Source organism: Tenrec ecaudatus, chromosome 7 (genome assembly GCF_050624435.1).
Source record: "Tenrec ecaudatus isolate mTenEca1 chromosome 7, mTenEca1.hap1, whole genome shotgun sequence".
NCBI classification, from domain to species: domain Eukaryota; kingdom Metazoa; phylum Chordata; class Mammalia; order Afrosoricida; family Tenrecidae; genus Tenrec; species Tenrec ecaudatus.
Window position 1 is genome coordinate 128,601,100 of NC_134536.1, and position 72,089 is coordinate 128,673,188.

At 40.6% G+C, this 72,089-nt stretch overlaps 1 protein-coding gene, 1 non-coding gene and 1 pseudogene across 2 annotated transcripts; 1 reads left to right on the forward strand and 2 right to left on the reverse strand.

Annotated features, from left to right (window-relative positions):
* The first annotated feature begins 6,301 nt into the window (after window positions 1–6,301).
* On the forward strand, window positions 6,302–44,872 carry ZNF318 (zinc finger protein 318). Its single transcript, XM_075555058.1, has 10 exons — window positions 6,302–6,806; window positions 10,689–10,840; window positions 18,690–19,329; window positions 19,884–21,299; window positions 23,087–23,186; window positions 27,001–27,302; window positions 38,586–38,789; window positions 39,245–39,344; window positions 40,178–40,296; window positions 40,573–44,872. The coding sequence occupies exons 1-10, from the start codon at window positions 6,354–6,356 to the stop codon at window positions 43,795–43,797; spliced, it is 6,711 nt and encodes a 2,236-aa protein (XP_075411173.1). The 5' UTR covers window positions 6,302–6,353; the 3' UTR covers window positions 43,798–44,872.
* On the reverse strand, window positions 32,385–33,790 carry LOC142453108 (ADP-ribosylation factor-like protein 16; annotated as a pseudogene).
* A 2,898-nt stretch (window positions 44,873–47,770) lies between the features above and the next one.
* Window positions 47,771–47,877, reverse strand: LOC142453922 (U6 spliceosomal RNA). The gene has a single exon (XR_012785477.1). It is a non-coding gene; the product is annotated as a U6 spliceosomal RNA (small nuclear RNA).
* Between the last annotated feature and the right edge of the window lie 24,212 nt (window positions 47,878–72,089).

Below are 72,089 nucleotides of genomic sequence, written 5' to 3' on the forward strand. Positions count from 1 at the left end.
CAAATGTTTTGAGTATGATGATGGCAACATATGTACAAATGTGCTTGACACAATGGATGGATATGTAGATTGTGATAAGAGTGGTATAAGCCCCCAATAAAATAATTTTTAAAAAAAGAAAGTAAAAAGGCAAACTACCATATGGGAGGAAATACAATACATGTAATTGACAAAGGATTCATAACCAGAACAAGTAAAGAGTCCTTAAAAATTAATAAGAAACCGACTAATAATTCAATAGCTAAATAGACAAGAAACTTAACCAAGCAACTGCTAAAAGGACCAGTAAATATAGTAAAGGAAGTTCAATCTCATTTGTCATCCAAACACAAAATTCACTGCCATTCAGTTAATTCCATTGCAACAACAAGAATGATGTTGCATTGTGGGGATTATAACCAGTGTCATCAGACAAAATGTGTATGACTTATAAAACAGAAAACTAGTCTATTCTGTAAACCTTCACTCAATTCACAATAAAGTTAAAAACAACAACAACCATACACACAAGCACACAAAATCAAGAACAACAACATAAATGAAAAGAAAATCCACAACAGAAAGAACTCAGCACTGGAAATTAAACTGAACAAAGACACTGTCAACTCCTGAAAGGTGGGGAGACAGAAGAGAAACATAACAAAAGACAGCATTAAACTCATAGCTCCTGATACTCACACACTGAATGTAAATGGCTTAAACGTTCTTGTAAAGAAACAGAAAGTGGCAAGATGAATTTTGAAACAACCAACAAAAAGCAAAGCAAAACAAAACAAAAAACAGGATCAAAATGTTGTCTACACCCTAGACACAAAGGTATAAATAAACTTGAACTAAAAAGATGAGAAGAAACATGTATCAAGCAAACAGCCAAAGAAGAGCAGGAATGGCAATATTAATTTGTGATAAAATAGAATTTTATGTAAAACCTACCATAAAACAGGAAATATAGTATATAATAATTAAAGGGTTAATATACCAAGAGCACATAACTATAGTAAACATATGCACCTAATGATAGGACTCCAAAATACATAATACAAACTCTAACAACATTTAAAAAAGAAATCAATAGTTGTAAGATAATAGGACGAGAGACTTCAACACAATTTTGGTGAAGGACAGAATAACTAGGAAGAAAGGCAACAAAGACACAGAAAATCTAAAGAACATAATCAACATAATTCAACAGCATATCAAAAGCAGCACAAAACAAAACATCACAACCAAGTGGAATACAATCAGATATGCAAGAATGGCTCATTAGACAATTAATCAATGTAATCTGCCATGTATGTAAAACAAAGAATCACAAGATCATCTCAATTGATGCAGAAGTTCAACACTCATTCTCGAAAAAACTCAGTAAAATAGGAATAGATGGGAATTCATCAGTATACTAGTGGGCATTTATAAAAAGTCAACAGCCAACATTATTCTCAACAGGGATAGAAAGCATTTCCCTTGAGAACTTGAAGATGACAAGGATGTGCTACTGAAAGTGATAGCTAGAGAAATAAGGCACAAAAAGTAAGTACCGCACATACTTGACTATTAGCTGACCCGAGTACAAGGCAAGGTACCTAATTATTACCTGGGAAACCAGAAAAACTAATTGACTCGAGTATAAGCCTAGGGTGGAAAATACAGAAGCTATTGGTGAGTTTCAATAATCAAAACAACTGAAAATAAAATTACTAAAAATTGAGAAATCAGTGAGGTAATGTATTCAAATATTTATTTTAAATAAAAAACATAAATAAAAGGACAACTGAACTGAAATTGGCCTTTTTTAATCAGAAAATCATATGATTTACTATGCCAGGAATAACACAATCAAGAGGAAGGTGCGACATTCATTACCAAAAAAATTGCAAAATGAATCATGCAATACAATGTTGTCTGAGATAGGATTATACTTATATACCTTCAAGGAAATCCAGTCAATACAACTATTATTCAAATTTATGCACCAACCACAAAAGCTCAAAATCACTACCACTGAGTTAATGCTAACTCATAGTAACCCCCCGTGGGTTTCTAAGACTGGAACGGTTTATGAGAAAGTCCAGTTTTTCTCCTGCAGAGCTGTGGGTGGTTTTGAACTGCTGACCATGGGAACTGCAGCTCAATGAATACAAAAGCTAGTGATGAAGAAATTGAAGAATTCTAACAACTACTTCAGTCTGAAATTGATCAAACATGCAATGAAGATGCATTGATAATTATTGACAATTGGAATGCAAATGTTGGCAACAAAGAGGAAAGTCATAGTAGTTGGGAAATATGGTCCTAGTGATAGAAAAAAATGGGCTGGAGATCACATGATAGAATTTTGCAAAACCAACGGCTTGTTCATAGCAGATACCTTTTTTCAATGACACAAAAGGACTTCCCCAGTGATGGAATACATAGAAATCTAATTGACTACATCTGTGGGAAGAGACAATGGAGAAGCTCCATATCAGTGCCTAAAACCAAAGGATCAACTGATCATATGGAAGTTCAATGGAAAACTGAAAAAATTAAAGCAAGTTCATGAGAGCCAAAATGCAACCTGAATCTATCCCACCTGAACTTTGAAATCATCTCAAGAACAGATTTGACTAATTGAGCACTAATGACAGAAAACCTGATGAGCTGTGGGATAACATCAAGCACATCATTCATGAAGGAAGTAAAGGTCATTAAAGGGCAGAAAAGAAAGAAAAGATCAAAGTGGATGTGAGAAGAGACTCTGAAACCTCCTTTTAATTACAGAGTAGTTAAAGCAAATGGAAGAAAGGATGAAACCAAAAATTTCAAAGGGAAGCTCCAGAAGATGATATTAAATATTATCATGAAAGATGCAAAGACCTAGAGTTAGAAAATAAAAAAGGTCAAACACACTCAGCATATCTTAAACTGTAAGAACTCAAGAAAAAATGCAAGCCTTCAGTTGCAATATTGAAAGATTCAATAGGTAATTCAATATTGGATACAGGAAGCATCTAAAGTAGAAGATGGAAAAATACTGAATATACCAAAAAGAACTAGTCATTATTAAATCATTTTAAGAGGTAGCATATGAGCAAGACCCAATGATACTGAAGGAAGAATTCCAAGCTACACGGAAAGCATTATACAAAAACAAGGATCCAGGGATTGACAGAATACCAACTGAATGTTTCTTTTTTCTCCCACATAATATTCAAATTTATTTTAACATAAACATTGTCTGTTATGTACTATTATTACTTCTTAAAATTCATTTCACTTCAACACAATAAAAGGAAAACATTTAGACATATGAAAGGTTTGTGAAAAAAAAACCTATCCTAATTCAAAGCATTTTTCTTCTGCATACCTAAAGCTTACAAACGGATGACTTACAATCTATTTTGGTGAATGATGGAGTAGAGCTTTGGATTCACAATTTCAAACCCACCACATATTTAAGTATTTTAAAGAATTTTAAAGTAGGCATAAATGTACATGTTGCACACCCTCAATTACCTCCAATTTTGTCACAGAGATATGAATCAAGCTTCACGGTTGCAAGGATGGTGAGACCTGGTCTCATGTACTTTGGACATGTTGTCAGGAGATACAGTGCCTGGAGAAGGACATCATGTTTGGAAAAGAGGAGGCAAGTGAAAAAGAGGAATGTCCACAAGGAGATGGATGGACACCGTGGCTGCAACAATGAGCTCAAGTATGGAAACAACTGTGAGGCTGGCACAGAAGTGGGCAGTGTTTCATCCTGTTGTGCACAGGGTCACTGTGGGTTGGAACCTACCAGCAACGACCTGGTTTGAATCTAGATTCTGAAGACGATGGGGAACAAGGGATCTAATTGCTGATATCAAATGAATCTTATCTGAAAGCAGAGGCTACCAGAAAGATGTTTACCAGTGCTTTATTGACTATGCAGACAGTTGACTATGTGCATTATGACAAACGATGGATAGCCTTGAGGAGAATGAGAGTTCTAGAACATTTCATTGTGCTCATGTAGTACCTGTGCATGCATCAAGAAGCAGCTGAGCAGGCAGAACCAGGGAATACTTCATGGTTTAAAATCAGCAAAGTTATATGTTAGGATTGCATCCTCTCACCATACTTACTGAGTCTGTGTGCTGAGCAAATAATCTGACAAGCTGGACTATTATGAAAAAAGAATGTGGCACCAGGTTTGGAGGAAGGTTTATGAGCAATCTGTGATCTTACTTGCTGAGTGAGGCAAAATTGAAACACTTGTTAATGAAGATCAGGGATTGCACTCTTGAATATGGATTACAAGGTAATATAAAGAAAACCCAAATCTTCCCAACTGGACCAGTAGGTAGCATCATGATTGACAGAGAAAAGACCGAAATTGTCAAGGATTTCATCTTGTATGAATCCACAATCAATGCTCATGGAAGCAGCAGCCAAAAGATCCAAGGACCCATTGCATTGGGTAAATCTACCGCACAGGACCTCCTTTAAGTGTGGAACCGCAGGGAAGTTATCGAGGACTGCCCAAAGAACAAACAAATCTGGCTCAGTAGAAATAAAACCAGAATGTTCCTTAGAAACTTCTAGTCCTATCTCCTCCCACACAGATCAGTGTGTCTTGTTTGTTGTCCTTGGTACACTCAACATTCTTCTCCAGCACAATTCTAGCCCATTCTTCTTTATTGAGTGTCCAACTTCCACATGCATATGAGGGAATTGAAAATACCATGGCTTAGGTCAGGTGCACCTGAGTCATCGAGTAACATCTTTGCTTTTCAATACTCCAAAGAAGTCTGCAGAGTTACCCAATACACCTAGTCTTTTGAGCTCTTGGCTGCTGCTTCCTTGAAAATTGACTATCCTTGACAACTTCAACCTTTTCTCTTTTAATCATGATGTTGACTATTGGTCTATTGTGAATACTTAGGCCTTTTTTACATAGAATTGTAGCCTATACTAAAGGCTGCAATCCTTGATCTTCATGAACAAGTGGTTCAAGTCCTTCACACTTTCAGCAAGCAAGGTTGTGTCATCTGCATATTACAGGTTGTTCATTATCCTTCCTCCAATCCTGGTTTTATATTCTTCTTCGTATAAGCCAATTTCTGATTATTTGTTCAGCAGATAGATTGAATAAGTATGGTGAGAAGAAAGAACTCTGACACACACCTTTCCGTATTTTAAAGAATGCAGTATCCCCTTGGTCCATTCGCGCACCTGCCTCTTGATCCATGTACAAGATCCGCATGAGCATAATCAAGTGTTCTGGAATTCCCATTCTTTAGATGATCCAGTTTGGTATGATCCACACAGTCAAATGCCTTGGCATCGGCAGTGAAACACAAGTAAACATCTTTCTGGTTTTCTCTGCTTTCAGGCATCTGACTTCAGCAATGATATGGTTTCACATCCTCTTCTGAATCGAGTCTGAAGCTCTGGTACCTTGGACATGTTATCAGGAGAGACCAGTGCCAGGAACAGGACATCATGCTTGGTCAAGTAGAGAGGCAGTGAGAGAGGAAGGCCCTCAACAGGAAGGATTTCCACAGCAGTTGAGGCAATAGGCTCAAGCAGGAGAACTGTGAGGGCGGCACAGCACTGGGCAGTTTCCTTCCGTTGTACAGAGGGTCGCTATGAGTCAAAACCGACTCTATGCCAACGGCCGAGTCGCGATGAGTCCCAATATTGTCAGCCACAATTCCGCTTGGTACCGTCTCCACAGAAGTCGCTCCGAGTCGCGGCGGATTCAACAGCTCGTAAACTGTCTTCACAGGAACCAAGGATGGTGGGCTGGGAGAAGATACTTTCACTAGGACGATCTCGTCTCGCGGCCGCTCCTCCTTTCTTTTTCACAAGGGGCCTCCCCGCGCTGGGCGCTCAGGGTCACGTGAGGGCCGGGGGAGGGGAAGTGGGCGGCTCCGCGGGCGCCATCTTGTCGGAGCGCGCCGGGCGCGGGCCGCGCGCTGCCTTTCCCCGCCCCCTGGCCCGGCCGCGCGCTGCCTTTCCCCGCCCCCGGGCCCGGCCGCGCGCTGCCTTTCCCCGCCCCCTGGCCCGGCCGCGCGCTGCCTTTCCCCGCCCCCTGGCCCGGCCGGCCTTCGCACGTCTCCCCTCCCCCTCGGCTCTGTGAGTGGAGGAGCTCGAAGCCACGCCGGCGGGAAGCGGGGTGGGCGGGGCCTCGCGTGCTCGCGCCCTCCAACCGCCGGCCGCGGCTGCGGGGGCGCGCTCGGGCGGGCGCTGAGGCGGCGCGGGCTGAGGGGAGGGACTGCTAGCTGCGGGGGCGGCGCGCGGCGGCTGTCCTACGGTGGCGCGCTCGAGGCCGGCGTCCGGGGCGCCGCCAGGTCGGAGCTGCCGCCGTGGCCGCTGCTGCCGGAGCCATGTACCGCAGCGGGGCGCGCTCTTCCACCTCCTCGCACCGGTCTAAAGACGGCGGCGGCCCGCGCGGCGGCCGCGGCTCGGGTTCTTCCTCAGGCCCGGCTCGCCGCGCCTCGTCGCCGTCCTCCGGGTCCTCTTCGTCGCGGACCCCGGCCCGCCGGCCGCGCTCGCCCTCAGGGCACCACGGCCGCCGGGCCTCGCCGTCCCCGCCGAGGGGTCGCCGCGGCTCGCCGTCCCCAGGCCGCGGCCGCCGGGCCTCGCCGTCCCCGTCACGGGGTCGCCGCGGTTCCCCATCGCCGCCGCGGGCCCGTCGCGCCTCCCCGTCGCCGCCGCAGCGGGGCCGACGACTCTTCCCGCCGAGCCCGGGCGGCTTCCGAGGCAGCAGCCGGGGGGAGTCCCGCGCCGATTTCGCCCGGGACGGCCGCGGAGACCATCCAGGCGACAGCGGCAGCCGGGTAATTGCACCCCTCCTCCTGGGCCGCCCCCCAGGCCCCCGCGCCCAGGCCGCTCGCTTCCAGGAACGCCGGGAGCCGGCCGCCCCGAGGCCTCCGGAGCTTGGGGAACACTAAAACGGGCGCCCCGTCGGGGTGGGGTGCCCCTCTTCGCGAGGCCAGGCTGGCGGTGCGGACGAGTTTCCCACGGACCCGGGACACTTGTTTTTTGGAGAGTTTGCTGGGAGTTCCCGGGCTTGTCATCATGCCCTGAAGGCCGAGCTGCCTGCCCCCAGGGTCTTAGGCCAGGAGTAATGTCTGCCCAGGTGTCGAGGGAGGGATGCTGGTCCCGGATAGAGACCTAAGGGGGAACCCGCTAGCCCCCTAACCTGGAGCTGCTGCAGGAGGAATAACTGTGCAGAACCACAGCTGAGCTACAGGCAGGAGCTACTGGCTAGCCAACCCTCCCTCTGCATTCCCTTTCCAGACTCACAACCCTCCGGGGGGTGGGGGCACAGTTACTAGGATCCAGTCCCGCACAGCGCAGGGAAGCCAGTTAGTTAAAGAGGCAGCGGAGCTTCCCGGTTCCCAAAGTCCAGCAGCATTTGAACTGGTGTGTTAGGAAACGAAGTTGAGCTGAGACATAAGCTACGTACGGTGGCTCTCCTGGTCACCACCACTCCAGTAAAGCCTCTGAATCGGTTCAAGCACACTTCTCTAACCCGATTGACAATGTGCCTCTCTTAACATGCGTACCCCCCACCCTCCACCCCCAGCTCTGGGCAGTGGTAGTGTGAGGCGTTCAGTCACTACAGAGGAAGCAGGGGAGAGCAGAATGCTGGTCCCACGTTCTTCCTCTCCGTCTCAGCCCACTCTGCCCCGGTAAATGGCATCACAAATCACTCAAGTCAGAAACAGGGCATTTTTGTTTCCTGTCTCCCCACATGTGAAAGCCTTGTCAACTCCATCTCCTTGCCTGCAGTATTGCTTTAGGCTCCTTGGTACTTCAACTCTTGCTACCCTTCCGCTTATTCTATGCACAACAATCACAACGAGTTTTAAACCTTCATTTTATGCATTGTCAGGTCTCTGTTGAACATCTTCCATGTACTAGAGTCTACTAGACACTGTTCTGGGCTCTAGGGATAAAACAGTGAGCCAACCAGATCAAAATAACTCCGCCCTTGTAGAGCCAGCATGCTGTCAGGGGGAGCTGGTTAAAAAAGAAGTAAAGTGCTATGGTGTGGTAATTGTGATTAAGTGTGAAGAAGAAAATCAAGTGTAGTAAGAAGTGATGACTTTTGAGAGTGACTAGGGGAGACCTGGAGCCCCAGTGGTATAGTGGTTACAAGTTGGACTGCTAACTAACTGCAAGGTCAACAGTTTGAAACCACCAGTAGCTCCTTGCAAGAAAGTTGAGGCTTTAAAAAAATTGTTTTATCAGGGGCTCATACAACTGATCATACTCCATACATACATCAATTGTGTAAAGCTTATTTGTACATTATTTGCCCTCATCCTCAAAATATTTGCTCTCCACCTAAGCCCCTGGCATCAGCTCCTCATTTTTCTCCTCCCTCCCCCCTTCCTCACGACCCCTTGATAGTTTATAAATTATTATTTTGTCATATATTGCCCTGTCCGATGTCTCCCTTCACCCATTTTTCTGTTGTCCGGCCCCCAGGGAGGAGGTCACATGTAGATCCTTGTAATCGATTCCCCCTTTCCAGCCCACCTCCCCTCTACTGTCCCAGTATCGCCACTCACACCACTGGCCCTGAAGGGATCATCCGCCCTGGATTCCCTGTCTTTCTGGTTCCTATCTGTACCAGTGTACATCCTCTGGTCTAGCCTGGCTTGCAAGGTAGAATTGGGATCATGATAGTGGGCAGGGGTGGGGAGAAGGGGGTGGGGGAGGGAGAAAGCATTTAGGAACAAGAGGAAATTGTATGTCTCATCGTTGCTACATCGCACACTGACTGGCTAGTCTCCTCCCCAAGACCCTTCTGTAAGGGAATGTCCAGTGGCCTACAAATGGCTTTGGGTCTCCACTCTGCACTCCCCCCTCATTCACTATGGTAAGATTTTTTTGTTCTGATGATGCCTGATACCTGATCCCTTCGACACCTCATGAACGCACAGGTTGGTGTGCTTCCATGTGGGCTTTGTTGCTTCTGAGCTAGTTAGCCGCTTGTTTACTTTCAAGTCTTTTTTTTTTTTTTTTACTTTCAAGTTTTAAGACCCCAGACACTGGGCACCATCAGCTTTTGATAGCCAGGCACCTATCAGCTTTCTTCCACATTTGCTTATGCACCCATTTGTCTTCAGCGATCGGATCAGGGAGGTGAGCACACATGTGAGTTTTTGTTCTTTGATGCCTGGTAACTGATCCCTTCAGCACCTCGAGATCACACAGACTGGTGTGCTTCTTCCATGTGGGCTAGATTGCTGCTTGTTTGAAAGTTGAGGCTTATGACTCATAGTTAGTCTCAAAAACCCACAGGGGGCAGGATTACCCTGTCCTATAGGGTCACTGAGTCCAAATCAATTCCTGGCAGTGAGGGAAGACCTCTTGAGAGGTCTTTTGAATAAAGGCCTGAGGGAGGTCATGGTGTTGAGCCATGTAAGCATTTAGAGCAGCAGTTCTTAAATTTACTTGGCCTTCTGCCCCCTTTTCAGGGGAAAAACAAAAGTACTCAGTGGCCCCCTGGCAATTAAAAAGTTTTGGACTATGGCCCATTCCAAAATAAAGTGTAGATATCTGCTTTTGCAGCCCTCCCCCCCCACCCACCCCCACCACCCCTCATGGTTCCAGTAACCTCCGGGGAACAGTAGTGCCCATTTTGGGAAACCCTGAGAGGATAAGTGTAGTTTGATAATAGCATTCCCTGCTTAAAACCCTCTGGTGCATAAGGACAAACTACACATTTCTTCAGTATATTCCCTACGTATCTTCATTTCTATCACTGTGCTGCATCTATACTGTACTGTTACTCAAAGCACATCATGCTCATATCTGAGGTTGCCCTTCCTAAGACATCCTTCCACATGATCTTGCAAAGCTGATGTCGTCCAGACCTGGGTAAAATACTATCACAGAAAGCCTTCTCTTACCATTCTACCCAAAGCAGCTCCTTCTTTCCCCCAGGTTTTTGATTTTGTGATTTTATGACTTCATAGCATTTAGTGCTATCCAAAATACTTAAAAATTTTAAAACCACCCCTTCCCTTTTTTGTGACTCGTGGACTTCACTAGAATATGTAGGTTCTGAGAGCAGTAACTTGATTGATTCCTCTATTCCCATGTCCAGTTTCTGTCAACAAATGAGGTCACTGATGGGAGGGTTTGAGGTGTAGCCTTTTGTCTTGAAGAACTTGATAAAACAAAATTATTTTTTAGAGTACTATTTTACCATAGAAATAGCCATGGTGGTATAGTGGGATGCACATTAGGCTATTAACTACAAGGTTAGCAGTTCAAATCCACCAGCAGCTTTGAAAAAAAAAAGCCCAGCATACCCAAAGGGCAGTTTTACTCTGTTCTCTAGGGTCGCTATGGGTTGAAATGGACCAGATGACAGTTTGGATCTTACCTTAGTGGTGCAGTGGTTGAAGTGCTCGGCAGCAAACCAGAAGGTTGAGGACTTGAACCCACTAGCCACTTTGGGAGTAAGATGTGGTAGCCTGTTTCTGTAAAGATTTACCACCTTGGGAGCCGTGTGGACCAGCTGTATTCTGTGCCGTAGAGTTGAAGTAAGTTGGAATGGACTCAACGTTGGCCTGTAGGTTTGGTGGGATCTTGAGGTAATCATGTTGAGCCACATTTTTTGTGAGCGAGAAGAGGAATTTGGGGCATAGGTATATCTTGACTCTGCTTGACTACTGTTTTATGTTTTACTTTTTTAGAGACACTCTCCTGGTCTGCATCCTGATTCTTCCTTGGAACAGAGTTTAAGGATTACTGTTGGAAATGACCACTTCCGTGTGGGCACACCAGAAAGGCGGCGGCTTAGTGATGGGCTGGGGTCACCAGTGGATAATCTGGATGATCTGGACAGGTAGGCTTTGCCCAAGGCAGGGCAAGGTACAATAGTTTCTGAAAGTGGAATGTAGCTGTTTTTTGCTATTTGTGTATCCTTCGTGATCTCCAGTACAAAGTGTAATCATAGAAAAAGCTTTCTAAAAAAGGGAATAGTAAATTGATGTGAATTCTATTGTTTGATGAATCATGCAGAATCCTGACCCACCTGGAAAGAGGAAGATTGAGGAGATAAGAGTCAAGAGTCCCTTAAATTTTAATAAATAAAAATGGTGTTTAAGAGTTTTGAAATACTAGAAGGTAAGGATCCCTTCAGAAAAGGAAAAATTCTTCACAGAAAATAATTTTCTCTCCCCTCCCCTTAAATAAAACAAAAGCCTTTTATTGAAAATTGAGTAAGTTTCCCATTCAACATTTTTTACTCATTTTGTTTCCCTTCATTGATTGCAGTCTCCACATATCCCACTTCCTCCCTTCCTGTATTTCTTGTTTCCATTCCTCCTTCTCCTCCTCTCCTAACCCTTCTAAACTCTGTCCTTGGGTAAATACTACCCTTTTGATCTCAAATGGTAGATGATTCTAAAGTGTGCCTACCTCACTACTGTTATTGTTTCCTTTGTAGACTTGTCTATGTTTGGCTGAAAATGGACACTTGGAGTGAGTTCATTTCCAGACCTGATGGGTGGCTAATGAGTGGCCATAGTTTCAGGAGTTTCACCAGTCTCTTATCAGATTGATAAGCCTGATGTTTTTTAATCATTTTGCGTTTTATTCCACAGTTTTTCCCCACTCTATCCAGGACCTTCCAATATGAAGCTCAGTTCAGAAAAGTTCATAGTAGTAGCAGGGCACCATGTAGTTCTGGTCCCAGGGTTGTGGAGACTGACATTTGTGTGGTCCATGGGTCCATTGGTCTAATTGTTTCTCTGTGTCTTTGGTTTTTATCATTGTTCTTTATTCTGGACAGGTAGAGGCCTCTTACACCTTATGTGACTTCTCATAAGCTTTCAGACTGTTACTCAGTAAAGTAGACTGGGGAACATTGTCTATGTTGACTTTAGTGTCTCCTGAGACAATGGTCCTAAGGTCAAGGAAATAATTTCATAATGATGTTATTTTTCAGTTTATTTAGATTAAAATATAGATTCAGAAAAGTAAATAAATGTATGCTTAATGTATATTTCTTTATTATATATATAAGGCATTAATAGGAAGTTAAAAATCTTTAAAAATGTATAATTTCAGTTATTACTTTACAAGTATTGATTGTTAAGGAGGGACAAATATGCCCTATACAAAGTTGAATGTGGGACCTCAGTTATTAAGAAATTAATTACTGATGAGAAGGAAATAATCACGTTTAATGCATCTTACCTCTCAATAGTTAAAATCTGAGGATAGGAGTGGAGGAAAGCACTATTTTTGAAAGCTGAGACCATGTATCTTTTTATCTCTGTCCAAATAAAAATTCCCTTTTTAACAGGTATTTTCAGAAATGATGAGTAGCAGCCATAAATCTATGTAATGTCCCTCAAACAGATTGCCTACACAGTGGTGTATAAAGCATAGGCAGATTGGCAGGGGGTGACAGCTAGGCAGGAAGTCTGAGGATTAGTGTTGTGCTTGCTGAATATTTACTTGAAAGCTCTGGTGGCTGTGGACATAGTAAAGTAAGGTGAGCCAGTCCTGTTCGATGTAATAATGAAGCTTTTGAAAATAAGGCTCAAGATACATGACATTATCACTTATTTGAGACAACTGTACTGCCTTTCCGGCCACTTCTTTTGAAAGGTGCTTGAGTAGGCATTCAGGTTGGGTGGTGTGCAGTGTGATTTTTTTCCTTCCGTGCTGAGGTTTTGAGGTAACTTTAGCATTTCCTCTTGTTAAATCTGGAGTGTCACTTACCCTTTGTGTAAAAGCTTTGCCAGGTATATGTTCCAGATAACCAACTGTCTGTTTTAAGTTATGATTTTTTAGGGAGTTTGGAACAATTTCTTTCTTAACTTCATACATTAGAGAAAGTAAGGGTAAGACTAATTAATAGGAAATACAAGATCATGCTTTCTGCTTCATGGACACTTGTGGTTCTTTCCTCTTGTTTATTGGTTGGGGATAACCACTGCCCACTACAATCAGGCCACAAAACCTTGGAGTACTTTAATAGCTCCTGATACAAGTGTAGTCTTCTGCCCATGAAACAAGTCATTTTCATCCTTCATATATAAATATTCCTTTTCCACTTCTCACCCTCAAGGTCCTGTTATTTTCATCCTGAATCTGTTTGATTTTTGTCAGGTTTGAATTAGAACCAAGTTGCCAGAATTGTCTCTGTCTTCAACTTGGCAATACTCTTACTGTGAAAAGGGAGTGTGAACTTGTGTGGAAAAAAAATCTGAAGCACTTTTAAAAGCAAGTTGATGTGATTCTTCTTTAGTGAGCAGCCATCTGAGGTGCAACCATTGTTTCTTCTCATCTGGAGGCAAGAAGAATGATGAAAATCTAAAGACAATTGGAATTATTTAGTCCAGTGGACAAATGGACCATGCATACATCAGCATCTACAACCTTTAGACCAGGAAAACTAGATGATGCTTAACTACTCTGCAAATTATCACACGAGAAGGGCTTAGGTAGAGTGGGAGAAAAATGTGAAACACACCCAAAATCATAAAAGAGACATGTCTTATTGGCTGGATAGAGACAGTGGAACCCCCAAGACTATGGTCCTTTGTCACCCTTTTGGTCTGGAAATAAACGTACTCCTGTATTAGGATCAGCAGCAGCATTCACGAAGGCCAAAGTCAGACTAAAAAAAGCCTCACTGCCATCGAGTCAATGCAGACTCAGTGACTCCTGTGGATGTGACTCAGTGCTGACTCATAGTGATCCCCTGTGGGTTTCCGAAACAATTATTGTTTACAGGAGTAGAAAGCCTAGTCTTTATCCTGAAGAGTTGCTGGTAGGCTTGAACTGCTGACCATATGGATCACAGCCTTGTGCATAACCACTGCACCAGCAGGGCCCCGTCAGTGGCTTAGAAAAGGGAGAACGGTCAGAAACAAGAAACACAGGAAATAGAATAAATGATGGTACATTGAGGGAATTGCAGTGGATGAGTTGGAACAAAATGTTGCATGTGAAACTAATGACCTGCTCTGTAAACTTTCACCTCAAAATAAAAAAGTAATAAAAATAAAGGGAGCATGTTCCATAATAACTAAAAAATAAAGCAGCAAAACAACTTAGTATGCCTACTAAAATGGTTGCTATTGATAGTCAACAAAAGTGATAACTATATAAAGACTGAATATCAATGTGGGAAAATATAATTAATACTAACTGAAAAAAATCCACAACTGCATACTTGCTAGTCCTGTAGAAAATAAATAAAAACTTGTGGATGTGAGGTTGATTTCTTCTGATTACCAAAGAACTTATATGTTCATTTATAATCATGGAATCCTAACCTCTTAACTCTTTGTTCCTGACAAAAATTGAACTTAATTTGTTTGTTTATTTATTTTTTAAAAATTATTAATTGGGAGTTAATACATATTCCATAAGTTCACATGTCAAGCAGAATTGTACAATTGCTACCACAATCCATTTCCAAGCATTCATTTTCTTCCTGGACTCCTTGACAATCGTCTCCCTTTTACCGCTCCACCACCATTGTACATCCCTCACCCGGAAACCCTTATTCTACTTGCTGCCCCTATAGGTTCATCAATACTGTGTTCTTTTTCTTTTTAATTAATTTTTGCCTATGCAAGAAAACCACTTTCTTAGAGCTCTCAGCAAAGGAAGGAATGAAAAATTTAGGCTCTAAAGTTTGGGCTTTTTACATCATTTAGGTACATTTTTTAGCAGCTTAAAAAGATAATTTATTGACTTATATTTCATATATCATAAAATTTAATCATGCAGTCATATTAAAAATAGTTGTGCAATCATCACCACAATCCATTTCACAACATAATCTCATACTCATTAGCATTTCCCTTAAAACCTCCCCTGCCATTCCCCTAGGTAATTATTAATCCAGTTATTCTGTCTCTAGATTTTCATATCATGGATTTCATATACAGAAAATCATAAGAAAGACAAACAGGAAGCAAACGACAACCAAAAAAAGTGTGGGGGGGCAATCAAAAACGACTAGGCAAAAGAGAAAAACCTCAATAGAAGAGAAACCAGAAAACAGTAATAACAAACTTTTAAAAAGGGATCAAAAGGTATCTCAAATGATGAGACATTACATTTAACCTAACGACATCGGAGGGTTTACAGTGCTCCGAGTAGCACAGCTATTCTCAGCCCTGTGATCAGAGAGGGCTCAATGGAGGTTTAAGCTACCTGGGGACCCTGTAAATGGGTTTGGGGCTTCCCTATCATCCATAACCTTCCTAACTGGGTTTTTTATTTTTATTATTTTTATTGGGGGCTCATCCAACTCTTATCACAATCCATACATCAATTGTGTAAAACATATTTGTACATTCGTTGCCCTCATCCTCAAAACATTTGCTCTCCACTTAAGCCCTTGGCATCAGCTCCTCATTTTTCCCCCTCCCTCCCCCTAGCTGTTTCTTTGAGAGAGAATTTACAAACCATATAATTCAGCTGTTAAGGTGTACAATTCATTGATGTATTATATTCACGGAATTGTGACTCTGCCACTGTAGTCAATTTTAGAACATTTCCTTCCCCCCCCCCCTGCACTATTTGTTTATTCTGGATATTTCATATAAATGGAATCATCGCACTATAAGCTTTTGTGACTGGCCTTTCACTTAGCATAGTGTTTTCATGGTTAATATCATAATGTATACCACCATTCCTTCATTCCTTTTGCATTGTTATTAATATTTCATTGTCTGGATGTTTTGTTTGTCAGCTCCTCAGTGGTGTTTCAACATTTTGGCTACTTTGAAAATATTACTGTTCATACTCCTGTGTAAGTTTTATGTGAACAAATGTAATACATTTAAAATTTTCTTTTTTAATAGAAACTTTTAAACAGTGAGCCCCATGTACCCATCAGCCACATAGAAAAATCAACCAGTCAATAAAAAAACTCTGTACTGCAGCAAAGAGCTACACTTAAGCATAGCCTTTCAGAGAGGCGTCTTCTCTGGATGTTACTCTTGGAGAATGGGGACTCTTCCCAGGGCTTGCTCTTACTGCGCCTCGGGGAGCATTGAGGAAGGAAGACACGAGCTTCTCATAGCAATTTGATTTCTGCCTTTACATGTATGATAATTCATACTTTTTAACACTTTACCTTTCTCTTTTTTCTTTGTCTCGTTTTGTTGGAGCTTATAAGTTTGGAGTGGAGACTTTCTGAGTGCTTCTCTAATTCCTAGTTTCTTGATATTTAGTTTGACTAGATTCTAAGTCAGTATGTCACTTAGTTGGGACATATAATATACTTGTAGTTGGAGCTGAACATGGGAGTGTAGATAAACTTGTCCTTACTCTTAGAACCAGTGTTTTCCCCATACTAATGATCAAAGAAAGACTTTATGGATGTTTGGTCATGTTTTATTCTAGGGTGACACAGCTCATGGACATATCTTCTTGGAAAGAGGTGTGGAGAGCTATGCATAGCTAACAACCCTACAGAATCAACTTTCTATTATAGCTACATGTTTTCTTTAATTATACAATATATGTAACATGATAATTGCTATTTTAGTCCCTTTATGTATACAATTCAGTGACAGTTAATTATAATCACTGTCACCCTTTCTGTTTGGAAAATGTTTTTATCACCCTAAATAAAAACTCAGTACCCATTAAACAGTAACTACCTAATTTGAGCTCTCTCAGCCCCTGGTAAACATTAATTTGCTTTTATTTCTATGCATTCTGTAGTTATATTTGATTTCAGACTCTATTTAATATTACATTGAAACCTCAAAATGCCCCTGATTCTTGGGGAGGAAGTGGGTAATGGGCATCTAGATTTCCAAAGATTACACACTTTGTAGAAGGAGGTGATAAAGCTCCTAAAGTTTAGCTTTTCCTAAAGTTGTTTCTAACTATTTAAAATAAGGTTGGAGCCCTCATGGCATTGTGAACTACTCATTGTGCTGTCAACAGTAAGGTCAGTGGTTCAGATCCACCAACTGTTCCATAAGAGAAAAATGAGGCTGTCTGCTCCTTTAGAGATTTACAGTTTAGGAAACTATTCTAGCAGTAAAGAACTATTACTAACAGTAAGGAAACTATTCTAGCAGTAAGGAACTATTCTATTCTGGCTTTATATAGAGTCACTATGGGTTGGAATTCACTCCATAGTAGTGGGCAAAATAGGTCTGGTGAGTAAGAAAAGGCAACTTTTTGGTGTCTGTTGACTTTGTACACCAGAGATAGAAAAGCAACATTGCAGAAACAAACAAGTAATTTCTAGATTAAAAATAAAAGTTAGGTACTAGAAGATGATACTGGTACCATGTATACTCATGTATAAGCTGACCTGAATATCAGCCGAGGCACCTAATTTTACAAAAAAAAAATTGCATTTATAAATGTGCTGAAAAACTTGGCTTATACACGAGTATATATGGTAATTATCATCTGGATGATAATTGTCACTGCCATGTGAGTGACATGTAAGTACTTTCATTTTTCATTCAAATTATTCAAAAACTGTATGCTTAAAGTGCTAGAGAATCTTTATTTCTATTTACAATTTAAATCAGAACTTGTCTTTTTGAACCATAGGAACTCTGTGTGCAGCGGACATAAGAAAGGTTAGGATTGTTGTGGGTAGCTTAAAGAACATAGGCCCCAATCCTGCATTTCTGTCTGTATTGCACAAAGATCTAAGATCTTTTTACTTCTATGAAATAAAAAAATGTAGTGAGTTAAAGCATCACTTTTCTTAGGCTTAAGATTAGCATTATTTTATTATCTAGAAGGCAGGAAAGAGGGTAACAAAACAGATGAAGTTGTGTGACTTTTAATATGTGGGCCAGCAAGATAAAACATTTAGAGACTCTCTTAAAACTTTTCAAAGAACCCTGCCAATCAGACAAATCAGTAGTTTAAAGAAATTTTTTTTCCTACAGCAGAATACTTTTTTACGTGAAATGCTGTTTAGAACTTTAATATGAAGCAGAATGAGTTGGGGCTAGTGTTCCTTAAAGGGAGCCCTGTTGGTGTGGTGGTTACCTGTTGGTAACTAGCATGGGAGAAAGATGAAGTTTTTGCAGAGTTACAATCTTAGAAACCCATAGGAGCAGTTCTGTGATTTACAGGGCCACTGGGTATCAGTGTGGACTCTATGGCAGTGAGTTTGGTTTGGGTCTGAGTGGTATATAAATGAGGTAGAAGGCTCAGACACTTACTCCGACTGATTTCCCCGTACCTCCTTCCTTAGCCAAGTTCTCCATTGTTATAAGAATCTCTTTGGAACTCAACTTGAAAACAATTGACCTAGACCAGTGCTTCTCAAACTTTAAAATGCATACAAATCATGTGGCAATCTTGTCAAAATATTAATTCAGTAGGTTTGGGTTAAATCTACATGTTTAAAAATTCCCAATTGTATTTATGCTGATGGCCTGAACCACACTTGGAATAGCAAGGAGTAGTTAGTATGGAGTTGTGTAATATGGGGTTCCTTATATTTAGCTAATAGTGTTTCTCATCTCCTAAGCCATAGCATAATAGTTTGCATCCCTCAAGTTCAAAGAAAGCCCTGTCTAAATATATTGATGTTTCCTCTTGATTAGAAACTGAAACTGCTTGTGCTACTGGGGAAAGGAAGAGGAAATGTCCCATGGATATAACAGATTTATTTTTGTGTTTCATTACTCTCACCTCTTTCCAATCCAGTGATGGCTTGTCTCTTTTCCCAGGGATGACCTAACTGATGATTCTGTCTTCACACGAAGCTCACAATGTTCTCGAAGTCTTGAGCGATACATTTCCCGAGAGGAGAAGCCCCTGAGTTCCTTTTTGGGACAACTTGATGAGGACTACCGAACAAGAGAAACATTCCTGCATCGATCTGATTATAGTCTCCATATCAGTTGCCATGATGAGCTTTTGCACAGCACAGAACGGAGTAGAGACAAGCTCAAAAGCCCCTACTCTATACGGTCTGAAGAGAGGAGCCAAGAGGCCAAACGTCCCCGTTATGATGACACACAGAAGATACCAAGCATGGGAGGTTCTCACCCGAGTTTTACATCAGAGATGCACAACTATCGACAGCGTAGACGAAGCCCAAGCCCTAGGTTTCTAGATCCTGAGTTTCAAGAACTGAACCTTGCTAGGAGAAAGCGAGAGGAAGAGGAGGAACAAAGTAGGAGCTTGAGCCAGGAGCTAGTGGGAGTTGGTGGTGGTGGCACTAGTTGCCCTATCCCTGGATTGTCAGGTGTTCTGTCAGCGTCAGAGCCGGGCTATTCTATGCATCGACCTGAGGAAGTATCTGCATTGCCCAAGAAGTCCATTCTGAAGAAGCGGATTGAGGTGGACATGGAGCCTTCCATTCAGGTCTCTGTCTTCTTTGATCTTAGTACTGTAAAGCCCGGTTGCTTTCTTGGGGCTTTATCTCAAAGGGTATCTTAGTAATGATGTCCAGTGAACCAGCTTTGCTTTGTCTGTGAGCTGTCACACTTTCCATATATCCCCATAGGAAGCGGTCGACCACATACTGCATTAGTCAAGGGCTTCTGTTGCCATCAGTGGACTTTCTTTTAATTTTTAAAACATTCTTAACAGTTTTATTGGAAGTAGGATTTCTAAACACATTTTGAATAGTGCCCAATATAATTTTTTCTCCCCAAACTTGAATAGCGCTTTAGGAATCTTTGAGTGTGGGCACTAATGCAGTTCAGTTGGCCTCATTTCCTTATTTTCCTGTACTGTAGCAGTGGCAGCTGGAGAGGTGTAGACCCACACCTTGAGCCTGCCTAAGGATACTCTTCCTCCCTGTCACTCATACTGTTCTATTAATTTAGGGGAAAAAAACCCAGAAGTATTTATGTCTATTACTAGTTTTCTGAGATTTTGCATAGGGACTAAGTCAATTGTGTTTGTTTTTACAGCCTGAGAGATTTCCCAGTAGTACCAGCTCCTGCCAGGATCATACTCTCTACACTGGACATTCATCTATTCCTCTTAGTGGTGCTTTAGCTACCTTTGCCTCGGAAATTGAGAACCCCAAGGAGACTGCCTTAAAGGGATCTCAGGACAAACTCTACCAATGGGGTCCCCACCATGGGATCCCCAAAGACAACAGTCCTCTCAGAGAAAAGTTAGGAAGTTTTTTATACCACAAGGAGAAATTGGATATGAAGACTGAGGAAGCTGAGCGGCACACAGACTTGTTGCTGCCCCATGAGAGAGCCAGCCAGGATGGCAGTGGTTTTTCCCGCATTCTGAGCATATTGACAGATTCTTCAAGTACACAAGAGAAAAGGCGGCGTAGCTTTCCTGATATTGAGGATGAAGAGAAATTTCTCTATGGGGATGAAGAAGAGGACTTAAAGTTACAATCCCCACCAAAGCTCCGTAGCAGTTCTGAGAGTGAAGTTAGGCAGAAGGCAAACTCCCTGCCCTCTTCAGGTGTAGCCGTAAAGCGAGAATCCCTAGAAGAGGCCAATCCAGAATATGCCAAAATTCATGACTTGCTTAGAACCATAGGACTGGATATTGGGGTAACAGAGATTAGTAAACTGGCTGTGCGCACCCAGGAACGACTTCATGGCAAGAAGCAGTCATCACGTTTATCAGCTGACCCCCATTCTGCTGGGGACCGACACTTCTCCTCTGACTGTCATCCCTCAGTTGACCACCGTTTCTTGGACCCCCACAGACTAGAGAGCATGGAGGCACGCCATAGCAAGACTCACTCCCCACAGGTGTCCCATCCACATCCAGCCTCCCCTGTGGATCCTTACGGATACACAAAAAATAGCCCTCCTTTTCTAAAGTCTGACCATATAATGGGTCAGGTTTCAAGACCAGAGGTGATTGGTAGTGGGTTTCAGTCATCTATTGCAGTCAGATGCATGTTGCCCTCAGCCCCATCTGCTCCAATTAGACATTCACACCCTGCTGCTTTATCTCAGTTTCACATACCAAGAGCCCCTCAGTTTGCTGCAGTTCAGATACCTCAAAACTACCAAGGACCTGCCATTCCCCTTGCCTCTTTTGATACCTATCAACATTACATGGCATATGCAACATCAAGGTGGCCCAAGTACCCCACTTCTCAAACATCAAAACATTCCCTACTTGAATCACACAGGATGATGCCAATTACTAAACAAGCTACTCGAAGCCGCCCTAATCTCCGTGTGATTCCCACTGTCACTCCTGATGATCCCAAGCTGGAGGAATCCGCGCTCAGCACTGTTCCCTCTGTTCAAGTGCCTGCCCAGGTGCCCTTCCCAACATTCGTAGGATTTAATTCTGAGAAGAACTCTGATGAGAAGAATCGTGCTTCCCAAAAGCAGAAGGTGAATATTAGCTTTGAACATCTGGTAACCTTCCCCTTTTGTTTTAACACAAGTTGTTACTTGATAATGCTTATAGTTTATCAGAGTCTAATAATATGTTGTGACTTTTTTTTTTTAATGCAGTTGTTATACCATCAGGTTTTATTGGATTATTCCATACTGTGGTAAGGGAGCTAAGGCTGGGGTAAAGGTAAAATAATTCTAGGTATATTATAGAAGTGATAAAATTATGTAGGGATGAGGAATATAAAAATGAATTTGGAGTGGAAAAATTAATACATAATTTAAGTTCTGAAGGTCCCTACTGCTTACTTAGGATATATATAGATAGAAATGTAATGTAAGTTTGTTTTATTCATAAAATAATCATTGTACTATTTTTTACTAGCATACATAAAATAGTTTTTATTATGGTTGTTTTAATAGTTAAAATTTGCATGTTTCCTACATAGTCTGTAATAGGATTAGAAAATTACAAAAAAGGGTAAGCTTCTCTTAATGACTCATTTGAATTACCTATGAAATTAAAATACTTGCTACTTGCTTAATATCTCCTAAAATACAAAATATATTCAATATGCAATACAAATCTTAATCAAATTAATATGCATTATTTACAAGCGCTGTACTAAGAAGGAATGAGTTAGCTAAACATGAAAATTTAAAAATGTCAAATAATTTCACCCTGAGTGACTGTTTGGAGTAGAAATATTCATTTAATACAAGGTTAATCACATCAAATTAGTTACACATTGCTAGTGTAAATTTAGTCCAGTTTAAATTACTGTGTTCTGAAAACACTCTTTAAAGCACTAGTAAGACTTTGGAACAGTTTTAATAATTCAGAAAGGCACCCCATGCTACTTAACTATATAGAATTTAATGATAACCTTGTTTTTAATAATGGAACTTATCATTAACAATGTAAATTATTTCCCTTTTCTAGACTGTATGCCATTCGGTGTCATTGTACTTCTAACCACAAGTAAATCTACTAGCGACTCTGGGAGAAAGATGAGGCTCTCTGCTCCTGTACAGATTTATACTTGGGAACTCTCAGGAGCAGGGCTGCTATGAGTCGGAATTGATTTTATGGCAGTAAGAGAAAAGGAAAAATTGGAGAGCCAATCTCAGTTTTTTTTCTGGTTATTTCCCCCCACCCCCTTGAGAATCAAAAAGCAATTTTGCATTGTCCTCAGATACCCGAAATGTGAGTTCTTAGTTACATTGAATCTTTAGGGAAGGAGGATATGTTTAATAAAATCAAAGTTTACGACTTCAGAGTTACTCTTTGAAAATAGCTTTTGGTCTTTACTATCCTCCTTAGGAGCCTAGCCTGTTGGGGACAAACCATATTTATAGTTTCCCTCAGGTATTAATGGAAAGATCGGGATATTTAAGGCCCATAACCCAGATTTTAAATTTACTCCTATTATATAATCTTTACTATCTGTTTTCTTACTATAAAATAAATATTAAATAATATAAGATAGGTCCCTCTGAACTGAAAACCACTATATAATAATTGTTTGCTGGCTTTAGGTTGACAATAATGATGTAGTACTTCCCGTGTAAGCGTAATACTTTCTAGGAAATGGAATTCTATGAAGAAGGATAAGTCTATTCTGAAACTTGAGTTGGAATAAAATACCACCTTGACTAGAAATGCCAGCCTCTGGCTCTGGTCTTTGAATGCTTGCATTCAGATATTGTCTAGCATGAAAGCTTTTGGAAGCTTAGGGAAGAGTGCTCGACAGGGGGAAGTAAAAGACTCTCGTACTCCGCAGGTTACTGAAGAGAGGGAAAAGCTGAAGAGTGACGGGGAAGCACGCCAGAAGAAGATGTACTATCTCAGGACTGAACTGGAGCGGCTTCATAAACAACAAGGTGCCGGACAGTTCTTTGCATGACTGCCTTTTTTGTAGTAACCTGAGCAGGAGACCTGAATAAAGAACTTTTGGAGCTCTTAGGCAGATTTCGGTGACCGGAGGCAGGCCTCTCTTTGTAAGGACAAAATTTTATACTGACAGAAAAGTTGCAGCAATAACTCTCAGATATACTTCTCCCAGATTATAAATATTTTATTCTAGCCTTCTTTTCTCCCTCTCAACTCATGTTCATAATTTTATCTTGAAGTGTTTAAGAGTAACTTAATAGTGCTGCTTTACTCTTAAACACAACAAGAAATTCTGTTAAGTAACCACGATGGACTTATCAAAATTAGGACATTAACATGAATACAATACTGTTAGTTAGCCTCCAGGTTCAATTTATACTTCACCAGTTGTCCCATTGAGGACCTTTATAGCAAAAGAAAATCTAAGATTATACAATAAATTAATTTGTCATGTCCTTTTCATTTCTTGTAATCTCAAATATTGAGTCTTTGTATTTATTGATATTTTCACGGTACTGACCTTTAAAGTTTTTCCTATTTTTTCAAAATAACTTATTTTTTGCTCTGTACAGTATACCCATCAAAGACGACACTACTCCAACAGTTCATAATTCAGTGCCACTGATGACATGCGTTAGTTGTAGCCATTCTCGCCCTCCTTCTCCGAGTTATTCCTCCTCAAATAACATAATGAACTCATTACTCCTCAGGTTCCTAGCTAATCTTTCAAATTGCTGTTGTATCCATTTGATCCCTTATACCAAAACCAGACTTGCTATCAGCAAGTTGATGCCGACTCCTGGCAACCCTGTGAGTTTCTGTTACTGTTAATGGGTGTAGAAAATCCTGTCTTCCCCACAGAGCTGCTAGTGGTTTCAAGCTGTGGACCTTTTGGATCGCAGCTCAATGCATAACCACTATGGGCTCTTAACAGATCCCTTCTAGATGGATCTTAAAAGATCTTAATGCTCAAGATAATACTAGTTATTGTTTGATTTTATAAAGACTTCAGGGAATATTTTGAAAGTTTAAAGATGGTTGCAGGACAAGTTTCTGAGATTTATAAGGTCTAAATGACTAGAAAATCCGGATTCCATGAGACTTTAAAATTTTCTTCTGCATTTTCCCCTTTTTAATTTGGATTCTTCTACAAACCCTTTGGTAAACCTCTGTAATGGTAGCTGAGTACCATCCAGTTCTTCTGGTCTCGTGGCAAATTCAGTTAGCCACACATTTTACTTCTATTCCTGACTCTTCCTTTTTCTGTTGCTCCAGGCAGAGAGATCAGTTTATCTTGAATAGCTTCTTGAAAGCTCTTCTTAAGACCCCACCCAATATGGAACAAACTACTCAGTAGTTCAGAAGCACTAAATATGGTATTAGGCAATTAACCGGGATATCTCGTGAGATCATGACCCTAAATTTCCAAACCAAGGAACCAAATCTCATGATTGTACATAAAAGCAACCTCAGCAGCTATAAGTTGTTATTGGAAACATGACATTAACATTTTTAAAGAGGGTACATTTTTAGAATATCCCTTAATTTTGACTTCTGATGGTTCCATATAATTCAAGTAACACATTTTTAGCAGGAACATCACTGGAGTGATGCTGAATTCATATCAGGTGTAGATTTGTTTAATTAATGGTGGTGCTGACTTTGATCATTTGGTTAAGCTGTGCCAGGTTTCTCTATTGCAGTGTTGCTACTTTATCCTTTTTGGTTAGTAAATATCTTACAGGAGAGATACTTTGAAATTAAAATATTCAATTACTCCTCAACTTCCATTCTTGATTAGCATTCACCAGTGATTTTGGGCCTGAGTTAATACTTGGATGGTTTTAAAATTGTGATTTTCTAATGATTTTTACCTTTACAAATTGACTTTGTACTGTAAGGAGGAGGTTTCCTTGTGACTTACATCATTGTGAACTCAGATTATTCATTTGATGAGTTAAAATTTGTTGTGTATAATAGGGTCACTGTGCGTTGGAACTGACCTAACAGCAACAGCCACTGGGCTTCACTGTCTAGGCTACTCTAACAGAAACATGACAAGTAGGTAGCTTTAAGAAACAAATGTGTCTTCTCACAGTTTAGGGACCACAGAAGCCAAAGCTCAAGTGCCAGCATTAGGAGAGGGCTTTCTCTTTTTTTGGATCTGGAGGAAGGTCTTTGTTTCTTCTCAGGTTTGTTTCCCCCTGAGAGATCTCACGTGGCATGGCAGCTATTCTCTCCTGTCTGTGTTTGCTAGCTGCTTGCTTAATCGACTCTTTATTTCTCAAAAGAGGTCAGTTTAATATACATGCATTATATCAACACTACTTCATTAACACAACAAAGACCCCTTCTCAAGTGGGGTTAGAACCACAAGTACAGTAGGATTTACAGTGCATATTTTAGGGAGGGGATACAGTTCAGTTCTTAACATCATGTATTAATGTGTTCTTACCCTCAAATTATTTCAAATTTGGCTAGTAGAGCCCCTTTGAGCTGACTCCTCTGTGTCCTTTTGATATGTATTTATCCTTTTATTAAATCGTTTTATTAGGGGCTCCATACATACATCAGTTGTGTAAAGCACATCTGTACATTCATTGCTCTCATCATTCTCAAAATATTTGCTCTCCACTTAAGCCTCTGGCATCAGGTCCTCATTTCCTCCCCCTCCCTCCCTGCTCCCACCTCTTTCATGAGCCCTTGATAGTATATAAATTATTATTTTGTCATATCTTTCCCTGTCCGACGTCTCCCTTCACCCACTTTTCTGTTGTCCGTCCCCCAGGGAGGAGGTCACATGTAGACCCTTGTAATCGGTTCCTTCTTTCCAACCCACTCACCCTCTACCCTCCCAGTATTGCCACTCAGACCACTGGTCTTGAAGGGATCATCCGCCCTGGATTCCCTGTGTTTCCAGTTCTTATCTGTACCTGTGTACAACCTCTGGTCTAGCTAGACTTGCAAGGTAAAATTTGGATCATGATAGTGGGGGAAGCTTTAGGAACACGAGGAAAGTTGTATTATTCATCATTACTACAATACATCGCACCTTGACTAGCTCGTCAACTCCCCTAGACCTCTGCAAGGGAATCTCCAGTGGCCGTATTCATCCTTTTTATAGTACTTCCTTTTTGGCACACAAAAATGTTCCATGATGCCTCACTTTTGATTCCATCTCATCATTTATGCTTTCAGGAATTCATGAACACCATGTGGAAAGAGACTAATAAACCTTGTATGGCGATAGTGTGGCAGAACAGAGGGTGGGAGAAGAGTTGTTTGGGGCTGGTTTTGGAACTTAACTGTAGTTATTAATCCTGTGAATGCTATTGCAAGATAACATGCAATTTGGGATAGGAGGTAACATTGGAAGAGCCTGAGGCAAAGCCTAAAACTCAGTGGAGTTAGCAAAGGATCTTTAGATTAAGTAAAATATATATGGCTGAAGGTTTTTTACTCTCTAAAAAACTCTTTGTACTCAGGATTCATAGGTACACATTAAAACATTTTGGGGATGCCCGATGCACACCAACTTGCATCTACCATTTGGGGCCTCATAGAGCCCTGGAAGCCTTGGGTATAAATTCTTGGCTAACAATCCTACACAAAAGATAGTTTTCTCATCTCTCTGGAAGCTTCATCTAAATCAGCCCTGTGGAATGAGAGACTTGCTTGCTTTTAGCAACTTTTGTGAGAAAAGATTTTATAATCGTAAGTCTTAATAGATTGATGCTTGTTATAATATGACGTGCCTTAATTTTCTTTCCCTGTGTTGCTTTCTGTTGATACTTGACTGCTCAGGAGAAATGCTCCGCAAGAAACGAAGGGAGAAGGATGGTCACAAAGACCCACTCCTGGTGGAGGTGAGTCGCCTCCAGGATAACATTGTGAAGGACATTGCAAAACTACAGCAAGAGGCAGACGAGGCAGAAAAGAAACAGTCGGAACTTGACAAAGTGGCTCAGATCTTGGGAATTGACATTTTTGATAAGCCCCAGAAGTCTTCAAATGACAGTAAAGAGTCTCTAGAGAAACCTGAGAAAGCAGAAAGAGCGAAGAGTCCAGAAAAAATGTCATCCCCCTCAGACTCCTCAAACAACAAGGTAACAATTCAGCTTTTCATGTTGATTATTTTCTCTCATAGACTTTTTTTTAAATACTTTTATTGGGGGCTCTTAGATCTCTTATCACAATCCATACATCTATGTGTCCAGCACATTTATACATACGTTGTCATCATTTTCAGTGCATTTTATTTCTACTTGAGCCCTTGGTATCAGCTCCTCATTTCCCCCCTCCCTCCCTCGTGAACCCTTGATAATTTACAGATCATTATTTTCATATCTTCCATCATCCTCTGTCACCCTTCACCCACTTTTCTGTTGCTCATCCCCCTGGGAGGGGGTTATATGTTGATCCTTGTGATTGATTCCTCCTTTCTTCCCCCACCATCCTCTTATCCTCCTGGTATCTCTATTCTCATTGTTGGCCCTGAGGGGAGTTTATCTATCCTGGATCCCTGTGTTGCGGCCTCTTACCTGTAGCTGTGTGCATGTTCTGGTTTAACCTGATTTGTAAGGTAGAATTGAGGTCATGATAGGGAAGGGAGGAAGCATTAAAGAACTAGAGGAAAGTAGTGTGTTTCATCAGTGCTATACTGCACCCTGACTAGCTCATCACTTTTCCTTGTGACCTTTCTTTGAGGGCATGTCCAATAGTCTACAGATGGGCTTGGGTCTCTACTCCTTGTCTGGTATGATTTTGTTCTGGGTCTTAGATGCCTGATACATTATCCCATCGATACCTCATGATCACACAGGCTGGTGGGCTTTGTTGCTTCTCAGCTAGATGGCCGCTTGTTTGTCTTTAAACCTTTAAGAGTCCAGATGTTTTCTTTTGAAAGCTGGTCACCCAACAATTTTCTTCACCATATTTGCTTATGTACCCATTTTGTGTTCAGTGATCAAGCCAGTTGAGCATCACAGAATGCCGGATTGTTAGAACAAAGTGTTCTTGTGTTGAGGGAGTACTTGAGTCGAGGCCCAATATCTATCTGCTACCTTAATTCTTAACATATAGCTATGAGTATGTAGTTCTATTCCTCTCGTTTTATATATATATATATATATATATATATATATATATATATATATATATATATATATATATATTTACATATGTACATGCCTGTATTTAGACCTCTATAAATGTCCTTTGCCTCCTGGTTCTTTCCTCTATTTTCTTTTACTTTGCTCTTGTCGCACCAACATGTTCGGCCTTCATTCAGATTTAGTTATTTCTTGCTCTTACATGCCCTTAGGTATCCTATGCCCCTCTCTCCATTGATTTTAGTTCACTTGTTCCCTTATCTCTGGGTTGGTTTCACCTCCTCTTTCTTCTCCCACCTCCCCTTCTCTCCCAAACCATTGGTCCCGCTGTTTTCGTGTCCAAATTGTTTATCCCGCCTATCTTATTTAGACAAACATGTAGAGACATTAGTAAGTGCAAAAACCAGGAAAAGCCAAACAAAACAACAAAGGAAGACAAAACCAATAAAACAATAATAACAACAAAAAGAAAGCCAATGACAAAAAAGGAAACGCTTATAAATAGTTCCAGGTCTGTTTTTTGACCTTTAAGGGAGTGTTTTCCAGTCAAGTTCGATGGGATGCCACACTCTATTTTTGGTATTCCCTGGGGATTTCATTGCTTTGCTTCCCTTGCTGCTTTGTGGCATGCCTTTAGTGTTTTGCCCCAGTGTGATGGATGGAGTCAGATTGGGCATAATTCTTGCACTGTGTCTCCAGTGTTGTTCCCCGTAGCACTATGGTTCAGTGAGGGACATCGGGTCTCGTGGTGGGGCCAGCCCTATGGTCATCTGTGAATTGACTGCTCTGAACAGGAATGTTGTTCTCAGGGCTTGGTGGCCCAGGATGTGTCCCCCTCACTCTCCATCCCTCTTCGTTTCTCCTGTGTGCTCGTAATTAAATGTGCCCCTCTCCCCAAGCTTTACTTTCAGTGCTGTCCTCTGAAGTGCTTTCTTCTTGTGTGGGTGGGGATGGGGTCCATATAGTTGGGATTGGGGCTAGCCCCACAGATCTCTCTATTGGTTTCCTGGGACATGCCTGTATGTTGTATTAGCATCTTGGCATATCAGGTTTCCCATAGAGTCTTTACAGCAGCTTTTAAACTATTAAACTATTATCAGCTACTTCTAATCTCTACTCTTGTTAGAATTACTTTTTGAAACATTGATTAGATTGTGCTCTCCTCTGGAATCCCAGCAATTCTGTTACCCATAACGTAGAATACAAAATCCTCAGCATTCAAGTTCATCCGCAATCTAGTTTTTAGCCGTGTACTCCTTAACCCAACACAATACTCCTAACCCACCCAATCATAAGTTGGCGATATTCTCACGACTTGTATTTATCATTTTGGGGCTCATATTAATAAAGCCAGTGAACTTATTTCAGTTATCAGATCAGCAGTATTTGACACATGGAACCATTCTTATCCTAAAACTGCTTTCTTTCCTTCTACCATACTTCTTTTCCTCCTAGTATTCTGCTGCAGCTTTGCTTAGGCCTCTTTGTGGCCTATCCTTTTGCTCTCTGATCTTTTAATATTTGAATGCCTCAATTCTCCAGAATTCCACTCTCCTGTTAGGCCATTCCTTCCAGACTGTGTTCAAATACGTGGCTGATAACTTCCAGTTTTATATTTTAGCATAAATCATACTTATGAGATCCAAACCTGAGTGCCCAGGAACTTATTCATCATTTCTACTTCACTGCTTCATAAAAAACAAACTCACCCACTGCTATCCAGTTGAGTCCACCACATAGGGACTCATATGGTTGGCAATATTATAATTCTTTACAGGAGTAGTTATCATTTTCCCCTGTGAGAGCAGCTAGTGGGTTTGAACTCGAGGTGTTGTCTGCACCATGCTCACAATCATTAGAGATGAACCCATGGTTGCAGCCACTGTCAATCTTGTGAACTGCCTTCTTTTTTGCTGATCTACCTTACCAGCCTTGATGCCATTTTCCTGTGACTTTTCTCTCCTGATAATGTGTCCCAAGTAGGTGAGACAAAGTCTTGCCATCTTTGCTTCTAAGGAACATTCTGGTTGTACTTCTAAGGTGAATTTGTTTGTTCTTCTGACTGTGGTATTTTTTTTTTACCAACATTGTAATTCAAATGCATCACTTCTTTGGTCTTTTGTCAAACTTTCACACATATATGAGGTAATTGAAAATACCACATCTTGGATCAGGCACACCTTAGGCCTCAAAGTGAAATCTTTGCTCTCCAATGCTCTAAAAAGGTCTTGTACAACAAATTTTCCCAATGCATTATGTTGTTTGCTTTCTTGGCTGTTGCTTGCTTGAGCCTTGATTGTGAATCCAACCAAAATGAATTTTTGGCAACTTTAATCCTTTTCCCATTTATCATGATGTTGTCTATTGGTTTTCTTTACATTGAGTTGTAATCCACACTAAAGGCTTCAATCCTAATCTTCTTTAGGAAGTGCTTCAAGTCTTCCTTGATTTGAGCAAGCAGCTTGGGTTATCGACATATTGAAGGCTGCTAATAAGTTTCCTCCCAATTCTGATGCTGTGCTCTTCATATAGTCCAGCTTCTCAGATTATTTGCTCAGCACACAGATTGAGTAAATATGGGAAAAGGATACAACCTTTACTGATTTTAAACCACTCAGTATTCCCTTTGATTTCAAACCATGCAGTATTCCCTTATTCCCTTGGTCTAGATACAGGTTCCACATGACCACAATGAAGTGTTCTCTCATTCTTCTCGATGTTATCCATAGTTACATAGCAAATAAGGCACAAGTAAATGTCTGGTATTTTCTGCTTTCAGTTAATATATATTTGACATAAGCAATGACATCCCTCAATCTACGTCATCTTTTGAATGCAACTTGAGTTTCTGTTGATGTACTACTGCAACGCATCATTGAATTATCTTCAGCAGAATTTTATTTGCATGTAATATTAATGATATTTTTCTATAATTTTTATATTCTGTTGTATCACCTTTCTCTGTAATGAGCACAAATATTGATCTTTTCCAGTTGGTTGGCCATTGAACTATCTTCCAAACTTTTAGAGACAGACAGCTTCAAGTGCTTAATGTTGAAATATTCCGTTGGTATTCCATTGATTCCTGGGAGGGAGTTTTGCTTTTGCCTTTTACTAATATCTTCAGTGCATATTGTACTTTCCATGTCAGCGTTTTTGAAATGGTTGAATGTTGAACAGTTCTTTAGCATTCAATATTTTGCCCATAGAACTCTATAGGCAATTTTGCCCATAAAATATTGCAACTCAAGGCTTGATTTTTTTTTCTTCAGTTCTTTCAGCTTGAGATAGTGCAAAGCATGTTTTTCCTTTTTGACTTTATAACTCCAGGTGTTTGCACATTTCTATTTCATCTTTTTTATCTTTTATTTGTTGTCTGTTTAATGACATTTAGCTATGGATAGTGTTCTTGATGATGTCCCGCAGCTCACCTGGTCTTCAGTCTTAGTGTCCAGTGTGTCAAATCTGATGCTGAGATGTTCTCCAAATTCGGGTGGGATATACTAAGGTCATATTTTGGCTCTCGCAGACTTATTTTAATTTTCTTCAAGTCCCTCTTCAGCTTACATATCAACAATTGATGATCTGTTCCACAGTCGACCCCTGGACGTTTTGACTAATAACATTGAGCTGCTCCATCATCTATCCTCACAGATTTGGTCAAATTATTTTATTTCATTTTTACTTTTTAGTGTTCTATTGTAAATTAGATGGAGGGATTACATATCAGATTATCATTTTTTTAATTAAACAATTTATCAAACTTTAATAGCTAGCCTTGTCTCCTAATCTTTTTTTTGTTTGTTTTGCCCTTCTCCCTCTTGTAAGGTGTTACCCCCCCCTTTCACGTAAGTTACTACCTATCTACTCTCTAGCCCTGTTGCTTCACTTCCCACCCACCTCCCTTTCATAGGCATCACTCAGAGACGAGTTATAGGCGGTGCCTGTATTTTGGGTGCCTTGGTTTACCTGTCACTGCAATTCAACACAGAACCCTCTTTTGAGCTCACACAGGTCATTTTGTCCCTACATGAACCAACTCTGGAGCTTTGGCGGCCTCTGTTCTTCACTGGCTAATCAAGTCACTCCATCTGGCTGTCCACAGCTGGCTCTGTGGGTGTCTTGGAGCCAGCACTGCACCCCTGCTAAGTCAGTACCTTCTCAGGCGCTGATCTCCACAGTGATGATGTTCTGCTTGGCACAGGCCTTAATGTCTGAGAGCCTCATTAAGGACTTCATCTCTTCCACACTCATAGAGTTGATTGGTCTTACTGAAAAGTATCAGGACTAAGGTTTCGGCAAAGATGTTCTAAGGAAAGGTGAGCACAGGATGCAGAGAGCTGTGTGGGGTCAGAGGCACCCGGCAAGAATGCCCCCATGTATATCTAAGGCTGTTAAATCTTTACAGGAGTAGAAACTAGCCTTGTCTGTTTTGCCCTGTTGGGGAACAACACGACTCATAACCAAGGGCTTAGGAGAGCATGGCAGTTTCCATAGTAACTAAGCCAGATGCCCCCCCTACCCATCACCACCACCACCACCTTTAGCTCTCTGACCATGATCATTTTCTGGGCCACAATGTCAGTGAGATTGGTACCCACCATGGACCACATCAGGGGAGGGTCCCCCAGGTCTCCCTTCCCATTGTGGGCACTCAGCTGTGCTGTGTCAAGGAACTAAGCGTGACCAAGTGGGGGTGACCCTGTGCCCATTCTGCATGCGCTACACTAGTAATGTCTTCCCGCGACTCCCAACAGGAAGCACATCCAGCTTTGGTCAATGTGACTCCTGTTTGTTTTCCTGGCTAGGTCCTTGTTACAGTCACCGTTTATGTTGGTGATAAAAAATTTACAATGAAGAGGTTATTTATTGATCTTACAGAATTCTGTCATGTGAACTTAACATTGTTTCTATCACCAAGGCCATATTTTCCAACTACTGCCCCTTCCTCTTTGTTTCTAACTTATACATTCCAGTCACCAATACTTTTCAATGCATCTTGATTGCATATTTGATCAATTTTAGACAGAAGTTGTTAGAATTCTTTAATTTCATTAGCACTAGCTGTAGTGGTTGGTGTGTAAATTTGCATAGTATTTCTATTAACTGGACTTGCTTATAGGAGTATAGATATTATTCGATCACAGGCAATATTATACATCAAGATTTTGAAATGTTGTTTTTGATGATGAATGCATGCTATTCTTTCTGCTTTTCCATGTACTATAACTATAGTTCAATTAGATCAAGCATGATTGTACAATTATTGCCACCATGATTTTCAAAACATTTTCTATCTTCTTGTACTCTTTGGTATCAGCTCCCTTTATCCCCTCCCTCTTTTCCCCTCCACCCCCAAGAGCCCCTGTATCTTACACCATCCAATGTATCTGTTCACCTATCATTCTGCTATTGTTCTCCTTGAATGGGTTTGTATAGTCATCATTGCTATCAGTTGTGTCGTTCCCCCCTCACCATACCATTCTTGAATTTGTCATTGATTTGTAAATCCTTACTGAAATCTGCCATTTTTGATCTTCATCAGCAAATGCTTCAAGTCCTCACTTTCAGTAAGCAAGGTTGACAAGTCTCATAGGTACCTTAAAATCAACATGTCCCAACTAAACCAGTGAGTGTGGTCACCTTCCCTCCAACATTTTCTTCTAACAATGTTACCCATTATCAATAAATAGTACCAGTAAACATCAATTTTTATGCCCAAAACCCAAAAAAGATCCTTAGAGTTTCCCTCTCCCTAGCTGCTACACACTTAATTATAAATCTGGCAATTCTCCAAAGTATGTCTGTACCATCTACCTCATCTTTGTTGCTGTCTTCATTTCATGATTGTATTACAACCTTTAATTATTTCTCCACTTTACAGCCAACGAGAGTGATACCTCTTGCCTGTCTTTTGAGCCTCAAGTCATATTTTTCTCCCTTGCTCACTATATTTCCTTTGTTAGATTTTTAATTTCTCAGATACAGCATTTCTCTAATGCCTTTGCATCCTTTATTCCCTTTGCTTACCATATAAACCCTACTCTTGTCCCTTTGCTTACGAGCTCATATTTGTCCTTCCTATCTCAGCTTTAATTACTCTCTTAACTCCCATTACTGATTCTCCATACTACTAACTGTGCTTGATAAACATTCTCATCATAGTTTATCATTTTCCTTTTTAGCACTTTTGACCGTTTTAATTATAGAATTACATGTATACTTATTTTATATAAGGGGTCAAGGGTCATATCTGTCTCATCTATAAGTGTAATTAATCTCTAATACATAGTTGAGTACCTGGCACATGATAGTGCTGAAGTTGATTACATAGTGAATCTTTCTCCTGAAACCCTCTCTCTGTTGTATTTTACACTCCTACCACTTCAAAATGCTTGCAGTTTTCTAGATGTGTAATATGATATCACACCTCCCTGATTGTGCATTAATCATTCTTTTTCTCCTGGTTCCCCTTTTTAAGCTTTGTGAGGAATTCTTAGAATCTCTCATGGATTTAGTTCACAGTTATTAGTGCTCTCATAATATGTAATTTGTTGTTGTTAAAACTAATTTCTTTCCCTCTTATCTGGAATTTGTTCTAGTGTCTATCTCTTCCATTATAAGACTGAATAACTTAATTATCTTTGTGTTTCCTGTGACATCCACCATGTCTAGCACATAGTAAATGCTCAGTTTATGGTAGAAGGAGGATATTCTGGATTCTTTTTATCATTCTGCTCTATTTTATCCACGTTTTTTGGAATAGTATTTCTCTTCCTCAGCCAGGAAGGGCTATAATCTTTTATACCTGGATCACTGAATTCAGAGGTTTTGGGTTAAAGAAAAACTTGAAGTGTTGGCCCGTTATAGTTAATTTATGTACTGCTTGGGGGTGATCTTATGTACCAGCTTGATTGGGGTAAGTCTTCATGTTCTCTGAAGTTACCAGGATTATGTTGTAATCTAGTTTTCATTTCAGCTAGAGCTACTCTCTTCCACCTGTCTTTGTTATTTCTTCTTTCTTTAAATGTGCATAATTGTTGTGAGCATTACTTTCTCTTGTGTACACACATGCAACCTCACACTTTTACCTCCCCTGGAGATAACCATTATTAATACTGTGTGTATATTATTCCAAATCATTTTTCTCATGAATTCACTTAATAATTCTTTCTTGATCACAAAAAGGGTGCCAGCCACTGATCTGGATATTGAGATGTAGCAGAGAGCTATAGAGACAAAATTCTTATTCTCGAGATTAGAAGACACAATAAACAACTACCGTATATACTCGTGTATAAGCCGAGTTTTTTTCAGCACAAAAAATGTGCTGAAAAACTGGGGTTCGGCTTATACATGGGTCAGTGGTTCCCCAGCGACGTGTAACATCTCGCTGGGGCCCACTCGAGGTAACAGGATAAGCGCCTGTTATCTCACAGGTGATTGCCCTTTCTCCACTGTTCATTCAAAGCCCCGCTGACACTGCAGGGCTTTGAATGTTTGTTTACTCACATCTAACCAATCAGAGCCGTCCTATGATGTGTATCTTTAAATAAGCCTTTTAAAGACCATGTGCGAAGGATATGACATGAATGGATGTCATCTGGTCAAGCCCGACTAACAAAAGGAGGAAATCTCATGAAGCCTGACATAGAGTTAATAGCAAAGTGGGTTCGAGATGCATGGGAAGACATTCCAGAAGACATGGTGCGACGTGCCTTCCAGAAATGTAGTATTAGTAATGCTGTGGATGGCAGTGAAGACTGCGCTTTGTATGAAAATGACAGCAGTGGTGGTGATGACGGCAATCTCAGTGAGGACAGCGTCTACGATGACCTCACACCAGCTGAAGCTCTGTGTTGGGATACAGATGATGATGAGGAATCCAGTTTTGAAGGATTTTATCACTTTATATTTTAGCTTGGTTGCTGATTGAGCTCAGGGAATAGTCCTCTTAAGGTATCATTGTTGATACCTTATTGTTTTTGTTGAACCTATTTTCCATTTACTGTGCTGGTTTACTAATGCTAAATGGCTTGTTGTCCTTTTATTTATGTTTTTTATTTAAAATAACTATTTAAATACATTACCCCACTGATGTCTCAATTTTTAGTAATTTTATTTTCATTTGTTTTGATTATTGAAACTCACCAATAGCTTCTGCATTTTAGACCCTAGGCTTATACTCGAGTCAATCAGTTTTTCTGGTTTCCCAGGTAATAATTAGGTACCTTGGCGTATACTCTGGTCAGCTTATAGTCGAGTATATATAGTATATGTTACATGATGATAAGTAACTCAAAAAAGAAAAGCAGAATAAGGGACATAGTGTGACTGTATATTTTATGTAAAGTGGTTAGGGGAGGTCTTTTGGAAAAGGTGACCTTTGACATTTTTATGCCTATTTGCTTATCTTTACTGATATTCAAATATATTTTAATATTTAATTTTCTTATTATATCATGGACCATTTTCCATGTCAGTAAGCGTACTCTTATTATGACACTTTTAACAACTTGATTTTAATGTTGTTGTACAGATAATCCTTAGGATAAATGTCCGAGTGGAATTGCTGGGTAAAAGGGTAAACAATTTAAGGTGTGTAATGTGTAGCCTTAGGAGCCTTGGTGGCATAGTGGTTACACATTGGGATTTAACTACAAGGTCAGCAGTTTGAACCTACCAACCACGCTTTGGGAGTAATACTGCCTTTTTGTTCCCATAAAGAGTTACAGTCTCGGAAACCCACAGGGGCAGTTTTACTCTGTCCCATATGAGTAAGGATTGACTCAATACAGTGAGTTTTGTTTGGTAATAGGAGTTCTTAGATTATCCTCCATGTGTTCCTTCTTCTGTGTATTGAATGGGTTCTCATAGTGAATGATTATCTTTGTTGCCCTAATGATTTTTCTTCTTTCCTCCTATCAACTTTGCTCTACCAGTCAGTATTCCAGAGGCCAGTTTCCTTCATCTTGTTTACTGTAGAATCTTATCCTTACCTAACTCAGAATTACCCTTTTCTATGCTTATACCCTGACATAAACCCAAACTCTTATTTCCTAAGTACGTTTTCTCCAGCTTGCTGACAAATTAATTCATGGTAAAGCACTTGTTATATTTGATAATGTTGGAGAGCTTCTGTGTTTTAAGGAGAATTCAAATACTAATCATAATATTTTCAGTAGTTTGAAATATTTTACCTAAATTCCTATGTGGTATTCAAAATAGATGACGTTCTTTTTTTATTTTTATTTTTTTATAGATGACTTTCTACTTTGTCTGTACACAACCCTGCCCTCCTCTGTAGTTTTTATACTAGGTGAATTACTGATAGTGAGTTGTTGTCTTTTTTCTGCATTTGCTTTGCCTTACTTGTTAATTATCCTTTTCTATTTTTATTTTTTCTCCCGTTCCTAGTTGTCATTGTAAATTTTTTTCAATTTAATTAATGTATTTGGATGTATAGGCAACACATTTGAAATCTGCCAAAGGGTATACAGTAAAAATCTGCCCTCTTCTATCTATCTAGTGTCTATCTCCAGGGGCAGCCAATATTTTCAACATCTTGAATGTTCTTCTAGATCAGTGGTTCTCAACCTACCTAGTGCTGCGACCCTTTAATACAGTTCCTCATGTTGTGGTGACCCCAACTATAAAATTATTTTCGTTGCTACTTCATCACTGTCATTTTGCTACTGTTATGAATCGGGCGACCCCTGTGAAAGGGTTGTTCGACCCTGCAAAGAGGTAGTGACCCACAGGTTGAGAACCGCTGTTTTAGAGATATTTTAGAATATATAAATAAGTATTTGATTTACTTTTCATCATGAAATAGTACTATGGAGTCTAGTTAGTTTTATTTGGACCTTGGAGACAAGTTTTCCTTGGGTTTCTCCTTAGTTTCTATAGCTTTACCAAGACCAAACTCACTGCAGAAGAGTTAATTCTGACGTTTTAACTCTATGGGACAGAGTAGAACTGTGCTCTAGTGTAAATCCTTGTAGAAGCAGCCAGCCACATCTTTCTACTTCACAGCAACTGGTGGGTTCCAACTGCTGACCTTCAGGTTAGCAGCTGAGCATTAACCATTACACCACCGGGACTCATTTCTCTAATATCAGGCACTGGAAATATGGTGCTTTTATTGTGGTAAAGGTTTCTGTGAGTTAGAATTGACTCGATGGCAGTGAGTTTTATTATTGTGGTAGTTGTAATTATGGAAGAAGGCAAATGTAAGTTGCCTTGAATTCTTGCTAAGTGCAAATTTCTCGTCATTAGGAATCAAAAGTAAACAATGAGAAGTCCCATGCTAAGAGCCCCCAGCCTGCTGAGAGCCTCCAACCAACCACTAAGCAATCTGACCAGGCCCTTACTGTTCATGAATATTATGATGCTGGCAATCACTGGTGCAAAGACTGTAACACCATCTGTGGAACCATGTTTGACTTCTTCACCCATATGCACAATAAGAAGCACGCACAGGTAGGTGTCCTGTCCTGCGAGTCCCATGTTTTCTCCTTACCCTGAAACTTATATATTTTTGACATTACAAAACCTGGAAATGAAACATTCTCATAGGGGCAGGAGCCCCAATCTGAAGATCCAATAGATACCATCAAAGGAGATAATATCCCCAGGTCTCTGTCCAGGGAACCTGTCTTGTATCTAAACCCCAAGACAAGTGTAAGTGAGGCTTTTGCCTCGTTTGATTGCTTGAATATCTGATTTTTGTTTGCTTCATTTTATTCATTGCTAGTACATGCTCTAACATATGTTTACCTTTCCACAGGTGGTTTTCCATTTAAACAGTTGGCAGATGGGGGTTGGGGTGGGTAGCTGGGGCTTGTGATCCCCTGGTCTTATGTGGGTGAAAAGAGAAAAGCAGGTTATTGAACTTTTAGTGCTATTGTGTGAGCGCCTCTGCCTCTTGCAAATAGACCCTGGATCCTTACAACAGACCTTGGGCTTCAAAGACCCAGAGTGAGGCCAAGCAAGAGGCTGTGAAACGCACTGACAAGATAACGGTTCCTGCAAAAGGTACGTTTTCCTCGTGCCTCCTTTGTATCTTTCTTACCAAGGAGGAGGCATTTCTGAAACATAAGGTGTTAGGAAGCAGTATAGGATGAGACATAACAGTTCATTTTAACAGAACTGTGAAAATACTTTCTGTGTGTAAAACACTAGGTATGTACTGTAGGTCCTGAAGAAATAAAGAGAGCTGTCAGACAAAAATAATCTGGATTCAAAAATCTGGGAAAACATAGACGTGTCACTCTAAACCAGCAGAATAACTGTTATTTGTTTATTTGAAATCCAGACTTAAAAAACGTAGTTATTCTAACTACCTTTTGAACTAATAACTAAAATACTTTGAGTAGTTGTTTAAGGGTAAAATGAAAAGTAGAGTCTCTTTGCCTTTACACTGCTCAATTTCTTAGCTCCATAAGTTGCTACAAGCTGCCACATCCTTTAGATCTGGTTGAAGTAAATTTCTGAGTAATTAATACCAACACGAGAGATTCTCATACAAATGGTACTGGGGTAATTGGGAGTACTTTTTAAACCTCCTCAGACTAGCTTAAGGCTAGCTGAAATTTGGAGAGAATCAATAGCAGAAGTGGGTCTGACAGAGGAAACTCCTGAATCAATCAATTAGTGTTCCCAAAAGCTAAAGGGGAGAGAGCTTCAGAGTCAAACTTTAGATTTGGAAGACTCTGTCATTGAGATTCATTTACCGAAGGTACTGCCTTTGATTTCAAAGTAGGTAAGGTCCTCTCTTCCATATCATTTTCATGCAATTTAATGGGATTTCCTTTGTTAGCTGTAAATATGGGTAGAAACAATTTCCAACTTTCTTCTACTACTTCCAGGCTCTGAGTTCCTGATGCCCGTCACTGGATATTACTGCCAGCTCTGTGAGGAGTTTTTGGGAGATTCGATTTCTGGAGAGCAGCATGTGAAAGGAGAGCAACACAATGAGAACTACAAGGTGTGTCTTCGTAATGGCCTGTAAGGTTTCACACTTTATGCAGCATTCATTTTACTTTGTCAGACAGAAAGAAGCTTGGTTGACATTCCTTCCATGCAACCATCAGGAAATTGCCCATAACCCTAGTGATGTAGTTGATGGGACTGTCTGTATCCTTAGGGAAGGTGATTTTAGGGATTTTCTATGAGATGAGTTCTATCAGTAGTGGAGTCAAATTTTTTTTTCCCTTGGTAGGATTTTGACAAGTTGTTGAACCTTTATCTTTTTTCTTTCCAGAAATATGTGGATGAAACCCCATTATATGAGGAGCGGCGCAATCTGGACCGCCAAGCTGGTTTGGCTGTAGTCCTAGAGACAGAACGGCGACGGCAGAGTGAGCTTAAGCGCAAGCTTAGTGAGCGACAAAAGGAGGAAACAAAAGAAAAAAAAGCAAAGGTTGTGAAAGAAATAATGGAGGATGACAAGGTCGCCCTGGAACTAGAAGACCAACTCTCTGAGGGTAGAAACTCCCCTGAAAATAAAAGGAAGTCTAGTCTCAAACTCCAATTAAAGGAAGAGGTAAAGAAGGAATCTCCAGCATCTTCATCTTTTGGAAAATTCAGTTGGAAGAAGCCAGAAAAGGAGGAAGAAAGAAGTTCAGTGGTGACCCCAGCTATCCCTAAGGAAGAGATGACGGAAAACAGTAAGGACAAAGAAGATAGCAAAGCTGAAGCTGGGAAGACAAAGCCCATCAAAATCAAGCTCTCTGGGAAAACTGTGGTTGCACACACCAGTCCTTGGATGCCTGTTGTGACAACTTCAACACAGACTAAGATCCGACCCAACCTGCCTATCCCGTCCACAGTACTCCGCAAGTCAGGTTCAGCCACAGTGAGCAAGCCAGCTCCTCTTAACACCTTCCTATCCATCAAGTCTTCTGGAGCTACAGCTAAGCCTCTGCCAGTGGTCAGAGAGTCCACAGCTGATCTCCTTTTGCCTCCAGACATCATCTCCAAGGCATTTGGAGGAGAAGAGGTGATTCTAAAAGGATCTACAGAGGAAAAAATGGTGCAAGCTGAAAAAAATGAACCATCCCATATACCTGAGCAAATGCTACCACCTCCACCACCTCCGCCTCCACCACCCCCTGCTCTGCCTCATCCAGCTGCCCCATCTCCTGGTCAAGCGAATGCTATCTTGGCTCCAGTAAAATCAAGCCCAACTGTATCTCAGACTCTCAACCCTGGCATCCTGGCTCCTAACATTTTGAACTCAGTAGTGCCTGTAGCCATTGTGGCCTCAGCACAGGCAGCTGCCATTCCTTCTGATGAGACTGCACCCGGGGTGAGTGAGAGTGACAGAGACCAGGGTTTATTATTCTCTCTGTTAGTGCGTCCTCCTCCACCCCTCTCAAGTGTTTTCAGTGAACAAGCAAAAAAATTGGAGAAGCGAAATTCATGCTTAGCCACCGCCAATGCTAAGGATTTGTATGACATCTTCTATAGCAGTGGTGGGAAGGGAACCCCTGAAACTAAACTGAGTGGTGGTCCATTGGCCAATGGAGAAAATAGCAACCTCTCCAGAGCAGAAAGTTCAGACAACTCTTCCACTTCTCCTTTGAGCAGCAGTGCATCCCAAGAGGATTTGCCCGAGGATAGGTGTTTAATGAGCAACCCTGAAGAGCCCATTGCCAAAACTGTAGTGTCCCTAGGGAAATGGTCAGTTGTGAAACACACAGACCCCCAAATGAGAGCCAGCAGCCAGGGCTTCTTACAGCCTCTGACAAGGTTGTGTCAGAGCAAGCATTATGAAACTCTTAGCCCAAAGCCCAACAGTCCATCGTCGGCTGTGTGGTCTTCTAGCTCTTTCCAAAGTGATGCTAATAAGGACATGTCTCCCGATGGAAAAGTCAAGCTTGACCTTGGAGAACCAGGACCACCTGGTGTAGAGCCACCCCTTCAGCAGTCAGATATATACTGTCATACAATGAGACCTCAGCAGTTGGTGGGACTCCACCTCAGAGAATCTGGTAACCAGAATGAGGAAAACCGAGAGCTTCATCAATCTGAGAATTGTGGGAAAACTGAGGTGGAGACAAACCGTAAACTACAAAAAACAGGAGCAAATTTTTCCAAGGGGATGGTGGAGGAGGGAATGGGTGGGGACCTTAAGCCCCACAACATAGAAGATTCTGATTTGAATGATAGAAACAAATACATATGGGAGGGAAAAGCTGAACTACCCAAGTTGCTAATGACTGATGAAGAAGCGGAACAGCCTAAGAAACTGATGGCAGGAAGTGAAATGCCATGTAAAGTCGTCATGGGATTGAGTGCACAGGCACTCTCTTCTACAAAAAGAGACTCGTTTCTGTCAGAAGCTAGGTCTTTACTCCAGAGTTCACAAAATAAACCTGTGACAAATTCTACCTCCAAGTTACTTCTTGCTTCCTCAGTCAGATCAGAGATATGTTTAACAGACGGTTCACAGGAGCAAGGAATTTCAGTTGGTAGTGAAGATTGGCTAGAAAACTCAACTTCAGACTCCGCCCCCACGATTTCTAGGTATAGAAGCCTCAAACTCAGGAGTGAAAGATCAAAAGGCTTCCAGGGTAAACTGAAACTGGCTGTTTGGGATGAGAAGAAGAAGCCAGGGACCTGGGAAAGCCCAGAAAAAATAGAAACCATGGAGCCAAGAAATGCCCATTCACAATTAACAGTGACAAGAGAAAGCAAGACCTCAGCACACTTTGAAACAACAGACTTAAAATTAGAGGAGCTTACTGCACGGAGAGATAAGTGTGTTGATTTCTGCCATTCTCAGGTGGAACCAGCACGTCAATCCCCAACTGTTCTGTCTCAGAAAATGTGTCAAGAAAATCTGGCATCACTTAAAGGCTGTAAAACATCCACTGCTGCTGACTTTGAACCAATCCCATCTTTTTCTGGATTTCCATTAGAGTCTTCAAAACCCCTGGTGCTAAACTTTGAGGCAGAAGATGAGCAAAATAGGAGGATCCCTCCTAACATTATACAAACTGGACTACCTGTACAAAATGTCGACCTTGGCTTGGGGGGCCTAGATGTAACACAGCAGGCCCTTGACTTGTTGGCAAGAGGAATGATGCCTGAGGAGGTAGAAGAAACTTCCCAATTAGAGGAGCAAGAGTCACTCAGATTAGAATCAGAAACAACGAACTCCTCAGGCCTTGGACCCTCTCCTTGCCTTCCAGACCTTGTTGACTTTGTTACACGGACATCTGGAGTTCAGAAAGACAAATTGTGTTCTCTCTCTCAATTAGGTCACCCTCCTGAGTGTAACTCTTTGGAGGTGGGACCCCTTCAGCTAGAAATACCAGCTGCACCTGTCATCGAGGTAACAATTCCTCAAGTAGATGAGGACAGATCAGAATCTTCTCCTGGGGAACAGGTAGTTGAAAGTAATATCTTTCAGCAAATACCTGAGCGAGAAGCTGCAGTTGATGTAATCCAGGACCTCGTGGAATCCAGTGTTCACAACTAAAACAATGTAAACCCAGAGCTATTATGGGTGAATTCTAATTGGCATCTAGAAATCAGGTACCCAGATAACCCACCTATTTGGCTATCTCTGGAACCTATGCCAAGAGATGCAGTCAACATCTTACAGTAAATGTCCATGGAAGCTCAAAACTTCCTTTTTATTCCGTTTCCCTTAAAATATCAGATAAATCTATCATAACTACTTCTATAAATATCTGTTAAAAAAGGTAATTTCTGTTCTTTTTTTTTTCCTTGGACAATTTACTTTTTCATAGTTTGTCATTAAAGTAAAATGTCTATCTGATTCCACACAGTGTACTTTGATTGTATTTTGGTTTTGGCCCTGCCATTTCTGGAATTTGGGGGAGGAGGGAGACAGAGCTGACTTCTCCAATTGCCGTGTTTTATACCCACCCAATTTCCTGATGGATCTCTGGGAGAAACACTACCACGCTTTCTGAAATGGAAAGTTTCTACTGATGAAGAATTGTTCATCTCTTAGGTTTCCAGTTCGGATGGGCCTGCCTTAATATTATTTGAAATTCAATGTGAGTAGCTCTTTTGTTTTTCATTTACTCCTCTGTGGCTTGTCAGCCCCACACATCCCTTACTGTGTTGCCTCTGCTGGAGACCGTCATGCTAACCCACAAGCCTGTTTGGAAATGGCCTCAGTAAACACGGAAGACTCACTTTTGGAAGACAACAAATCGGTAAGGCTCATTCATGACTCAGTGCCGGAAGCAGATGTAATTTGGGGGGAGGGGGGGAGGGTACTTTTGTTTTTGAAATGGCTTCTTGTTCACTGTATTGTGATCCAGTAAATACTTTGTATTAAATTGTTTAGCACCCATTTCTGTTCTGAAGAAGTAGATGATCCTGAAACTTGTCTTGGGATTGGACTCATTCTCTGTTGCACAAACTCATATGTATCTCCTCTACCTCTCCTTTTCCCAAGTTATTTTCACCATAGTGTGTGATGTTTTGGGTTGTATATTTTGTTAAAAAAAATTAAAGATTTCTTATGTTGGCTTGGACAAGTTTAACTTTTTCATGTGTTAATTACTTGGAATAAATGCATTAATCTCATGTTTCTTTCTGGATTTTTTTGTTTTGAAACCACACACATTTGAACTCTAGAAAACTTTAACAATGAATCCCTGTTGCTGCACTGTTGTCTGGCCTCACCCCCACTCAACCTTTCTCTCTCCATTCATAATAGTGCTACTTCCAGCATGGCTAGGATTTTAAGTTATGCAGTGTGTGCCCCAGTGCTGCCTGGATGGGTAGTAACTAGTCAGTGGTAGTCTGGTATTGGTATCTTCCTACTGTTAAGCTTTTCATACAACCTGTGCTGGCTCTGCCCAGGATCCTCTGGGAACTGACCTGCCCACGGACATCCATGGTCTTGAGGTTCTTGGGAATCAAGGCGTTCACTCCTTAGGTGTTCTAATCTCTGACCCGTTTTTGCTTGATGTCCCTATTGTCAGCAGTTTGTAACTTGTCTCAACAGAGGCTTCAGTGTCCCACCACTCCCTTCAAAAATCATACAGAATGCTACCATTTTCTCCTAAGACTTTATTTCAGTTTTCTCATCTGTAGAGCTGCAGAATTACCAGGTTGAGTTTTGGAAGGTTGTTTGATTTTTTTCAAGAGCCTTAATGCCAATTTGGGAGTTATCCTGGCTTCTCTTCCTATAGAAAGGATTATGGGTTTGAAAGAGCTAGATCCTTGATGTACATCAGCCATTTTCCTTGCTGTGATTTTGCACAAGTTACCTCACCATGCCATAGATTTTGTACCTCTGTGAAAGAGGACCATGTCAGCACCTAATGTGTACAGGAAATAACTGTCCTGAGTCATATCCCTGTGCCTGCCTTTTAAAATGAAGCATGTGTTCAGTGTACCTTCATGGCCTGGAAATCAGCCTGTCTCAAAAGACTTAGAAGAGGCGAGCTAAAGAAAGAGACTTTTCCCCAGAACTACGTACTCTCTAACCTAGGATCCTATGTATAGGAATTCAACGAATTTAAAAGTTCAAAATGCCAGTATTGATTTTTAGGCCTGTTCATTCAATAAGTTCCACTTCCCTTTGGGGAGAGACTGATGGGTTTAGGGGGAAAGGGAGGCATTACCATATCCAGATCCTTGTCTTAACTTACCCCTCTCAGTGAGAGTCAGTCTTTCTTTTGAGGTTAGGAGGGGGTACTTAAAGAGAAGAGGCAAAACTAGGAATGATAAGTAGGGGGAGCGGTGTACTTTAACCAACACCTATACTTGACTGCCTTAAATTTGTAGCCTTGGCCCTATAGCTTCAGGTTTTGCACCAAAGACATTTACCAATCTTGTGCTTTTTCTAGAATAATACCCACTGCTAGGTTGGTGAAACTGCATTCTTCGTTATACCTCGAACTAGCAGGAGAACTTTAGGATTCTATAGTTGGTGGTGGGAGAAATGAGGCTATCTACTGCCATAAAAAAATTAAAGTCTCAAAAAAAAAAAAAGAGAATTAAAGTCTCAGAAACCCACAGGGGCTAATTCTACCTTCTAGGATTACTATGAGTTGGAATCAACTCAGTGGCAGTAAGGTTTTTTTATTATCTAGAGGAAAAAGTGCTGCTTTTCCTTCTTCCTTGATACTGTCCTTTTAGAGAAGCCATGCGAGGAGAACAAAAGTAGAGTTTGTTTCTTACCTTTTTATTCATACTGTTACTGTATGAGGACCCCTTGTAGCAGTTTGAACCCACCAACTGCTGCTCAGAAAGATGTGGCAGCCTGATGCCATAAAGATGAACAGCCTTGGAAATTCCACGGGGCATTTCTACTCTGCCTTACAGGGTCATTATGAGAATTCAACACCATGGCAATGGTTTCTTATTTATTATAGTATTGAGTATATTTTTACATCAAGATGGAATACTTAGAATCTCTTCTGTCTGCTGATAAACATAGATTATTCCCACTACCTCATGTAACGCCATCTCATGATGAAATAAAGTTAACTGATGAACAAAGCATATAATTATCCAATTGCCAGGTTTAGGGACTAAGGAAGAATTTGAGGTAGGGAGCAGTGAGGCTACCATATCCTAGTAGGGATGTTTTATGTGTTAATGAAGTAGGGAAGGTCCAGAGAAGATACACCCTTAACAAGCTAGCGAGAGAAATTTTTGTTTCCTTTTTAAAATATATTCCTGGATCTTAGCTTTCCACCTGAACAAAGCTTACCTACCAAACCACTAGGGTAAGAAACTAAACCGTTTTTATTAATAATTTATGTGAGAACATAAATAAATGAAATAATTTGGAATTGTAGCCTCATTAGCTTTTAACTTTGTGACAGTGTTTTTACAGTTTTCATGTGTAGTAACAGTATGTATAATATCAGTATTCATTTGAATTATAGTGAAATTTTGCCCTTAAAAAAATCAGCCCCCAACCTGATTCGTCCTCAACTCATCCCATGTATACTGTTGGGGCACTGTGTACTTTTATATATTAGCACTTAAGTTTCTTTGATTAGTATGAGTATATGCCGTTGTCCCCCACCTCAACTATATAAGCTCTCCAAAGCAAAAGTCTGCCTTTGCTTACTGTATTTTTTTTCATTATTGTATTTATTGTTCAAAATTTCCTTACACATCACATGCAAGAAAAATTGGATGAAAGAATCAATGTGGTAGTAGTAACTGTTTTTTTTAAATAGAGCTTCCAGTAGTAATTTTTCCATTCCAGTTATCATTCTGATTTATGAAAATTTTAAAAATTCAATTCTGTTCTGTTTTTGCTTTGTCCAATGTCACTGAATTGTTTGAACCTCTTTTTTACTTTCCCAACTTGGCTTTATGTTCTGAAAATTGACTGCCTGGGAAAATTTCATATAAATAAATATGGCTACCAGATTTATTCCTTATGTTGCAAATAATGCTACATTTTTGTTTTGTTGTTTGCATTTTTTTTTAGGTTAGGGATGATGAAAAATATGGAACGCTTCACGAATTTGCGTGTTATCCTTGCGCAGGGGCCATGCTAATCTTCTCTGTATCGTTCCAATTTTAGTATATGTGCCGCCGAAGCAAGCACGTTGTTTGCATTTTTATATTAATTCAAGTTTTACTCTTCTCAAGATTTTTAGTTTTGAAATACCAAAAGTAAATCATTTCTTTCTATACATTCATTAGTAGTTAAATCCAAAGTGACAATGATGTTCAAAACATTTCAGTAGAAAAACCCCATGTAAAGTATATGATTTTTAAAGAAAACAACTTTATTTTTTAAAATTATTTTTTCAAACTTTAAAAATATATATACTTGGAATTTAAAATTTCACCGAGCTGTGAGTCTCTTTAAAAATAGTATTGTGCTCATGAGGGAGTGGGGAGCGGGGAGGGAGGGGAAAAAAGAGGACTTGATGCAAAGAGCTTAAGTGGAGAGCAAATGCTTTGAAAATGATGAGGGCAAAGAATGTACAGATGAGCTTTACAAAATTGATGTATGTATATGTATGGACTGTGATAAGAGTTGTATGAGTCCCTAATAAAATGTTTAAAAAAATGTAACCTTGAAAAAAAATAGTATTGTAAAAGGAAAACGAGCTGATTCCAGGAACCCAAGTGGAAGGCAAATTTTGAGAATGACGAGGGAAACGAATGTATAAGGGTGCTTTACTCAATTGATGTATGTATGGATTGTGATGAGTTGTATGAGCCCCAATAAAATGATTTATTAAATTAAAAATAGTATTGTGATAATAGCATTCCCAATATAAGTATAACTATTAAATTCAGGATACAGAAGAATTTTTAAAATAATTTTATTGGCTCATACAACTCTTATCACTATCCATTCATACATCTATTGTATAAAGCACATTTGTACATTCGTTACCCTCATAATTCTCAAAACATTTGCTCTACACGATGATTCTTTTCAAAAAATCTATTCTGCCACTCTTGGCTTTTTAATTTTTTTTTAGCACATTTGTACATTCATTGCCCTCATCATTCTCAAAACATTTGCTCTCCACTTAAGCCCCTGGCATCAGCTCCTCATTTTTTCCCCTCCCTCCCCAACCCCCTCTCCCTCATGAACCCTTGATAATTTATAAATTATTATTTTGTCATATCTTTCCCTGTCCAACGTCTCCCTTCACCCACTTGATACAAAAGAATTTTTAAAGGAAATGCTCAATACTACAAACAACAGACTTTATATAGTTGGCAAATAGTCACATAACATGAATTCACAAAATACTAGAAATACTATGCTATTCTATCACTATATTAATTTATAAAGTATAAAATATTTAATATTCAATTCTAAACTGATGAATTAACCATAACTTTAAACATTTTCTTACAAATACAGATTTAATTCAGATATAATATATAGTTCATTTTAAAAATCATTGCAATTAATCATAATGATAACTAGTTTAAAGAATGTTCTCTGATCTATTTTTTTCATTTAAGCTTTATTATCTTGCAAGGTGGATTTCAAAGCTCAGAAAGTTCTCTCAAGACTGACTAGAATAGCTGGTGCATCCTAATTTTATCATAGAAATTTCATATGACATATAGGGATATTATGAACAACTTTCTTCCCCAAATTCTCTCAACTCTTGGTAACCATCAAAGCTTATTAATACAGAGTCACTATTAACAGTATAGTCATTTGACCTTAATTAAATTTTTTCCTTAATTTCATCAGCACCATATGAATCAAGACTAGTTCCTGAATTGCTTTCCTTTTCAAGTTCTCAGTTTTCAAATGCTTTCTAAATTTATATGCTTTTATGTTAAGTTCAGAACTAATTAGAATTTAATAATGAGGATCTAGATAAACTGTTCTTAATAAACCATCATTTTCAATGATAACTTCCCCCAGATATTAACTTTTTTAATCATTTATTTTTCCACATAAGTTATTTAGAATTCTTAGTTTAATTTCCATCTGTGAAAAACATTTCGTTTTGTAGCTTTACCATACTTACTATAAAGATTCTAAGTTTCCAAAGTTAATTTTACATATTCCCACTTGTCATTAGAAAAATAATATCTATTTTTCATAACTGACCAATTGCTGAGACTTCTGTATCCTAGTAAGGTTTCTAGCATGTACGGGCTGTTCCATTTTGCTGGGCAGTCCAGTGCAGGTCTTCTGAAGTTATTTTCTGAAAATTTGGAAGACAATGCTGGAATACTGGAATATTTGAACAAATTCACCATGTTCTAAAAATCCTTTGTTGTCTCTTTAATAACTAGTGTGTGGATAATACTTTATACAAGTCAATCTTTTAAACTTTCTCATTTTCTCCATCTTCTGGGAAGTCAAAGTTCATTACTTCTCCTGACCTTTGCCATCCAATTACACTCTTACTTCAGAGCAAACCAAAAGTGAGTATCACTCCTTTGCAGATAGTCTGTCATTTCCTCAATGCTTTTAAAAATGTATTTGGCCTTCACCTTAAGTTCAGAACTAATGCTATTAGAACCTGACCCATGGTTGCAGAAGAATTATGTTGCCAATTTGGTGGTGTACTTCTCTTAAGAGTAATTTTTGTTGTTATTGTTTTATGTACAGGACTGTCAATTCTTTCATTCCTAGCGTCAAAAGTTGTATTTTAACCATCTTTTGCAAATTGAGCAATTGATTCTTAAACATGGCCAATTCAAGTCTACTAGCCGCATCTACTTTCAGGGGGAATATTTACTTTTCTAGATTACTACTAATTTTGGAGTGAAATTTTAAGAATAAGTGAGGTATAATTTCCTTGATTCTCTGAGTTTACTGAAAGATGTTGACCAATGAAAAAATGGATTTTATTTTATGGATTTCTGAATATTCACTTAACTCAAAAGTATGGTAACTAATTCAATGTTATATCAACATTTGTTTATTTAATTTCACCTGACAGCATTCTGGAAGCTCATCTACTGATGATATATTTTTTTAATTTTTTCATACTTGAAAATTTTAATTTTATGTTCAAATAGTTGGCATTGTTTCTTTTGGTGGGTGGAAGTATTGGATAACACACACATAGAAACAAACTCACTAGGGAGGGGAAATAGTGAGCTGATACCAAGGCTCAATTAGAAAGCAAATGTTTTGAGGAGGATGATGGCAGCAAATGTGCTTGACACAATGGATGGATGTATGGATTGTGATGAGAGTTGTATAAGCCCCCAATAAAATGATTTTTTTAAAAACCACAACTCACTGCATCCAGTCAATGCCAACTCAGCCCAATACCAAAAAAACTTTCCTTTTTTTGTTTTTAGGCCTGTTTCTGGGTTAATGGGGGACTGATTTAGAAAATTGCATTGGATGGACTACATCAGCTGTAGTTTCTTATATATGGTGTTCTATATTTTCAGCTATTAAGTTATACCAATTTATCAATTTTTCATCCTAGTTTTAAATTGGGAGAAAGGGCTTTCTTTTTTTTTTTTTTAAACAATTTATTGGGGCTCATACAATTCTTATCACAGTTCATACATATACTTACATCAATTGTATAAAGCACATCTGTACAGTCTTTGCCCTAATCATTTTTTTCTCCTCTTTTCTTTTTTTACATTTTATTAGGGACTCATACAACTCTTATCACCATCCATACATATACATACATCAGTTGTATAAAGCACATCCATACATTCCCTGCCCCAATCATTCTCAAGGCATTTGATCTCCACTTAAGCCCCTTGCATCAGGTCCTCTTTTTTTTTCCCCCTCCCTCCCCTTTCCCCCCTCCCTCATGTGCCCTTGGTAATTTATACATCGTTATTTTGTCATATCTTGCCCTATCCGGAGTCTCCCTTCTCCCCTTCTCTGCTGTTCCTCTCCCAGGGAAGAGGTCACATGTGGATCCTTGTAATCAGTTCCCCCTTTCCAACCCACTCACCCTCCACTCTCCAAGCATCGTCTCTCACACCCTTGGTCCTGAAGGTATCATCCACCCTGGATTCCCTGTACCTCCAGCCCTCATATGTACCAGTGTACAGCCTCTGTCCTATCCAGCCCTGCAAGGTAGGATTCGGATCATGGTAGTTGGGGGGAGGAAGCATCCAGGATCTGGGGGAAAGCTGTGTTCTTCATCGCTACTACCTCACACCCTAATTAACCCATCTCCTCTCCTAAACCCCTCTATGAGGGGATCTCCATTGGCCGACACTTGGGCCTTGGGTCTCCACTCTGCACTTCCCCCTTGAGAAAGGGCTTTCTACTGCAGTAAACATTCTCGGAAACACAGGGGCAGTTCAACCCTGTCCTATAGGGTCACTATCACTTAGCATTGACTCTGTAACAATAAGAGAGTTGTAAATCTGAGAAGAATTACAGAATAAGACCCACAAATTACAGAATAAGACCAAAAAGGTAAGAGGCATTTGAAAAAGAATGAGGTATTAAGGGACTTACATGGAAAGCTGTATGGAATCCACAGTGGCCAGTTGATTATGCATTGAGTTGCCAATAATAAGGTCAGTGGTTCGAACTCACCAGTCACTGCACCCTTTAAAGGATTTAAAGGTTTGGAAACCCAAAGGGGAAGTTCTTTATCCTATTGGGTCACTGTAAATTAGAATCAATTAGATAGCAGCAGGTTTTTGTTTTTGGTGTGGGAGGCTGTGCAATATATACAGAGACTACAAGTTGGATATTGTAGAGCCAGAGTACAGCATGAGAAGAGAGGGAAGTAAAAAAGAAAGTTGAAAAGGCACATGCATGGAAGGTATGAGGGCAACTTACAGTGTTGAAAATAAGACTTCACTAGCAATCTTCATAAATATTTTGGAGATCTAAGTTTTTCTTCAAATTATCTTCAAAAATTAACATTTCAGGATGCATTTTAATATTTAGATATCAGTGGATAATTTACATTAAATATTTAAGAGGTGAGGATGACATCCAGCTTCTTTATAAGAAAAATTTTAACTTTTTCAAGAGTTTCTGTGTACCAGGGGGGAAGTTGTGCCATCTTATAACAAGATGAACATTTTAATTTTAATAAAGGAGTTTGAACACTTGACATTTTGGGTTTTAGAACATCTGAATCTGTTGTACCAAACTTACTATCAGTCAGTCAATTACTTACACCTCATAGCGACCCAATAGGACAGGATGAAACTTCTCTTGTGGGTTCTGAGGCTGTAATTGTGGGAGCAGAAAATATTCTCTTAAAAAGTAGCTGGTGGACTTGAATAGCTGACCTTGTGGTTAGCTGTCAAACACATAACCCACTATGCCATCAGGGTTCGTTTATTGTACAGCAACTTATTTCTGGACCCCTTTAAGATAAAGTGGAACTTCCTGCTATTCCATTCCTAATAAAGGTGAAGTGATACTTGGGGGGGAATCCAAGTTCATGTAATTTGCTCAAATTTGTTCAAATATATCTTTGGATCTCAAAGGACACAATGGGAGGTATGATGTCCTAAATATTTAATACAACACTAAATAAAGCTAGAATGTACTTCCTCTATCTCAGGCTACCTTAACACTTCATTAAAAGATGCTGATTTGTTTTATGGGCCAGCAGAGTGAAGAGTGGTATATGGCATGTGTTCTGTATCTCAAAAACTAGAGCTGGTTGGGGAAAGCTGGTGCCAGTTTTGGAATCACCAGGTCAAATATATCCAGAAACAAGTCTAACATTTGAGGCATCAAATGTTCACTTTGTCCAGCTTACTGAGGGACACAGTGGCAGCACATCATGCGGGCATGTTTCCACAGCCGACCTTGCTGATTTGAGCAGACACAGCAAGAACAGGAGAGTACCTGGAGCCCTGGCCGAATTGCCACAGGTGTCTCCCGGAGATCTGTGGGGACCCTTCTTGCCTTCAGGCAAAAGGCATGCCCAATGTTCTTCATGCTACTTTGGAACACTTGGACCTTTTGTTTTCTCTTGTTTGTCGCCTTGCATTGCACGGTGTTTTTATTTATCAGTACGTCCATGCCTCTGGATAGGCTACACGGTCATCAGCCATAATCTGTGCTGAACATTTACATGTGCTTTTATTTTAGTCATTTTAGACTGGAAAAAACTCTTGATATGGATTTTCTCTGGTTAATCCCATACTAGGATTCAAATGATAAGAAATAAGGTTAACATTAGGGCATAGTATAAAACAAGCCTGAGACTATGATGAGAAATAGAACAGAAAGCATAAAGACATGTATAGAAATGAATCGAAGACAGTGTTAACATGCATTTATGAGTCCCTAGAATAACTTGACTTTCCATTTCCAGGGCTTTCCAATGTCTTTCAAGCCCCACTGTACAGCATTGTTGTACATGGGTCCAGAATCCTTTGAAGAAAACTCCTGCTTCATAGTAAAGTTTTTTCACTGAAGTAATGGTGTATTGCAATTGAAGCATTAAGTTTCTTCCTGCCAGTCACAGATGGTTGTTAGCATTTTGATACGTGAGGTAACTATCAAATTTAAATGTGAGTGCAAACATTTTTGATGGTACATTGAAATTTAGGTTGAGTACAAGACTGGAATCATCAAAAGTATACACCATTTTCTATTTCTTGAATTCCAGTAGCACAATAATGTGGATAACAGCTTTAAAATGTTTAAACAGCAAATTTCTATTTGCATGACACTTAGTTGAGAAGTACATGCAGTTTAACCAACCCTTTCAGATTTCTGACTACAAGTGTCCTTAGTCAGTGAGTGGTCGTTGTGAGGGAATGCCACTAAGTGCACTCTGTCCTGTGAAGCATCTTGGGTCACAGCAGCTATCACCTGGAGCTGCGACTGTGCAGCCTCACTAACTGAAGCAACAAGTTGTGCCTTTACCAGCCACACGCCAAGGAAACATTCAACATAGATGGGTGCCAGATGCAAAGCAAACATGAATGGTCTGGCTTCACCTTAAAAATAATCATTGAATCCAAAAGAGAGGAGCAAAATAGCAATTTTCCATTTGGGTTTTGGTTCTGAAAAACCTTTTTTTTTTCTTTTCATATTTAAGTTTCACTCTAGTGAAAATTTTTCTTCAGTTTCAATTCTCTACCTTTTCTAAGTACTGTTTTTTCAATTAATGTGATTGTTGATGCTTAACTTGCAAGTGCATAAAAACCACAAACTAATGATTGTATTTGCCGGGTGCTTAGGACCCTGTAGACTGGCTGGCTTTTTCTGTCCTGGATCACTCTACACAATGTGTACATCAAGGCTTCTGGTGCATCCCGTCTTCAACAGCGTTTTGGAATAGTGGTACCAGGCCAGTAGGCCTACTAGAAGAGGAAGAGGCGGAGAATTAAATTATCCCAGAGTTAGTGTAGAAGACTGTTGGGGCTCTGGTTTTCACCGTTAGTGTAGCTAGAGTTCATAGAGAAAAGCCAGTCAATCAAACCGAAGGGCCCTCTGATTTGACTGAAGGACTGCTTCAATCTTTCATGGACCAACAGCTTTTTATTTCTGGATAGAAACAAAACAAAAATTAAATGGAGAAGTTTGTCTTTAGAAGAGGGAGGAAGTACTTTTCACTTTTTCCCCCTTCTATCTTGTTTCAGTAGTCTGATCATGGAATATGCATGTGCGGGGTGGGGGCGGGGGGCGGTGGTGTGTGTGTGTGTGTGTGTTACATCTTTACAACCAAGATCTGCTGGTTTCCCCCTATACTAACCTATTCCCATAAGCATTGACTCACCATCCTTTTTTCCTTTCCCCTTCTGTTGCTCTACCTCTGGTGCTGCTTGTGCATATTCATCAGTATTGTGTAAATACATGACATACAGATAAATCAAGATACCTGTCTTCACAAAGTGTACTTTGATGCAGGTACATAAAAGCCATCGTAAATTTTGTTGCATACAAAAGGACAGAAGACACCTCCTATCTAGATGTAATAAGTCTTTACATGCTTTCTTGTTCCATTTTGGGAGAACTACTCAAGCATAGTTTTTGTAGAAAATAAGGGAAATGGGCATGTTTAAGAAGTGAGTGAGCATGGTGAAAAAGAAGGCAGTTATATAGTAGAACAAAAGAGAACAGGTAGGAGAAAGATACAAAGATATAAAAAACCAGATTGAGTTATTATTTGCATTCTTGGTCTTTCTGATACTCTGCTAAGGTTCTTTACTCAGCCTTTCTCCAGCCTACTTTCATAAAAATTATTATAATCATATTGTTATTGACTCTCACCAACCTGTCTTCTTTTCAGGAGCAATTCCAGTTGTCTCCAGATTTCCAAGAGGAAGGACTACAGCAAACCCTTCTGCCTCAGGAAGACCTGTATAGAAGGCACAGAGACCACAGAAATGATGAGCGTTATTGTGGCCAGTAGGCAGTCATCTCCAGGGTTTGACTTCAAGAAGGTGGATATGGCTGCTGGGCCAGTGATAGGTTGTGGAGAAGGTCCTGCAATTTCACTTTCCAGGAAGTGCGAGCTGGGTGAGTGAGTGGTGTATACGTGTCTGTATCTGCACCAGTAGAGGTGGAACAAGGTGGGGGTGGGCAAAGACGTTGCACCCTCTCTACCTCATTTAGTATTAAACTATCACCTAAGCATCCATCTCTTTTACCATAATAAACAAAACAAAAAAACCCCTTCCTGCCATCAAGTCAATACCAACTCACAGCGATATTATAGGACAGGGTAGATCTGCCCCTGTGGGAGGAGAAAACCCCATCTTTCTCCCAGAGATTACTGATGGTTTTGAACTGCTGAACTTGCAGTTAGCAACCCAAACCTGTAACCACTATGTAACCAGAGCTCCTTTGTTCCTTTTTTACCATGACACTTAGGTTACCATCCCTTCTGGGCCTTGTGCTCAGATGTCCCTAGCAAGTAAAATATGTCCTATCTTTGTTCCTGTGTCCATAGGAATAGAAATCAAGGTAAGAAAGAATTGGGAATCCCTTAAAGGAATGAGATATGAATAGTTAAAGGAGGTTACAAGGAAGAAACTATAGTTATAAAGAGGTGTCTGAAAAATTCTGGGCTATCAGATCCTATTCAGATTTATGGTTTCTCCTATACACATTGAGATATCAAGTACACAGGAAGCAGCAAACATCTTTTCAAAATACTGAGGAAATCTCTTATTCTTGTCCATGTAATATACCAGTAGATGCTTCTTGTCCTCCCTTTTGTACTCTGATAGAGTGTAGGCTTGAGAACAAGAATAAAAATTAAAATTAATTAGCTGACTTTTAAGTATTTCAAATGCTTCATTGACTCACTCACTCACTGCTGAGTCAATACTGAGATACATTTAACTCTGAGCTATCACAGTTCAGGATTTACCTAGTGTCATGGAATGAATTGTCCTCCCAAAATATGTGTCTGTTTGAGCCATGATCCTCAGTAGTTTGTAATGTTTGTAATATTATGATGTAGCTTCATAAATTATGTCAAATGAAGTCATCTGATGGGATCAGCCAATCAGTCATAAAAGGATTAGAGTGGAAGTTTCATCACTTTGTAAGAGAGAAAAGGCGAGAAATGTGAGCAGAGAAGGAAGGACCCAACTACCACCAAGAAAGAAGAGCTAGGAGTGGTGTGCACCCTTTGTACTCAAGGTTCTTTGCACTGAGCACTTCCAAAACCCAGGGGAAGATCAACACCATGCTATCTGGAGATCCCCAAGGAAGGCTGGTCCCACACATGCTTAAGAGATAAGAGCCATCAGAGAGAGAGGCCTTCCTTTAGAACTGGCACCCTGAGTTCAGATTTGTAGCCTCCAAAATTATACGAAGAGCAGCCCAGGTGGTGTAATGATTATGACTTGGACTGCTAAATGCAAGGTCGGCAGTTCAAAACCACTAGTCACTCCAAGGGAGAAAGGCTTTCTACTCCCATGAAGAGTTATAGTCTCCAAACGTCACAGAGCAATTCTACCCTGTCCTTTAGAGTCACTATAAATCAGTATTGACTCAATGGTGAGAGAAAAAATTGCACGAGAATAAAATTCTGTTGGTTAAAGATACTGTGGTATTTCTGTTTTTAGCACCACTATGTAACTAAGGCAGAATTCAGTACCAGGAATGGGATACTGCTCTAACAGATACCTAAAATGTAGAAGCAGTTTTAGAATTGGGTAATTATAGGATAGAGGCTGGAAGAGTTTTAAGGTTCTTAATGAAAAAATTCCTAACAAAAGCCTAGATGACCTTGAAATGACTTCTGGTAGAATTATGAAAGTCAAAGGAACTTGATGTTCTTTGGACGTCATAGTTGGAATGATGGATGTCAAAGGAAATTCTAGAGAGGGCTCAGAATGAAGTGTGAAGAGCTGTGACATTGGAGGTAGAACAGAAGACCAGAACAGTGGCAGAGAAACTGATGCTAGATGAAACCTGAGTACCTTCAGACAGTTGGCTTTCAGGCAGAGTGGGGTGCCTTCTGGCACTTACCAGAAGAGCTAAAGAGCAGTGGCCAGAGCAGGACAGAGGCTGAACCGACCCAAGAGCCCTGAAGGACAAAGGCCAAGGAAGCAGAAGCTGAAGAAACAGCACAGGAAGCAAAGCTTTCTCAATCTCAAAAGGGTAGAACCATAGAATTTGGAGTTCCAAAGAGTGGGCTACAGGCTCACAAGCCTCAGAGAATCGAGTATTTCCGAACTCAACTCTAGAACGTGGGGCTGCCTTTCAAAAGTGCCAGGGGGGCGGGACCAGATCTTTGCCTGAAATGGAGGGGACAGGTGGCCTTGCTCAAGGGGAAGAAGAATGAGATAAAGTCACCCCTCAGTTGGACTAGGAGATTGAAACACACAAAGCTAAGGAAGCAGAGTTGGCAGTGAGCATGGAAGGTGGAGCTGAAAGCCTAGGGCTGAGGTGCCTATCTAGAATCCATAGAGCATGACCAACACTCAAAATCAAGGGTAGGCCCATTGCCCAGATGGTGTCAGTAAACAGGATTCCTTTCAAGACTTGAGATATAATGTGTATTGTTCTGCTAGACTTTTTACTTGGTTGGTACCCATTGTTCCTTCTTTCCCTCTAATATTTCCCATTCTTAATAGGAGATGTCTACCTTACGTCTGTTCCATAACTGTACTTTTATTTTAGATTTCACAGATGAAGAGGAATTTTGCCCCAGGATGGAATTCGAACTTGGAATTGATTTAAGACTTTTGGGGTGGAAATATTTTTCATGTGAAAAGGGCATGAATTTGGGGGGGCTAAAAGGTAGAATGCCATAGATTGAATTGTCTCCCTTCTCTCTCCTCCCCCCAGTATATGTGTCATGATTCCTAGTAGTTTGACTGTTACATAATAATGTAAACATCCCCCTTTTTATCATCTGATGTGAAAAGTCAATAATTGTATGAGAATCAGGGTGATAGGTAATACAGCCATGATCCAGTGTAAGGGGAGTTTCCCTGGGATATTGCCTGCATCACCTTTACCTTACAAGAGATAAAGGGGAGCAAACTGAGTAGAGAATAAGGAACCTGACTACCATCAAAAAAGAAGAGCTGAGAGCAAAGCTCCAAGGTCCATTGGCTCCAAGGCCCCGCACTGAGAACCTATTAGACCCAGGGGAAGATTGACGTCAAGACACGTGGAGATCTCCAAGGAACATCAGGTACAGCAAAGTTGGAAAGATAAAAGAACCTTTTTAAGAGCCAATAGAGGGGCAAAGCCTTGTTCTAGAGCTGGTGCCCCAAATTTAAACTTCTAACCCCCCAAAATGTGAGAGAATAAGTTTGTGTATATAAATGCCATCCACTGGTGGTATTTCAGATAGAGGCAACCCTCAATAGCCAAGATACCAGAAAACCATTATCCTAGTTTTGTTCTTTTTTTGTAAATCCAGGCACTTTTAGACTCCTGGAGGTCTAGTTTACTGCCCAGATATACCTGTGGCTTTGGTAAATGTGAGGAGTCCTCATAGAGCTACAAATGAATTGCATAATGTACAACCCAAAGGAGTAAGAGGTATTTCAGGACCTCTTGCCGCTGAGCTATCCGTTGAAGGCCTGCTCATTCCTATGTCATGACCCTGTGGGTGAAGCAATGGAAAGAATCTGGTGCCAGAGCTGCCAGCACTTTGTCACCACACTTCTGTTCCCTGCTGCAGCCTAAGGTCTGTTTCACATCAGCCATCACATTCCTCTGTGCAGGGACAATCAAGGATGTTGGCCACAAGCTTTTATTCTTAACTGTGACTCATATGTCTATCTCCAGCCCTGTTTTGATGCTTGGACCTCATTCTTCAGTGATGTGTGAAATCTGTGCCTAAGGTGTGTTCACCTGGGGGATGGTATAGGGAGGAGGATGGAAACATTTTTCAAAGTAACCTTTTTCTCTTCGGGCTTTTATTTGATATGATAGCTTGAATATATTCAGAATGATGACATATTTAAGATATTTTATCAAAATATAATTTTATTGAAATACACATTGCATTTCACATAAGAAAATTCATTTTAAACTGGGGTTTGGGGAGCTTAAAGGGTCTTCAAAAAGTTCATGGAAAATGCATATTATGAAAAACAGCCTGATTTCAAAAAATGTTTTACACTAAAACTCATACTAACCTTTTAATAACATGTCTGGACAAGATCTAGTTTGAGGCCCTATCAATAAGAGTAACATGAATTCTGCCAAGATTGAAGCAAGAACAAACATCAAATTTATAGTGAAGCTTGGATGGAAGAATGGAAAGATCACTGATGCTTTGTGAAAAGTTTATGGAGACACTGCTTCCAGAGAAACTAGCAGCTTACAAATTGATGACTTATTTTAAGAAAGGGCAGGGTGATGTTGACAATGAATCCCTCAATAGCAGACTATCCACTTCAATTTACATGGAAGCACTCTCATTTGTGGTGAGAATATGATCCTGTCTGTGCCCTAATTGAAGGGGATCAGTGATTAGTGGCAGAAACAATAGTCATCGCCCGTAGTCATCTCAATTGTTTATGCTTACACAATTCTGACTGAAAAAGTTTAACAAACTTCCTGCTTGATGGATGTCAAAATGATTGTACCGGGATCAGCTGGACATAGAAGCAGAGCTTTCGATTGATGTTCTAAGCAAGTAGAAACAAGATCCTGAAACTTTACTCTGAAGAATTGCAACAGGAGATGAAAGATGGCTTTACTACTCTGATCTTGAAGACAAAGCACAATCAAAGCAATAACTACCAAGAAGTGGAAGTGGTCCAATCAAAACAAGTGGTCAAGAGCAAAGGCAAGGCGATGGATGTCTGGGATGCTTATTAACTTTCTGGAAAGCCTAAGAACTATAATAGATGCTTATTATCTGAGCGTTTTGAGAACCTTAGTCCAAGCTTTAGAGAAAAATGTCCCCGAAAGCTTTACCAAAGAGTCTTCTTCACCCTTATACTGATTATGCTCACTCCTCTCATCAAACAAGGGCAGTTCTGCAAGAATTTCGATGGGAAGCCATTAGGCATCTACCTTACAATAGATGATTTGGCTCCTTCTGACTTCATTTTGTTTCCTAATCTTCAAAAAAATATTTAAAGGGCACCCAGTTTTCTCCAGTTACTAATATAAAACAGACTACTTTGATATACTTAAATTCCCCGGTCACTCAGTTCTTTAGGGATGGACCAAATGTCTGGTATCACGGCTTAAGTTTTATGGATCTTTTGTTAAGAAATAAGGTATACACACACATATGTTCTTTTAATTCCATTTTTCTATGAACTTTTAAAAGTTCCCTTGTATTCACAAGTGTGCATTATCACCATGATCTAATCCCAGAGCATCTCTATGACTCATAAATAGCCCCTGTACCCATTAGCAGTCACTCCCAAGCCTCTCCTGCCATGGCAGCTCCCACTCCACCGCCCCATTTGGGGCTTTGCCTATGAATGGAGTCCTGCACTCTGTGGCCTTCTGTCTAGCTTCTTTACTCAGCATAATGTCTTTTTTTAATTAAAAGATCATTTCATTGGGGGCTCTTACAGCTCTTATAACAATCCATACATCAGTTGTATCAAGTATATTTGTATATACGTTGCCATCATTTTATTTTTTTAATCATTTTATTGGGGGCTCAGCTCTGAACACAGTGCGTACATACATCCATTGTGGCAAGCACATTTGTACACTTGTTGCCGTCATCATTTTCTTTCCCCTTGAGTCCTTGGTATCAGCTCCTCATTCCCACCCCCACCTTCCAGACCATCCCTCCCTCATCCTTGATAATTTATAAATTATTATTTTTTCAACATTATGTTTTAAAGGCTCATCTATGTTGTAGCATCTATTAGCTGTATCAGTACTTTATATTTTTATGGCTCTATTGTGTAAATATAAATTTTGTTAATCCAGTTATAAGTTGATGGACATAATATACTATTTCTCTTTTTTGGCTTTATGAGTAAAGCTTTGATCATTTATGTGCAAGTTTTTTTGAGACATATGTTTTCAATTCTTTTGGTGATATACCTAGGAGTGAAATTTCTGGGTGGTATGTAACTTTTTAACTCTTTTTAAAAAATAAATTTTATATTAAAGAATAATCATATATTTTGTAACCAAAAGGATCACTTGTCCAGTCACCAATACTCACAAAGTAAACACACCTGGAAAAACAACATCCAAATCAAGAATGTAGCCAACACCCCTGAGGCCCCTGTTATGCCCCCTTCTACTACTCACTACTATATAATAATGAAGTCACTATTGTTATTCCCGTCAAGGGTGTTTTTTAATATTATTATATTAAAATTCACATAATGTAAAATTATACATATTAAAGCAAATAATCCAATGGCATTTAGGACATTAACAATATTTTGCAACTACCACCTCTAATTCTAAAACATTTTCATCACCACCCCAAAGTAAAACCCCAAACCCATTAAGTAGTTAGTTCCCATCCTCTTACCTCAATACCTTCACCAAGGAATAAATTTGTTCCTAAATATTCTGGTTTTGATTATTGATTTCAATATTTTATTACGGATATGTTCCGATTTAAAATTTCTTCTTGAATCACTTTTGGTAATTTGTGTTTCTAGGAACTTTTCCTTTTCATCTAGGTTATCTAATATTTTGGTAAATAACTGCTAATAGTAGTCTCCTATAGTGCTTTTTATTTCTTTTTTTTTTTTAGTGCTTTTTATTTCTATATGGTTGGTAGTAATGTGTCATGTCTCTTTTTTCTTTAGTTAGTGTAGCTAAAGAGTTTTCTCTTGTTGCAGGGATGGGGAGGAGTGACAAAGGATGCTTATTCCAGCTTGATGTAGACAGATGTGTAGAAATAGATATTTAGTGTTGGGGAAGTAGTATTCAAACTTGGTGTTACCTCGCTCCTTCCGTCTCCCTTTGGCACAACCTTCCCAGTTGGCCCCTTGCCCAGTGGCTTCCTTCCAGATCTAGTAATGTGGGGGGGTGGGGGGGGACAGGAGTCATTTCTTGGCAGCTTCTGCTTGGGCTGCCAAATTTACCTCATTCAGAGCAACCAGGAACTTGGCTTGTTCTTTCTGGAAAACTGCTAGCGCCAGCTCCTTCAAACTGAGCTTGTTTACCACTCAGATACCCGGGAAAAGGAACAGACCCAATGAAGGAATGCCCCTGTAGGGCAAAGCCACCATCTGCGCTTTGACACAGCAATCTCATACATGTGCTTCAAAGGTCACAGGTCTGCCACCTCTTTCTCTATGTGCTGGGCCCCTTCCTTAATTCCAGCAGCTGTCTCAGGAAGTAGGCAATAGTGGGGTATCCAGTCTTGATTTCCAATACCTTGTCAAGCTTCACAACATTCTTCATAGTCAGGGAACGCTTTCTTTGTTGGACTCTGTGTTCTCATTGCACTTCCTGTAGAACTGTTGTTGGAAACCTTTGCTGGCCCAAGTTGGGGTCTAGTGGGGCTCAGGCCTGGCATACACCATGGCCGCGATCTTGCAGCCAGCCTCAGGCTTCCTAAGTGTTCAAGAAGCCAGGCTTAACTAAGATATTCTGTGGGGATCTTGTCCTCGGTGCACTTTACAACAGAAGCATGAATGGTGCGTCAGGCATCACCATGTTGGTCCGGAGGTTAAGGCTAAAGGTTTTTCAATTTTGTTGGGGTTTTTTTCTCCAAAAACCAACTTTGAGTTTATAGACTCTCTTTTTTATTTTTCTGTTTACTATTTTGTTGATCTTCATTCTAGTCCTTACTTTCTTTTACTGGCTTTGGGCTTAATTTCCTATTTTTAAAATTACTCTTTATTAAACTATTTTACCTTTCAGTTCTGATCAAGTTAACTTCATGTGTTTTGGTAGGTACATATTTATAATTGTTTTATCTTCTTGTAATTATTTTTACTTAACTTTTACTTTGTCTGATATTCATATAGTCACCCAAGCTCTTATTTTAGTTTGCATAGTTTTTTACTTGCAATATACTTGAGTTTGGGGATATAAAGTGATTCTCTTATAGATAGAATGTAGTTGGATCCCTAAAAATTATACATTAAGACAGTATTATGTAGAACTCTCTCTCCAATGTCAGATGTATGTACAACATGATGAATTGTTTACCTACAAGAAGACACGTTTTTTTATGTTCATGTTACAGGTTCTGTTCATTAGGATTTTCTTGGTTGTGAGTAACAGAGACCAAACTCAAGCTTAAGGGGTGAGGGGTGGGGTGGAGATAAAGGAATTTATCTCCCTTTATCCCTTTATTGTCAAGATAACTTGTCAATGGGAAAACCAAGGTCAAGCTAGATCTAGGTCAGAGGTGTCATCCGGAACTCTCCTCTTTATTCCCTTAGCTCTGCTTGCCTCTGCTCATTTATTCTTCACCTCACTTTTAGAACTCTTTCTACTCATGGGCAATGGTCCCCAGTCATTTCAAGCTGCCTTAGCCCTTATAGGCCTCCTTATGGAAAATAAAAATGTATTTTGTAACACCAAAATACCTCAGGGGGGCACTGATTAGTCTGACTTCGGCCATATTTCTCTCAGAACCATCATGATGGCCAGGTGGGCCAAGTACTCAGATCAGGCCCAGGTTATGAGCTTACCACAGGAAGGCAGGGTCTTCCAGACAGAAGTTGCATTAACATGGACTGGGGAAAGATGAGGTTCTTACAAGTAAAGTCTGCTAAATAGAAAATGAAAATGTTCCCTTTGCACTGCAAAGATTCAGTTCCTGCCTTCTTGTTAGCCTTCTTCTTTTGTGACTTGGAATCAAGGCATGGGTGCTCAGGTTCTTGTCTCCACTAAGGTAGTAGCTCCCCTTTGTTTCTGGTTTTGTTTTGAATAGGAATTAGAAGTAAGGACTTTAAAGCCTTGCTTGTTCAGATGCTCAAGACAAGAAGAGGAAAAGCCTCAGATGCTTGAAGTTAAGAAGAGACTGGAACTTAATTCTGGATTCTGTGATGTAAGTGAGCATCATATAGAGACTGAAAAACTCCTCTAGGGAGAGGTAAGCAATTGCATTTGTAGGAATTCATCAGTTTAAACCCTAGGAGCATCATTAACATAATCATGGCCTTAAGGACCATTGTTTTTTTTTTAAAGGATCATTCTTATAGATTATAAAAAATTATCCCCAGACCTTAGTACAGAGATGAGGATATTGCTGGTGATTTGTGCAAGTCCAAGGCATGTTGCCACCACCTTCTTAATTATAAGCAAACTGACCAAGTTTCATGCCTCTGCTTGTTAACCTTGTCAACCTCTTCAAGTTTTGGCATAAGGACACCTTTGGTTGTTATCAATATTTGGGAGTAGTTATTGTTACATATTCTCAGATGCAAAACACTTTTCCAAATGATACTAGGGAAATTAAATACATCTTTACATGGGAAACCATCATTTAAAGCTGTTACTGATTTCTTCATAAGCAGAGATTGAAAGCAGTCATGGTGAAGGATCTGGGGTGCGGGTCTTTTCCTGTAGTCTTTCTTTTGAATGTCATTGGGTGACAAAATGCAGCCCGCTCCCAAGCAACTTGGGTTGCTATCACCACTACAGATTGCTCTCAAGAGGGTCACGCAGTGGCACAATTATGCTGGAAAACAAGGAGGGGCGGGAGGGAACCGAACAGATTCTTACAGACATCATCAATGATGCACGGTTATTAAGCAGTTTTCTACAGGTAGGGGGACCTGTGTGTTTTATTAAAGCATGCTCACTCTATTCTTGTGTGTGTGTGTGTATTGTATAAGGTGAACTACAGAAAGTCAGGTTTTCTTGCTGGAGGGGCTATATAGAAGATGGCGTGGGAAAGCATAAGACTATGCGTCATAAAGTTGAGAAACACCTTAGGAAGAGAAAAACGGCTTTTCATAAACTTGCCGAGATCACGTAATCTCCACTGTGTCATCTAGAACCAAAGGTCCTGGTAATGCCTAAAACATCACGAGCATATATGACCATTCACTTGCACATGTCAACCAAGACTCGAAATATGCAGAGTTTATGCTTATCATCAAAACTCACTGCACAGCCAACTGAACACATAATAGCAGCCATGTTTGCAAGGTACTTTACAGTTTGCGTAACACTTTCTCACATTCTCTCATTTGCCACATAGTTAATGACAGATATAATTGTGCTATGTGTTAATCAAACTTAATTAGTGTCTTCTGTGGAATGACTAATTAGTAGGACTAGTTTGCTGCCAAAAGGAAAATTTCAGTTCCCTTTTTTACGTTATTAGTTAACTAGTATTTATCATCAGTATCAGTGTAAATTATACCCCTTTGGGGCATCATACACACTTAACCCTCCTGTACATTAAGAAATTCCTAAGATCGTTATAGGCAGCCGAATTCACTTCTATTATTAGCGCCCTGTGAACTCTCAGCCCCTACATCCCTTCCATTAATCCTTTATCTACTTGCACCCAAGGAAGACATTCTATAACATTTAACATTCATTCACCAACAAGTGTTTATTGAGCATGTGTGCCAAGCATTAAGGCACTGGCAACATACACGGGATGGCAAAATAACCCTGGTTCCTACCCCTGTGGAGCTCACAGATGGAGAAAGCTTAGACAAGTGGCGGGGGTAGGGAGGGGAGGAGAGGCAGGAATTTGGCAGGCCTTTTGGCTTTTTCACTAAGACAACCTATCCTTTAACGATAGTACAGGTGATACCTGGTCTTCATTTGCCTTTTTTTTTTTTAATCATTTTATTGGAGGCTCATACAACTCATCACAATCCATACATCCATCCATTGTGTCAAGTACATTTGTTGCCATCATTCTCAAAACATTTGCTTTCAACTTGCGCCCTTGGTATCAGCTCCTCATTTCCCCCCTCCCTCTCCACTCTCCCACCCCTCATGAACCCTTGATAATTTATAAATTATTATTTTGTCATATCTTACACTGTCCAACGTCTCCCTTCACCCTCTTTTCTGTTGTCCATCCCCCAGGGAGGAGATTATATGTAGATCCTTGTAATCTGTTCCCCCTTTCCTCTCCACTCTCCCAGTGTTGCCACTCTTGCTTGACACTGGTCCCAAAGGGATCATCTGTCCTGGATTCCCTATGTTCATTTTCCTTTTATCCCACATTTTATTCAACCAGAAAAATGAGGCTGTCATTGATTGGGCCCCTTCTATCATCCAGCTCAGGGTGCTTTGGGTACACTAGCTTGGTTTTGAGTAGGTGAAGGAGCTGATGAGTGAGCTGAGGAAGGCAGGATTTAGTGAAGTCATTAGGAAAGTGTGTTCCCAGAAAAGTGAGCATCTTTCTGCAAAAGCCTTGAAGGCGGGAAAAAAATCTCATGTATCTGCTGGAGGAGTAAGAATCTCATGTATCTGCTGCTCATTTTCCCCCTCCCTCCCTCCCCACTTCCCCCTACCTCATGAACCCTTCATCATTCATAAATTGTTATTTTGTCATATATTACACTGTCTGATGTCTCTCCCTGCCTTCTCTGCTGTCCCTCCCCAAGGGAGGAGGCTATACGTAGATTCTTGTAATCAGTTCCCCCTTTCTATCCCACATTCTCTCCACCCTCCAGGCATCGCCACTCTCACCACTAGTCCTGAAGGAGTCATCTATCCTGGATTCCCTGTGTTTTCAGTTGCTCTCTGTACCTATGTACATCCTCTGATCTAGCCAGATTTGTAAGGTAGAATTGGGATCATGATAGTGGGGGGGAGGAAGCATTTAAGAACTAGAGGAAAGTTATATGTTAAGGACTCAAGTAGAAGGCAGATATTTTGAGAATGATGATGGCAACAAATGTGCATATGTTCTTGACACAATGGATGTATGTGTGGATTGTGATAGGAATTGTATGAGCCCCCAATAAAATGATTTTAAAAAAAAAGAATGTCATGTAGTGTGCTTGGAGGAATGGCTAGACCCTGGATAGGCGGTGGGGGAGGGGGAGTCCTGAGCGTGGAGAGATTTAGAGCCAAGTTAAAAGGTTCGTCCTGAGGCCACTGTGAAGCCATGGAAAGGTCTCAATGACATTGCCTTCCCTTTGCATTGCGGAGCATCATTTTGAGCACCGAGGTGCTGTACAGACAGGAGAGACACAGGAGAAGCCAAGCTTAGGAGCGTGGAGTGGGAACAGTTGGGCCCTGCCATCAGAATGCTTGGGCCTGCTTGTTGCTGCACAAATGGCTTTCCCTCTCTACGGCACTTTCCTTTTCTCTGCACGTCCTGACAGTAGTTAGACCTCTCATCAGGCTGTTGTAAGGATTGGAAGTAAAAGGTACAGTGACTGCCATTCCATACATGGCCCCAAATGTTCCCTTGTTAACGCAGATTCCAATCTCCTCTGGGGATGGGCTCACAGACTGCGAAATAAGCCATTCCCTAGCTTGTCTCCCCTAAATATGTCAGACTTAGGACACTGCTTGCAACTAATGGTAAATGATTGTCAAGTAGTCTCCCTGAAGGCACCAGCCATCCAGAGCAAGCAGACCCTATTGTCTGTCCCACCTTGGTGAGGCTCACTTCCTGCTATTAAGGACAGTGGATTGCTTTCCTGATGGAGAGCTCAGAAGTGGTTAAACCAGCTCCATGGCAATGAAGGTTGGGCTGCCATCCTGAATCTAGGAACCACCCATCTTGTCACATGTGTACCCTAATCCCTCCTCTTATTGCATGTACACCCCTAGATCGCCCCCCTTCCTTTGCTGTATTGCCTGTGGTACAGCCCCTTCCTGTGATATACATGGTTACCTGTAATTAGGGGGCTTGCACACCCCCAGAAGATATATAAGCCTTGGTTAGAAATAAATCTCTCCTCTGTACTCCTCTCCTTCCCCCTCCCTCCTTTCCCCGTCTCTCTCCTTCCCTGTCCTCCGGCACCTCCATGTGGACTATCAAAAAGGGCTGAGGTGAGCATGCTACTATGAAATGTGTCCGACTCCTTTATTTTACTCTCCTATTTCTCTTATTCTCTGTGACTTTACTATAATCTTTATGTATTTTGACCATTCATTTGCACCTAGGAACCCATGATAGTGTTCCCCTCACAAGACTTGTAGACTGTCAAGTTGCGAAGAGGCCTTCAAGCCCTGTCTGTTTATGGTGTTTGTGTCCTCCATGCACTTCGATGAGCCGCTGGTCTTGTTGACTGGTGTGCCTTGCATCCAGACAGGAAGCGCACTACTGTTTGAAGCAGCCACTTCGTGTTTGGCTCCTTGAAGACCTACTTGAAGGTTCTTTCTTACACTGAATGGCAAGAAATCTGTCTTCCAAAAAAAAAATCTGTCTTCCAGTGGCTACCTCTTCCTGGTGACAGCACTCCAGGTGTCTAAGATTATCTCCACCCGCCCATCATTCTCGCTCACCTAGCATCAAAAAGTTGAAGTCCTTGGGCCAGCCCAATCCCAACTACTAAGTGGGCACCTGCTCCTCCCCCCAGAAGAATTTATTTCAAAGGACAGCATTGAATCTTCAGCTCTGGGAGAGGGACATAACTGACTGGAGCACACGGAAACAGATGAAGCAGGAGGAGGAGGAGAGAGTGGAGCACATCATGGCCCACCAGGCCGTGAGGACGATGTTCCCAATTAGAGCAGCCAGTTGACAGAGAGAACCACATGGCCGGCCTCACTAGGAGACATGACATCCCTCACTGACCCATCGCCCTACAGGGGACAACACCAGAGACAGTGTGGGAATTCCACCCGATCTGATCCCGCCAGACATGACACCCCTCACTGACCCATAGCCCTACAGGGGACAACACCAGAGACATAGTATGGGAATTCCACCCGATCTGATCCTGCCCACCACACCTAAGCAAAACACTAAGGGAGTGCAACAGAACAGCAAGGGAATAGAGCAGCGATGTCCCCAGTAAATGCTGAAGGTGGACTTTGGGGCCAGGGCATGGTGCCCCAACAGACTGGACTGGAAAACACTCCTAAGGGCCAACAAACAATCGAACTAACTAAAAAAAAAGTTGGAAGTCTTTCTAAAATAAAAAGGTCAATTCATCATGCAAACACGACAGTCCTAAAACGTGTACCTAATAATAGACCTTAAATACATGAAACAATGTTAGGGAAGGTATTAATAATTTTAGAAATAGTAACCATTTATTGAACAGTCACACTATTCATGGTTAGAGATATACAATAAGTAACTCATTCCGTGAAGGTAAACAAGTGACCATCTAGTTCAAAAGCAATAAAACACACATGAAGCACACCAGCCTGTGTGATCGTGAGATGTCAATGGAATCAGGTATCAGGCATCAGAACAAAATCATACCCAATGTGTGTGGGGGGGGTATGGAGTGGAGACCCAGTGCCCATCTCCAGACAATTGGACATCCCCTTACAGAGGGACGAGATGAGCCAGTCAGGGTGCAGTATAGCACTGATGAAACTTACCTTTAGTTGTTTGATGCTCCTTCCCCCACTATCATCACCTCAATTCTACCTTAAAAATCAGATTATACCAGAGCTTGCACACTGCTACAGATAAGAGCCCGCAACACAGGGAGAATCCAGGATAGATAAACCCCTCGGGGCCAACAAAGAGAGTAGAGAGATTAGGGGAGGGTGGGGGGAGAAGGGGAACTTATTGCAAGGATCAACCTACAACCCCCTCCTAGGGGGACAAACAAGGAAAAAGTGGGCGAGGGGCAACAGGATGATGTAAGATATGAAAATATAACTTATCAAGGGTTTGGGAGGGATGATGGGTGGAAGAGGGAGGGGAAAGAAATGAGCTGCTATTGGGCTCAAGTGGGAAGTAAATGCTTTCAAAATTACGATGGCAGCATATGTACAAAGGTGCTTGACACACTGGATGAATGTTTGGATTGTGATAAGAGATGTAAGAGCCCCCAATAAAAGTATTTTTTTTAAGTAACTCATTCAATCCTGTCAATTGAATCAAGGCACATAAGCAAGTGTCAAAGTCTGGCTACAGTCACAGGTCTGTGGAGGGGAGAGGGACCTGTATCTTACAGGGGATACACAAATTGCATTGACAATTGAGTTGGTATGAGATAAACTCAGCTGGACTTAACAATTTTTGGTATTTGATAGAATACCATTTTAGTGACTTTAGTCACTTTTTCAAAACGGCACTGTCAGTAACTGCTAATGCATTCCTACAAAAAATAATAGTTTTTCCTTGTTAGCATTCTTTACAAAGCCTCTTTGTAAAGAATAACAGACACTTTGTTTTCTTTGTTCAGAATCACAGACCCCAGGCAAGGAAGGAGTGAAATGTGAAAGACGGCAAATGCTCAGTAAGGAGCCTCTGTGCCTCTGGGTTCTAAGTGCTGACCTGAGAGAGTCAGGCTGACTGAAGTTCTTCAATCATGTAATGTGGGAAGAAGGCCACCGAAGACAGGGAGCAACTACACATCCACCTTGCTGACTTGACAAATGGTGGAAAGGCAGCCTGGTACCCACACCCAGATTCATGCCGCTCCGTGTGGGGTCTTGTGCTGGATGTTGGGATCAAGATGGCCTGCCTAGGAGGGGTGGGGCAAAGAGCACCAGGAAGCGCACCTGCCCGCTGGAAGGAATACCTGATGTACCTCCAGAAGTTCCAACTGGGATGGTCCCTCAGAGGAGGAGGCAGCCCACCTGAAAAGAAACACATCAGTGCCAGGCTTCAACCTCCTAAAGTGAGCCCTCTCCGTGAGAGCCAGAGAAGGGGCAAACTAGGCAGAAGCACACAGTCAGGTTCAGGGGAAGATAAAACACCCCCAAATGCACTGCTTGTTGAGCTGGCGCAGCCTCCGGTGACCCTTCAGTGCAGAGCAGATCTGCCTGCAGGGTCTCTGTGGTCCTAGAGGCAGCTAGCACACGGGAGCAGATAGGGGAGTGCTCACCCACTGTGCCATCAGGACTTCTGCTGGTCGAGGAGGAAGCTGAAACTTTGCAAGTTTGCTAAGGAACAATCCCCTAATGCGGTT

Excerpts from the sequence above, each read along its gene's own strand:
- ZNF318 (XM_075555058.1), top strand. The coding sequence starts at position 6,354 with ATGTACCGCAGCGGGGCGCGCTCTTCCACCTCCTCGCACCGGTCTAAA. Across the intron at positions 10,841-18,689 it reads AATCTGGATGATCTGGACAG|GGATGACCTAACTGATGATT; the intron begins GTAGGCTTTGCC and ends CTCTTTTCCCAG. Across the intron at positions 38,790-39,244 it reads ACAATAAGAAGCACGCACAG|ACCCTGGATCCTTACAACAG; the intron begins GTAGGTGTCCTG and ends TCTTGCAAATAG.